The following is a 72,089-nucleotide window of genomic DNA, read 5'->3' as shown; positions in this document are numbered from 1 at the left end:
AAGACTGGCAGAACAGCCTGGAATAAGATAAAGTAATTGAAGGATCTTCTATAGTCCCCTCACACACTAAGTAAATCAGGATGCAGTGGTGGTAAGGGCAGAATAACGGCAACCTATTGCACAGAGCAGATGCAACAGGAAGCTTGTAAAAGCCTTAGGTTGAGAAAGAAAACAGATACTTCCTTTGCCAAAATGAACTGCTGCCAATGCTAATTCTACACAAAACGGATTAGCAGTCAGCCTGCAGTGTGATGTTTGGGGCCAGATTCCCATGAGGGGACAATGTAGAACTGCTACTTGCATGCTCAGAAAATAGAAAAGGCAAGACTTTATTTTTCTTTTTTCTTTTGATGCTTTAACTGAAGAGGAAAATATTTTTATTTTCTGCCACACTCTTTGAAGGTTGCTTCAGACAGCCATGCAGGGACATTTGCACCTGAACAAAAATAAAATCAATCCCCAAAAGGGAAGGGGTGCTGAAGTGAACTAAATGTCACTCCTAATTTAATAACAAGTTGATGGTAATGTCTATTTTCTGAGACACGGACTTCTGAAAAGCTTTAAAACCAACTGTGGCCCGGAAGTATACACCTGAAGCCTAACAAATAAAATAGTAGTTTTTGAATAAAGGTTTTCCTTTGCTCCGTAAAGCTAGATTTGCAAATATTTGTATTTTCCATGAAAAAACACATTTATTGAATGGTATCTCGAAACATGCTGGATAGAATTCCAAGTTTAAAAGCCATTTACACACTGGTACATCAACAGAGCAATTCTTTTACAGCAAGAATCACAAATTCTTAATAAGTTTGAATTTGAAGATCCTGGTCGTTCTCTCTGTCAATGTTTTGTGTTCACTTACTTGGAATCCCATAGATTGAAAGAGAAATAAGAAATAAGTCAATGTTAATTAGCTTGACTTAGCTATTCAAAGATGTATATATTTTATAACATCAGGTTGTCAATATAAGTATGTGTAATTTTTGTCAATTAAATATTTAAAAGCAAATAACAAACCTAATTTTTAAAAAAAAATTAGAGTGAGATGAAAAACCTCACTTTCTCTAAAGAAGAATAGCAACTGTCATCTTTAGATCATTGCTGAGCTACTCTGACCACCACCACTTATTAGATAGTCATGGGGCAAAGCTATGCTGATGAGAATGTTGCCTGCACTGCATTCTGAGATCCTGATATAGAGTTAAGTTACAGGAAAAATGAAGTCAGTGACCCATGGTGTAGTAATCTTAACAAATATTTCCCTGAAATGGAAATCCTATAAACCAGGATTACATATGTTATTTCCAGTCCTACCTATTTTTTTACAACTTGCATTGACATTTTCTAGTACTTGTGTTTTATAACTCTATTGGGATACTGAGGTGATTTCCTTATCAAAAACTAAACCCATACATTTCAAAACAATTCTGTGTTCATTAGCTTTTTCCAAATATTAAACGTACATTATTTATTTAGTAAAAATTACCCCATGTCTTCTTTTTATTGGAATGGCTCAATTAGAGAAATCTAACCTGGCTCAGACTTTTGCATCTGTAAGACAAGTGATGACTTAAGGGTATGATTTGAGAGGTACCAGAAGACTGTCCCAGAATAAAAATGTTACCTCCTACATTGTCTGAGTATCCACTATTGGGTGATTCTGTGGCTAACACAATCTCACCGTCAAATGTCCTCTTTTGCAAGAAAACATTGCTTCTGAGATAAGTAAAGCCTTGGAATGAAAGAAGTTGTCCAGTTATTTTCTCCTTAAATTATCAACACAGAAACAGATGATCCTTCTTCTTGCAACAGGCAAAGTAATTTTTACCCCTCAAAATCCAGTTTAATTACATGATTTTGGTATTTATTTATTTTATTTTATTTTACTTTAAGTTCTCAGATACATGTGCAGAAATTCAGGTTTGTTACATGTTCCATGGTGGTTTGCTGCACCTATCAACCCATCATGTAGGTTTTAAGAACCACATGCATTAGATATTTGTCCTAATGCTCTCCCTCCCCTTCCCCCTGACCCCCTCCTGATATGCCCCAGTGTGTGATGTTCCCCTTCCTTGTCCATATGTTCTCATTGTTCAACTCCCACTTATGAGTGAGAACATGCAGTGTTTGGTTTTCTGTTCTTGCGTTTGTTTGCTGAGAATGATGGTTTCCAGCTTCATCCATGTCCTCGCAAAGGACATGAAGTCATTCTTTTTTATGGCTGGATACTATTTCATGGTATATATGTGCCATACTTTCTTTATCCAGTCTATCATTGATGGGCATTTGGGTTGGTTCCAAGTCTTTGCTACTGTAAGTAGTGCTGCAGTAAACATACGTGTGCATATGTCTTTATAGTTGAATGATTTATATATAATCCTTTGGGTATATACCTAGTAATGGGATTCCTGGGTCAAATGGTATTTCTGGTTCTAGATCCTTGAGGAATTGTCACACTGTCTTCCACAATGGTTGAACTAATTTACACTCCCACTAACAGTGTAAAAGCATTCCTATTTCTCCACAGTCTCTCCAGCATCTGTTGCTTCCTGATTTTTTTTTTTTTTTTTTTTTTTTTTTTGAGACAGAGTCTCACCCTGTGGCCCAGGCTGAAGTGCAGTGGCACAATCTTAGCTCACTGCAACCTCCACCTCCTGGGTTCAAGTGATTCTCCTGCCTCAGCTTCCCAAGTAGCTGGGACTACAGGCGTGCACCACCACTCTCGACTAATTTTTTATATTTTTAGTAGAGATGGGGTTTCACCATATTGGCCAGGCTGGTCTCAAATTCCTAACCTCGTGATCCACCTGTCTTGGCCTCCCAAAATGCTGGGATTACAGGCATGAGCCACTATGCTGGCCTGTTGTTTCCTGATTTTTTAATGATCGCCATTCTAATTGGCATGAGATGGCATCACATTGTGGTTTTGATTTGCATTTCTCTAATGATCAGTGATGATGAGCTTTTTTTCATATGTTTGTTGACTGCATAAATGTCTTCTTTTGAGAAGTGTCTGTTCATATCCTTCGCCCACTTTTTGATGGGGTTGTTTGGTTTTCTTGTAAATTTGTTTAAGTTCCTTGTACATTCTGGATATGAGAACTTTGTCAGATAGATAGAGTGCAAAAATTTTCTCCCACCTTGTATGTAGCCTGTTCACTCTGATGAAAGTTTCTTTTGCTGTGCTGGAGCTCTTTAGTTTAATTAGATCCCATTTGTCAATTTTGGCTTTTGTTGCCATTGCTTTGGTGTTTTAGTCATGAAGTCTTTGCCCATGCCTATGTCCTGAATGGTATTGCCTAGGTTTTCTTGTAGAGTTTTTATGGTTTTAGTTCTTACATTTAAGTCTTTAATTCATCATGAGTTAATTTTTGTATAATGTGTAAAGAAGAGGCCCACTTTCAGTTTTCTGCATTTGGCCAGCCAGTTTTCCCAGCACTATTAATAGGGAATCCTTTCCCCATTGCTTGTTTTTATCAGGTTTGGGAAAGATCAGATGGTTGTAGATGTGTGGTTTTATTTCTGAGGCCTCTGTTCTGTTCCATTGGTCTATATATCTGTTTTAGTACCAGTACCATGCTGTTTTAGTTACTGCAGCCTTGCAGTATAGTTTGAAGTCAAGTAGGGTGATGTCTCCAACTTTGTTCTTTTTGCCAGAAGCACATCAAAAAGCTTAACCACCATGATCAGGTCGGCTTTATCCCTGGCATGCAAGGCTGGTTCAACATATGCAAATCAGTAAATGTAATCCATCACATAAACAGAACCAATGACAAAAACCATATAATCATCTCAATAGATACAGAAAAGGCCTTTGACAAAATTCAACATCCCTTCATGCTAAAAATTCTCAATAAACTAGGTATTGATGAAAAATCTCAAAATAATATTAGCTATTTATGGCAAACCCTTAGCCAATATCATACTGAATGGTATTTCTACCTCAAGGGGAATCAACTACTTCTTTCTCCTGGCTACCATAGGCTTTACATTCACTGCTATCATAGCATATATTACTGTGCTTTATAATTAGTTGTTTACAGGTGTCTGTTATCCCTATTGAACTGTGACTTCCTTTAGGCCAATGAGTAGGACTAAGTCTGATTTGTATTTATCTTTATATTCTCAGGATCTACAGTAGCACCTTAGTATAGTGGATGTTCAAATATGTTTCTAAAAAGATTTAATGATGAAAGCAGTACCAAAAATAGCAAATCTTTCTTTACTATCTTACCTAGAGTATAAGTCAGCCCTGTATCTAACCTCATGTGAATTCAGTCAAAATGGCTGACTTGCTCATTCCACGCATATTGAGTGGGTACCTGCTGTGTGCTGGGCTCTGCTCTAGCACTGAGAAGTCAGTGCAGCAGACAGTGGGGGAAATAAATGGGACCTGTGCCATGGAGCTTACATCACCCTGTGGCAGCTAGATAGTGAAGAAAAAAAAAAAAAAACCTCTATAATGTCAGGTAGTGACAAATGGTATGAAGAGAAGTCAAGCATTGTGAGGAGAGAGAGTGATGGATAAGGAAGAGAGGGAAGAAGATGCTGGATCAATGGTTGAAACAATTTTGTGGGTTGGCAAGGCATTCATTTAAGAAAACACATACTCCAGATACTAGATGACCAAAAGACCATGGTGTAGCAAAAGGGGAGAGATGGAAGCGAGCTATCTGGGATCTATACCTTAAGGGGCTGCATTTTCTGTACCAATGGAGAATTTTAAAATAACTATCTAAGCACAAATCTGTCTTTTATTAATACCATGTGCTAGTAATATTAAACAATCTTACTGGTAAAATATTCCTCCCCACTAGGGAACACTATGCTTATGCCTCCTCCTCCTTGGTGCACTATGGCAGAAGTATATTGTCATTTTTTATATTTATTCTTATGTTTCAAGGCCTACTCTAATTTCTCAGCTGCACCACCAATATAGTCATTTCAAGTTAGGCTTTTAGGTATTTAATTGGATTTTCTGTTCCACTAAATACAAAATTTGATGGGGTTATACTTTGCATTATGTTTTTGGTCTTAAAGCAATCTAAATAGGCTCTATTTTCTACTGCAAATTGAATGAATCATACAATTAATTAGAAAATACAAGTTAAAAATCAGTTCTCATTTGGTTCTATTAAATTTACTTTCAGCCTGTCAGGGATTGTGAGTCCATTGTTTCTTCGGTGATATTTTTTCTTTATAATCTATGTTAACAATTTTTTATTTGGCAATAAAACTGAGACTTACTTATATTGGCAGGAAAAATCTATTAATTGAAAGAAATAAGTAGATTTGGGAAATGTTGATCATTAGTAGCTCCCCAGCTGTCCCGCCTTTTATAGTCATTCTGTTGGTGGATACCGTAGGAGAAAATATGCAAAATATTTTCAATAACTTACATATATGTGTCTCAAGATTATGTGCTTATAGAACATGAAAGCAGACTGTGCGTTCTTTACCTTTAAGAAATGTGCAGCCTCACCACACAGATAAACATCATGTATTTATCAAAAATATTTCAAGACAACATTTGAATGAAGAGAATATGTTTGACTCATAAGCACTGACATATTGAAACTATTGAGGCAATTATTTTGGTTTCCAAGTAGAAATATGTTACGCAAAAATGTTGGTGTTCTCATTGATAAGAACCTAATAGGTTAGATATCTCCTCTTTCTTTTGCAAGCCTTTCATGGTTTTTTTTCTTAGAAAAGTAGTTCAAATACTGTTGCAGGTTAATATTTTGGTATATTAGCCAACAGGATTTCTGCCTGTAAGTATGTGTATCTCATGATCTTTCCAGAGCTCACAGAGCTAACTTCTTCCAAGTTCATATCTCAGGGAAAGGATATATTAAGAGAAATACAAAGCCAACAAAGGAGTCAAATTACTGGCTTTTGAGGCAGCCTGATTCTACATGTGGGAATGAGAAGCATGAGCCCAGCAACCTTGTGGAAGTAAGAAACAGCAACCAGCTTGGTCCAGCTAACACAGAGGACTGTGCTCAAGAATAATCAAAGTTGTAAGGTGAATATATAGTGAATCAGTGTTTGAAGGCTATTGTAGGTAGATTTGGATCCAGTAGGAATTGAGAAAGAGTGTCATATGCAAAGGTGAGTATAATCATTTAAGCCAATTATCTAGTTCTAAAAACAATCCCGTGGTAGCTGGAGTGCATACTGTTGATCAACCCTCCTTACCTAAAACCTTCTGGGATTATTCTCTTACTAACATAATTGTCATCAAATGCTAGAATGTGGAGGGAAGTTCAGGTCTATCGGAAACAGAGTCCTAAGGAAGAGAACAGACACATTGAGTTTTATGGTTTACACTTGGAGGAGGTTTGAGACTAGGTCACAGAGATAATACCTTACCTTAATCATGGCAAGCAACCTCTGCTGATGAGGGTGTCATGGAGGAGAGATCGTGTTGGCTGAGGACAAGCTTTCTGTGTTTCAACCTGCCAACTGGGTAGCCCTTCCTCCAGGGGCCTCAGCATAGAGCTACCATTTGCCAGCAGTCCACTTGTGAAAAAATCCTACTTAACAATCCGCTGGCTGTTGATCTACCATTCTCTAAGGAACCCAACAGCTTGAAAAGCACAGCTCTAGAGCAGCACTATTATTAATAACTCAAAGCCTCTGGAATCTGACTGCCACACTCAGAGTCCTAGCTATTCCTTAGAATCATAGTGGAGTAATCAAAAGCAAGTTGATTAACCTGTCTGTGCCTCAATGTTCTCATCTAGAGAATTTTATAGTGCTGTTGTGAGAATCAGAAATGTGCGCACATGGGAAGTTCATGGGATTTTTGGACACATGGGTATGAGTTTCTACTGTAAAATTTATCATGACACAGCCTTTGGTTGACATGAACTAATAATGAGACATCATGAGTCCTTTGCGGTAGACTGATTAATGCCCTCCAAATATATCTATCAGAATCTGTGAATCTTACCTTATATGACAAATGGGACTTTGTAGTTGTGATTAAATTAACAATCTTGAGATGGGGAGGTTATCCTGGAGTGTCTGGATAGGTCAAGATAATCACAGTGGTCCTTATAAGAGGACACAGAAGTCAGATTCAGACTAGTGGGCAATATGATGACAGAAGCAGAGAATAGAGTGATGTACCTTAAGACTGAGGAACTGGCCACGCACCAAGAAATAGGGACTGCCATTAGAAGCTGAAAAAGCCATGATTTTAAAAGTTCTGATTTTAATGCCCTGAATCCTCAAATAAAGTCAGGCAAGGTGTTATTGTACTGATTCTATAGGCAAGATAATGAAGTTAAAAAGCACTTGTAACTTGCCCAAGATTAAGTGTCTAGTAAATGGGGAATGAGAACCACCTTCCATCTGTCTAACTCCAAATACTACACTTTCCATGATTCCAAGGTGTTTCTGTGGAGACTTCTATCTCAAATTCCCATCTTAAGGGAAACCAGTTACTCTGTTAAAACATAACAACATACCTATACATGCAACATCATTCTAACTCACTTCCAAACTTCATCTTATTCTTAGCAAAGTAAAAACAGAATGATAGCAAGAGAAAGCTACTTACTAGTACATCTACAGCTATAACCTCAAGGAGTTATGAAGATCAGGGGCTAGAATTAAAATATTTGAAGTCCAAAGAGATTTGAGTCTTGAGTCAGCCACATTTCTGCTATGTGACCAAGGATGATTCACTTAATTTCCCTTAGTTTTAATTTCCTCGTTGTTAAAATATTACCTGACAAGGTTTTGTGGAAGAGTAAATGATATAATCAATTTGAAACTCTTTATATGCCGTGCACATAATTGTAATCATATTTAACCTTTATAGAGATCTGATTACATGTCCTAAATTATTCTAACTTCATTATATAAATTATCTCATTTAATTTTCTCATCATTCCTAGCATGTAAGCATGCCAGAAGCAATAAAATAATGGTTTAGAGCATAAACTCACCATCCAAACTGTGGGATTAGAAAACACATTCAACCTCTCTGTGCCTCTACTTCCTCACTTATAAAATGATAATGATAATTCTTTACTTGTATATCTGATGTAAGAAATAAATGCGTGTGCGCGTGTCTGTGTGTGTGTGTTCAGCTTTAAGAACTGTGTGCTTCCTATGTAAGTGTCTGTGGTTATCGTTCCCCACTTTACAGATGAGAAAAGTAGTTAATTGCTCCTCCAAAATCCAAGAGCTTTTAGGTGCTGGGGTGCTGGAAACAAGATTAAAATTCAGTCTTTCCATGTTGCTTCCCAGTATTAAAAAAATACTTTATCTATGTTCTATAACATAAGAGAAATGATATCAAAACTGATATAAAGGAATTTGAAATGACTTTTTTCCTACCAGTAGATGGTGTGAAGTCTTTGCATAAGATTTTTTTCTCTAATTATTTTAAATTCCATTAAATTCATTTATTTGTAACCTTTGGAATTTTTTAAAAGAAAGGACTCTGCACTTGTAAATGAATGTTTATAGCAGCTTTACTCATAATTGCCAAAACTTGGAAGCAACCAAGATGTCCTTCAGTAGGTGAATGGATAAGTAAACTGTGGCATATCCAAAAAATGGAATATTAAACATCACTGAAAAGAAAGAATCTGTCAAGCCATGAAAAGGCATGAAAGAAACTTAAATGCATATTACTAAGAGAAGTAAGCCAATTCAAAAAGGCTACATACTGTATAATTTCAACTTTATGCCATTCTGGAAAAGGTAAAATTGTGGAGATGGTAAAAAGATCAGTGGTTGTCAAGGATTAGTGGGGCAGGAAAGATAAATAAGCAGAACACAGAGGATTTTTAGGACAATAGAACTACTGTGTATGACACTATAATGGTGGAAACATGTTCCTATGCATTTGTCAAAACCCATAGAATGTACAATACCAAGAGTGAGTGAACTCAAAGGTAAGCTATGGACTTTGGGTGATAATGATGAGTCGATATTGGCTCATTGATAGTTGGGGAGGCTGTGCATGTGTGCAGGGAGGGGAGTATGGGAACTCTACTTTTGCTCAATTTGTTATGAACCCTGAAAATGTTCTTAAGAAAGAAAAAAGGCAAAAAAGAAGCCTTCATCCATCTGATATTTGCTCAACTTCTTCTTTTAAAATTATAATTGCCCTAATTTGTTGCCTTTGTATGGTATTTTATAATAATATCAAACAAAATGTGTGTGATTCTCTTTTAATCATACGGGTTTTTGAAAGTATAATTTACACAAAATTATTAAAAAATAAATATTTGATTTGGATTCTCAATAACGTTTTAATGATATTTTTGGCTGGCAAAACTATCTCCTCAATATCTGTACATATTTAGTTTACACACAAAATTAAAGTTTTCAGTGTTTTCTTTAAAAATAAATAAATAAATATTTGATTTTTTTTTCATCATTATCATTCTGGAATTTAAATAACTCAAAGAAAACATTATTAATTATTTGAGAAGGCCTGCCCCAGAAATCAGACCTAATTTTACCTGAAATTAATGTTACAGTCTGAGTCCTATCCCTAGAGTGTTACTTTAAAAACATCATAATTTTCACCAAATTTGACCATGCACTTGCTGTTTAAATTCACTTGTTTCATGATATAACACATTCAGAAAAGGGAAACCCCGTCGATAGTGAACTCTACACTTCACCATGATCGTCTCTTCTTCTGTTATCATGAGTACTACATCTTTGAACACTCTCAACACAAAGCTTTATTATTTCTGCCAATTTCTGAAGCTTCTAATCTATGCGCAACACTATTCTCACTGCTGAGGAACATTCTCATTTATCCACTCGTCTTTGCAATCATCCTCCCCAAATTTGGGAGATTTATGTAGAATTTATTTTTGTTTGTTTTTAATTCACATACTACTTACTGGTAAGACAAATGCCAAGAAATGTTTGGTTAATTTTTTCACACTAACTTCCATCACTATTTATTGCTTCCTCCTTTCTCTTTCTTTCCTTCCTTACATCTTGCTCTCATCTTGTTTCTCTACCTCCTCTCTTCATTCCTATAAGTTCGTTTACAATTGAAGTATAGGAAACACTGGATTAAATAACTTTTTAATTACAAACTCCAGTGGGGGACCTTTGATTGATTTCAAGGATGATGCTCCCCAAGAAAACTTTTCTGTCATTGTGGTAGTATGCATGCCCTTGCGTGTCCCCTGAATACCCAATAACAACCACAACAATAAAATCACATGCAGTTTATATAAGCCTTGATGCAGAACTTTGGAGTGCTTACACCCTATCCTATATAATATCATTTCTCCAGTTTTTTATCTTGAGTTCTGAAAAATATATGAAAAGATGCAGAAAGTCATTTCAGCATATGAAAAATAAAAGTTACCTTTTAAAAATAGATTCAAACAGGGAAATGCAGTTTCCTGAGGGTGAGATCAAGCTGTTTGGACCTGTGGCTGGCAGCATTCCTCAAAACCCAATAATGCCTCAAATTTTCTGAAGACTTAAAGAACAATTTGGGATGATGAGACATTTTAGTACCAGTACTTATTTTCATTTAGGAAAAGTCAACACATTGTTACCATTATTGACTCAGATGGGATGTTAAGGCTCTTGGTCGTGTAGCCAACAACATGCATAAAAGGCTGTACAGATGCTTGGTTCAGTCAATTCACCTGTAGTAACATGTCTGAAAAGTGTCACTTCTGACTAAACCTGAAGCATTTAGTGGAAATGGAAGTTAAGTGGTTAACTCAAGTATCTGCTAAGATCACCCAGAAGTTTTTCTGTGGTTGTTTTGTAAACAAAGCCATAGTGACCACTGCAGTAGAATAGGAATCCAGGGAGAGTGTAGCATTTGTAAGCAAGTTAATAGAATTTAATAAAAATGGTAGTAATCAGAAATATATAGATCTCTTTTGAAAAAAAAAAAATTTAGTAAAAACTACCCAAATGTCTCATTATTTTTCTGCAATGAAGCTATTATACAAAGCAGTAAAAATAAAGCAAATGATCAAAGAATTCGCCAATGTGAGCAAGAAAGAAAAATTCAAGTAGTGCAGTAATGAATTAAACAGAAATTAGAAAAATATGTCTTCAAATGTCAGTATCTAAGAAAATGTTAAATTTGTAATAACAGAGTCCTTTCTAAATATAAAGATTTAGAGATATATAAACAGACTAAAATGAGTGACATTAACAACTTTTGAAAAACAAATAGGTAATCCTCATCTGCTTGGATAGTCTTCAGAGAAAGAAGTAAACTATATTACAATCTGAGCTTATTTACAATCTGACAATCTGCATACTCTAGTATCTATGTAATGAGACAGTGAAATAAATATTTGATCCAATTAACTCATTCACTTCCCATGATACTGTAATCTTATAAAAAGTATAAAAAATGGAATTGGGAAGTATGCAAATACATTTTTGAACTTTTCAAAAGATACAAATACAAAAACAATATATAAACTTAGACCTCCATTGAACTGCAAAAGGCTAACTTTTTTTAAAGGAGTTTGAATAGGTGCAAACTATTTTTTTCCTAAAGCAGATTAACTAGTTGGGTATTTCTTTGAATAGTTTAAAAGGTTCAAGTTATATCTGGCAGAGTGAATAGGTAATGATATATGCCTTATTCACCAAAGAAACAAATGTTTTGTTTCCCAATTCTAATTCTGTATTTTGTAGTAAGCTAGAATGATATAATATACACTAGTATTATTGTAAAACAAGAGCTTATTACCTGGCTAAGTAAGTTGATCTTTGGAAAAGTGTACAAGTGCTTTGAAATAAAATAAAAACTACTTAATCCAATCTTCTCTCATACAATTTATTTCAAGGAGAACAGACACAGCCTGTTAAAATAACAAAGAATGTAGAGTTTCCATTCATGGACAAAGTGTCCTCATTCAAACTCCCACTCTAAAGCTACCTTGCCCTTCTTCTCAACTTTCTTTGCAGTAGGGAAATGTGATTCCATGAAACCACCAGGATTCTGTTTTATGTTAACTGGCAGAGCTTTTCACGTCTCACAGACCTGCTGACACCGAAATGACACACACTTTGGATTGTCTTGTTGTGTGGAAAAGGTAGATAAAGGGAGGAGGAGAAACTTAAAACAGGTGGGGAAGGGCAAGGTGGCATTCACAAATGTTCCTGAGATCAGGGCCAGGCTTAGGATCATTGGGGAGATAAAACAATCGCTCTAGTGAAATGACTTCACAAGAAGTGTTAAGTTACAGAGTCCTGAGAATTCCCCCAAATCTGACAGCCCTAGAATGGAGCTTTGCAAAGGAAAAGGTAAAATCTTCAGGATCTACAACCAGGATATGAGCATAGACTAATATTATTTAAATGTAATTAGTAGACTATATCTGGCTTGCAAAGTGACTATGGAATTGTGTTAGATGGGGACTGAGTGATATAAAATGCCAGCATTTCCAGCTGTACTGGGGGATAAGATAGAATGCTTGGAATGGAATTCTATTTGTTCTCATATTTATATCACTTCTAGAATTCAGCTATTGGTGTGTATTTAGTATATATATATATATGCATTCAAATTCTTTGTAGGAAATTATAAACAATGCACGTTTTCTAGTTTCAGAATGATTCAGTGATTTAGAACAAAAGATTTCATACTAATTTGAAGAAAATATGCATATACCATCTAAGTTTCTGACTTTATAGAAATACATCTTTAATGCATGCATTCCCAAAAGAATTTTTAAAAGTGTGTTCAATAAAAAAAAAATCTTAAAAGGTTGAAATGTGATTTCCACAAGATTACAAAATGTAAAACAAATGTCAAAGTAAATTTTTGCAATTGCTTTTGATTACAGCATTTTGAGATTCTAGAGCATTAAAGGAAATTCTTAAACCAGCTTTTTTTTTTTTAACCAAACATAACCTCCCTTGAACCTAACCACATTTCTTTCCCCTCCTGTCAGTCAGTTCCTTGTACTTCTTTTGAATCGCTATTTGTAAGACAGGCCCCTAGGGCAGAAAGCATTTGTTGGGCCAGCTCCCATTATAAAAAGACCTTTCTGAGGGCTGGGATACTCTTCAGTACTGAGAAGGCAAAGCCTCTTCTGGAGGTTCATTTTATTAGACTCCTTGTTCCCACTGTCAATGTGAGTAACTCACAACTTCTTAGATAAAGAATGAAATCAAGTGTGAACCCAGGTTACAAACCAGAGCTTTTATATAGTCAGTGAGAATATTTATTTTCTTCTCTGAAAGTTCAGTAGTGGCTGGAGTTACTAATGGGACCAATCATTACCAAAACATATCTGTATCATTGGCTGTATTTTTTTCCAGTTCTGAACACAACTGTATTATCCTACCACAATAAAGTACCTACTTTCAGCTAATGAGTTCAAAACTGAATCTAATCTTGGTAGTTACATGAGTAAAGCAGCAGAGCTCATTCCCATTTAGGAGAGCGGTTCTGTGTATCACAAAAGGAGGCCAGGTGGAAATAAAATGCACATCTACTGAATTCCTTTTCAACATTCCAGCTACTAGAAAGCACTAGCCTCATTGAGTTCCACTCAATCGCTTGCTTATTTGACATCATGATTATATACATAAAGTTTTAACTTTCTGTTTATCAAACACCATAGATTTCATGAGGATTGGAATTTTGAACTTGGTCTATTTTTGCCAAATGGACTGAAAATAATAATTAGAGACAGTTTAACGTAATGAATACAATAGTTTCAGATAAATTGCCCCTACAGAACATTAATTTTATTCATTAAATAGAAAGGGCTAAAATTCCAAGACCAGATCTATTATGGTTTTATTTTTAGAAATCATCTTCAATTTCTCTTTTTAATTTAGAAGACAATAATTTAAACAAAATGAAGAGATGTTTAGCTAGTAAAATTCTTACATTAGGATGTCAGTTTTAATTTTAAAAATTTGACTTAAATTCACTCAAAATCACATTCTAGTTATGTTCTGATTTTGTGTGTATGCATTATTGTGAGTTTAAAATCTCCTTAGTATCTAAGCCATAGAAGATTATTCAAGTTTGAATTTTTTCTGGTTTGTTAGTTTCATTAGCCTAAATGAAAGAACATAAAAGTAGATATATTGAGAAAAGCATACTGAATTCAACATTGAGAAATCTACCTAGAACACACTTTTGGATATCAATGATTGGTCAAATTTAAATAGAATAAATGCTCTTAGATGTCTTAATTTATTCTTTTTTATTGTTACAATTATTGATCCTGAAGGATTTACCAAAGATTTATCAAGGACAAGGTTATGAACTTAATGATGGGATTGAAACGTGACTTATACAGGGATAGTTATGAATTATGTCTCTTCTGACCCAAAGTCAATCTGTGTTGGCACAAGCCAAGGATATGGTATGTATTCAAAATTTAATATGCTGGACAGAGGGAAGTATAGAATATTTGGTACTAAAGCATGACTGATCATTCATGCTTTTCTTAATGAAAACCCTCATAAAATCACGAGATGCCTTTTTATCACTTTCCAGGTTTAATGTGTAGCTACCCAACTGCTAATTCAGTTGCCATTGCTAACTGAAAAGGAATGACCTGGGGAAGTCTTACTACTAGACTTATATACTCCTCACTGAAAACTAATAAAACTTCAGCTTTTGTTTTAAATCTATTGTTACGACCTGGGTGAGGATGTGCCCAAATGCTTAAATCTTCTTAACTCAGGCTGAAGTGTTAAAATCAAAGTTCTGCACTTGGAAACCTTGGTCATTTTAACTCCACCAAAATGACTCCCTGCCTCTAGTCAGAATGTATCTATTTGCCTATCTAATAGGCATCACGAACTTAATATGACTAAAACAGAAAATTTTCCTTTCAACTCCAAATCTGTCTCACTGTGTGAGAAAATGGCACAACCATCCAGCCATTTGTTCTAACAAAACAACTAAACAAAAACACTAGGAGCCATTCCTTGATTTCTCTTTTTCCCATTCCCAACACACAAGCAATCCTGAATTCTCCCCGCTGAAAATAAAACCCACTTGAATTCACTTCTCATTATCTCCATTTATACTTCCCTGAGTCTAGACACAATCTTCTGTTGCCTGGACTCCTACGACTAATTCATCCCCCAAGTTCCCTTCTTGTACTCCATTCTATCTCTATGGAGCCATTCTTTTATAACATAAGTCATACAGTATCTTCCCTCTACTCAAAAACTTCCAGTGGTTCCTATCTTACTCTCAATAAAAGCAAAGGTTCTACCATGCTTTATATAATCTTATACAGGCTGGAACTTTGACCTATGATTTTGTCCCTCTCTCACTGGTTCACTTTGCTTCAGGGGTACTTGCGTCTTTGCTCTTCCTCTAGTTACTCAGGCTCATGTGTGTGTTAGGACTTCTGCCATTGCCATTTCAGTGGTCAAAGATGCTGGTTCCCCAGATAGTTGCATCGTTCTTCCTCAGGCTATTCAGGTTTCTATTCAAATTTTGCCTCATCAGAGAGCCCTTTCCTGATCACTCCAAGTGAAACAGCAATTCCCCTCCCCAACCATTCTCTTTCCCTTCACCCCGTCTTGTTTCTTTTCAGCACTCACCATTGCCTGAAATAGTAAAAAAGTATTTATTTGTTTTTGATCTGTTTCCCACAGTAGACTGTAAAGTCTACGAGAGCAGGGACTTAGTCTGGTGTGCTATCTCCAAGTTAGAGCAGTGCCGTGTATAAACTGTAGAAGATAAATAAATATGTAAATATCAATTCAAGGAACAAACGAATGCTAGACTGGGTATAAGAAATACATTTTTAATCAGGTGACACTGCTGCTTGGTCCACAGAGTATCTTTCTTCATTTCTATATTGTTTATAATAAAATGGAACAAAAGGTTCTTATTTAAATGTAATGCTTTGGTCAAGGCAGGCTGAAGGATTTGTGTGTCTCCTTACTCGCGATGTGATTTCAGTCCTCTGTGAACCTCAGGAAGCATGACACCTGCCTCCATTGCCCTCCCCAGTCTGGGCTCTCCTGGTAAATATCCACCAAGTTAGCTTTTTGGAAGCTAATTCAACAGACTTCTCACAAGTAAAATTATCACTCCTCTTTGTAGCTCTATAACCTATGTATAATTTTCTCATGGCTCCTGGAATATTGTCCTTGTTTCTTACTGGTGCATCTCTTTCTACTAGGCTGTTAAGTTTCTTGACAGCAGTGTCTATGTGCTCATCATCTTGGTGTCCTCCAGATCAAAAAGTACTTCTCTCATTTCAAAAATAATTATTATGAAATATGTTGTGAGCTTGAGTTTGGTGTGTTCAAGCTATAGAAAGAAAGCCAGTGTAGCTTGAGAAGAGATAACAAAGGGGAGGAGGTAGGAGATGAGACAGACTAGGAATCAATCATATTGGGTATTGTAGGCATTAATACATTTTATTATTTTAAATGAAGTGGGAAGGCATCAGAGGTTTCCAACAGGAGAGATATGATCTGATTGATGTTTTTTAAAGCTCACTCTAACTGATACATGAAGAATAGGCATTAAAGGATCATGAAAACAATGGGAAGAAAAACAAAAGAAGACTATAAATATGGGAGGACCATTAGGAAGCTGCAAGTAGGTTGAACTAGGGTATCAGTAGAGGAGATGGAGAGAGGTTGGTTTCGTGTTATAGAAGGAATGTTCTGGATGGATATATGAGATGGCAGAAAGAAAGCAACCGAGGCTCATGCAAGGGTTTTTGGTTTGAGTAACTGGGCATATTGTATCATTTATGAAATGGCATGAGTAGAGAAAGGGTTGGACTGTGTGTATGGTATCAGAAGGTGTTTTTGTTTTGACGTGTTTTGTGTCCACATTTAATTTTAGATGCCTTTTAAACTTCTAAGTGAAACCACCAAGTAGGCGGTTGAATATGCAAATGTAGATCTCAATTTTGATAAGTTAATTAATTAACTAATACCTCATGGAAGCATCTCAAATTGTTCTTTGTCAGAACACCAAGATTTTATGATTGTACAAATTAAATAAATGGCCTTCATTCAATAAATAAATGGGAGAAAGGTTTATACAAGAATCTTCTCAAATGTACATTTTATCCTAATATATTTTTTCTCACATTTTCACTTATCTACATTAGAGTCTGGCGATAGATAGATAATTATATATGAGAAACATATATGTGCTATAAATACAAATCCAAACACACATAAATATCACTCAATATTTGTATTATATGCTTAGTATTTAGTTCTTTTATGACTTTCTATCTAAATGTCAATATATTTCAAATGACTTAGCACTTAAAAACATATGAGAATCACTCTCTAGGGGATCTGATGTGGTATCCCAAGAACCCAGCTGTGACAATCTCCAATATTCTGCTTTACTCTTCTATAGGGACTCTGGGTACAAGTTACAGATGAAAATGTCTCTACAAAGGGTTAGAAGCTCCAAGAATATAGGTAATTATCACCACCATTAAAACCAACTGTGTCCTAACTAATGATCCTAAAAGGGAAGTCATGGGTCATTGGGCCAAAATTCAGAGTGTCTATAACTGAACTTGCTGTTAGAAACTCATTGCTTCAATCACTGGGATATTATCAACCACGTGTTACCATTAAGGTAGAAGAACTGTATCCAGCATTCAAGATGAAGAAACAATTTTAATGAAGAAAAGTGTTACCCAAAGTAAATGTAGCAAAAAGAAGATAGTAGGTGGATTTTTTTATTGGCTTATTTGACCGCACATTGTGAATTCTAAATGAAGCTGTTTTCCACCTCATAATGTTCACACCTGGTGCTATAAAAAATTCATAGCGTTTTACGGGCTGCGGCTGTCAGTGTTTCAACAATACTGACTCATAAATTGTTTATGTTGTTGTTTTAATATAATTTAGAGGACACTTATATCTTCTTCAGCAAAAAATTTGTTTTTCAGATGAGTTTTCCTAGGTCTTTAGACTATTTTTAATTTCTTTGTTAGGAGATTTCTAAACATTTCACCTTAAAAAATAATTCTACATTTTCAAAAACTGGTAGACATTGACACTGATTTCTTTGGCCTCAGTTTAGAAAAGATAACGCCAGTTAGTTTATTTTAAAATCTTAGGGAAACAATTTAAAAGCTGTATTAACAAAAAAGAAAAAAAAAACAGAAAAGTTACATATAAATATTATCCTTCAAATTGACTCCTAGGTAAAACGTCCACATGAAAGAATACAAAGGAATGTAAAAAAGCTACTACTTCCTCATTTGCTGAACAGCAAAACGATGTACTTCACTGCATTTTTTTTGTTTTTGTTTGGTTTGGTTTTGTTTGTTTTCGAAATAGAGTCTCACTCTGTCCCGCAGGCAGGAGTACAGTGGCATGATCATAGCTCACTGTACCCTTGATTCCCATGGTCAATAGATCCTCTTGCCTCAGCATCCCAAGTAGCTGGGCCTACAGGATTGCACTATGACACACAGCTAATTTTTTTATTTCTTGTAGAGACGAGGTTATACCATGTTGCCCAGGCTGGCCTCGAACTCCCAGCCTCAAACAATCTGCCTACCTTGGCTTTCCAAATTGCTGGGATTACAGGCATGGGTCAATGTGCCCAGCCCTCATTCTTATACATATTTTAAATTAAAAAACAATTTAATGCATATTAAAACGATGTTTATACATATTTAAAAATTCAAACACTGAGGATTTATGTAGATAAATAGTAATATCACCTTTAATTTGTGCCCCATCTCACTTCTCTCTCCACAAATAATCACTCAATATTTTTATGAGTATTCTGCAAGATTGACTTTTAGGTATTTAAATATTACCTTTATAATATAACATGTATATATATGTGTATACACATGTATGTATACACATATATATATATACACACACACATATATGTATATTATATAAAGGGATCGTATTATACATACCGGGCACCCTGCTTACTTTTTCAGCTTAACAATATATCCGCACTCTTTTCTTACATAATTGATTTTTTTGTATTTATTACACAGCTTAGATAATAGTGATATGCAGTAAGCAATGCTACTACCATTTAAGTCCATTTCTTTCTTGAACTACAGAGACAAATATAAAAAAATTGTTATGCTCTAACCAAACACATTTGAAAAAATGAAAAGATAGATAGATAGGCAAATAATCCAGTAGTGATTGAGATTTCATAGTCACCATAACTTTGTTATAAAATATTTCTGGAAAACTTGGGATTACACAAAAAGCCCCAAGTGGAGTTGAATTAATCACTCTTTTGGATATCCCATTAGATGTTTGCCAGCACAATCATGTTGTTCTTACAGATGTCCATAAGAAAAAGTTTTTAATTAATACCTGGGCTAAACATTTATACATGTCATGATAAGCTCAATTCTTAACTCTCTTAACAAAGGAAGCATCTGCCTTGCTTAAATGTCATGGTCAATAAATATCTACCTGGAAAAGTAGAATTTCTGTATATCATTCTACAATGTCAAACACATAGTGTATACTGATTAAGACAATGTACTATCTAAAAGGGGACTATGGGTAGGAATAAGCCACGTAAGCTTATTCACCTAGGAAACTCCCTGATTCAATCTTACTCCAAAACCAGCACTCTGTAAATAAAATTTAATCCAGAAATTGTTAACAGACCATTCCCTAGAAATTGTGTAAACATTTCTAACATGAGAAAAACAGGAATGATATAGAAGCACCTCTTTAATCTCCTAATGGAGAACAAATCAGGTTTAAAATAAAAGATGAGACTTCGGGTTAAAAATAAGGAATAAAGCAAGCATTGCCATTTTGGAACCCTTTCTTTAGAGAGAATATTTTATACTTCCTTCATATTTCTCACTCAAAAGTAGGTAGGAAGCCATTTGGGAATGCATTGGGGATGAAATGATATGCCATCATGATGGGATGAATGTCCTTAGCTTGAAAATAATTCCTATGGTTGTCCCATCATGATGTAGCGATCCTAGTCATGATATTAACATTGATGTAAGATTTCTCTGGACAAGAACTATAAGAATGATGTAGATGACAATGGTTTATACATATTTCAGATGGCAAAATAAATTAGGTCATCCATATTGAATGTGAGGTGACAGAAAAGGGAGACAGAAAACCACAGGTTCAATGATTACTCAGTTCTACTTTTTCTATAAAAATAGAAAATTTATTATAGGCTGCTATATGGATCACTGAGAGCATTAAAGATATAAAAACAGGAAATGGACTTCAATTGTCATAGAGGATTTATTTAAGACTGATGGCAGAGATGATTAAATTCTGAGTTTCTTTCCTGAAAAGTATTTAAGAATATAGAGGATAGCTGTTTGCAGTAAGTATTTTACAACACCTTTGTCTGTGAATGCCATTTCCTACTTTATCAGTTATATAATCCTGTGATTTCTCTGCTTTCTGTAGATCCTCTCAACTTAGCAGCCAGTGCTCTTTTTATCTTGTTTTATTGCAAGCCTAGTTTACACAATTCTTAACTATCCAGTAACAAAGATTGCTTGCAGTGTACATATGTGATCATGGAAATGCTGAATGCTCAGACACTGAGTTCTTGCTGTTTTCCTAAATTGTTAGGAAGATGAAAAGGAATTGTTTTATTAGAGAATGTTCAAAGTTAAAAGGCTGAGTCAATATCATCATGGGACTGTTCCTAGTATTAGAATTCACATATTATATTTCCCAGAAGTTGTGGCAATTAGTTGTCTTTGGACTCTTAATTAACATTTTCAGAATTTCCTTAAGAATCACCCATCCATATACTAGCTTAATGCAATATCAGAAAAGATAACCTTACAAGGTGAAATGGCTATAAGTCAAATTATATTCTCTTTGTGTCCTTGGAACCACAGATGCATAACTGTTTAAGGAAATAAGAAGGTAATTAAAATACTAAATAGTCTACAAATGCTGGGAACATCTTTAGAAGTATGTCTTGTAAACACAGACTAGAATCATTTCAAATCCTTTACAGTCTCATCTTCTTTCACATATTCATGCACATCTGCAGGTTGTTAATCATGAGTGTGGTTGTAATCTGGGAGGATTTCAGTCTTAGTTTGAGTCAATGCTCTTTCATAAATAAGTTTAATGCATTTATCATGAAGTGTAGAGGCAAGGGCCATCTCGCTCTTGTTATGCTTTTAGTAACACATGGTATAGTATTCTATATACACCTGATTTTAACAAATCCATGTTGAATTGAAAGGATTTCTGGTGAATTCATAAATATGAATACTATTAGTCCCATTTTTTTAGCCCAATCATTTTTGTCAGTGTTTCTTAAATGTCTAACATATCCATTTGTCAAAGATGAGATTCCTTGAAGTGGAGAGTCAAGTATGATTTACAAAGGGGGGTCTTCAGGAATAACATTAGTGGGAGAGTGGATATATTGGATAGAAGGAGAAGTAGTTGAAGTGCAATACAGTCACCAGAAAGACCTTACTGGATGTAACTGATGGCTCTAGGGCTGCTATGCCTTCCATCTATAGAGTTGTCCCACTTTAAGGAAAGGAGGTTTGCCTTAATACTTCCTCATCGACCAGTCTTGAATGCAGTCTACCCACAGAGGAGGGGGCATGACTTTGGGTGAGCAAACTTTCTTCAGAAAAGGGTAGTTCTAAGAGAAGGACTCAACTAAGAATTGTCAACCACCAACATTAACAGTAGCTGGAGGAATGAGAGCTTCAGTCCCAAAGGGGATCTAAGTGTTACACTACATCATCTACTACACTATTTTTATTTCAATCCTTTGTCATCTGGTAATTCTTTCCTCACTACTCTACTAAAAAAAAAAACATTTCAGACATCATTGATACCTTTATTTTTCAATATTCAACATTTTTGTCTATAATTGAGCAACAATATCTTGAAAAATTCTCTACTCTTGTTTTATATTCTTCAGAGATCTTTTCCTACTCCAAATGCTACTTTTCTCCTGCCTTGTACTTGTTCTCATTATTCTCTTTCTATCAGATGATTCATCCTCTTGCAGTTTAGTTCTCAGGGTATATGAAGAGTATACCGAATTGACATCTCCTACTTGTCCACACTTACAGATGATTCTTTTCTTTCTAAATTAATGTTGGATATTTTCACTTGAATATTTCTTTCCATTACGCCAAAGGAAACATTTAAAAGTAGTAAGACACTTTTAAAACAGCAAACCAATACCATTTTATTAGTGATAAAGCTAGTGTTATTTTATTACTATCACTATATTATTATTAATGACTTCATATAAATAATTCCAGGCCCTGCTTCCGCTTCCCCTTTCATGAGCTCTTTCACTAAGTATCTTTATGTATTCCAGTGGATCTTCTTTCCCTAAATACCTAATTTCACACCAGAATTAATTGTGATTTTTTTCTTCCTCTTATCCAATAACCAGCCATAAAATGTTATTTCTAAGTAACTACTATCTTCTTTGTTTTGTTCTATTTCATCTTGACCACAAGATGTGCAGTAAATTTCCATAACACACTTCGAGAAGATGGGCTTCTTGTCTTACTCCTTTACAGCTTTGGGGCATTTGAGTCATGATAGTATATTCAAATAATATATTCAAATAATAATTTTGGAAATTAACACTTATATTAATTCAAATAACACATATTAATTCAAATAACACTTATATTAATTCAAATAACACATATTAATTCACTTATATTAATTCAAATAATTAATTTTGGAAAATAACACTTTTCTGTGAAAAAGATACCACAGGTGTCTCAGAACCAAGCAAACACAATTTTCAATGTTTAGCCTAATTCTCAGGACTTGGAAAACACAGTCAAAATTGAACAACCACTATATGCCATGTACTCTTCCAGGAACTGAATTACACTAGTGAGCAACATGGACACAAATTCTTGCTTACAACTATTGAAGAAGTGACACAATAATCTAGATAAATAATAAAATATTTAGGAAGTAAGTAGTATACTTATAAGTACCAAGGGGGAAAAAGAAAACAGGAAAAGGGATATTAAGTACTAGGAGAAAGGGTTGTGATCATATACAGGGTTGGTGCCCTAGTTGGTTTTGCATTACAAGTCTGATAGACAGGGTACCTTAAACAACAAACATTTATTTCTCATCGTTTTGGAGACAGCAAAGTCCAAGATCAAGGTGCCAGCAGATCTGGCATTGGGTGAGAACCATTTCTCTCTTGTTCAAATGGTCACCTTCTGTTGTATCCTCACATGGTAGAGAGAGAGAGAGATCATCTCTCTTACGTCTCTCTTAAAAAGGGCACTAATTCCATTTATGAGGGCTCTACCCTCATGACTGATTGCCTCCATGAAGGCTCCATCTCCATATACAATCACAATGGGGCTTAGGGCTTCAGCACATAAATTTTGGAAGGGCAAATATTCAGTTCATAGATGCAGAATTCACCAAAATTGGGACTGTTGAAGGAAATGAGAGCACATGTCATATAGATATCTGGAGGAAAAGGGAACAGTAATTTCAAATGTCCTGATAAAAGAACTTGTAAAGCAGGTTCACTGTGCATTGGTTACCAACATGTGTGAGTCTCGCGAGATAGAACACCCACATAAAACAATTTACAAAAAGCATGTTTATTTCAAACACATAAACAGCAAGGGATAATAGAAGTCTAAGATTCATTGTCAACCTGCCTCCCAAGGCTCAGGAAAGCTGCTTGGGTTGAATGGGATCTCATCTGCCTGTATTCTACTTGCACTACAGCTGAGCGACCCCCAAAAGCAGCCCACTGTGTGTCTTCTACCTGAGGGTGAAAGAACTCTAAAGCATTGAGGGACACTTTTTCCTGCGGGGAACAAAGCCTGGGCTGTTCTGGTCAGCTCCCTCTTATTACAAGATGTTGCATTCCCAGAACATTCTTGAGAACTACAAGTAAGAAAGAAGGAAGAACTGGGTTAGTCTAAGGTCACTATTCTGCAGACCTTATCTGTATGTTTGAAAAGCAGTAAAAAGAACCATGTGACTGGAGTAGAATGAGTAAGGAGAGTACTAAGAGATGAGGTCAGAGAGGTGAAGAATGCTAGATCACTCAAAATGTTAGGGTTATTGTAAAAACCTTTTTTCCAGTCATCTCTGAGTGAGATAGAAGCCATTAAAAGATGTTGAGCAGAGTTGTAAGATGATTTGACCTTCATTTAAAAAGCTACTCTGTTGAGAATGTACTGAAGGAGGAAAAGTGGAAGGGAAGAGCAGACTAGGAGGCTATAGTAATTCGGGTAAGAAATAATGATGGCTGGATCAAGGTGTTAGTTGTAGAGGAGATGAGAAGTGGCTGCATTCTGAATACACTTTGAAAGTAGATTCAACAGGACTTACTGATGGATTGAATAAGTGGTAATAAGGGAAAATGAAAATGAAGAATAAATCTAGTTTACTGTGCAAGTGACACATATATATATATAGTATATATATATATTAGAACTATAACGTAGAAAGACAGGGAACACTACAAGAGAAGGACACAGCGGTGAAGGGAGGTAAGGTAGATAGCAGAAGTTCAGTTTTGGATATGTTTCATTTAATATGTGTATTAAATATTCAAGAGATGATATGTTACAGATGATCAAGTAGGTGGTTTTATAGCTGAATGTCAAGTTCAGGGAAATAGAGGGTAGAGATATAAGTTTAGGAGACATCAATTTATATATGGCATAAAAAACGATGTGATTGGAACAATACCACCTCTGAAATAAGTACAGAAGAATCAGTAAAGGAAACTACAGGGAGTTTCCAGAAAGGAAGAATAAAAGTAAAGCATAGATAATGTTTGGAAGCCAAATGATGAGTTTGTTTCAAATAGGAGGGAGTGATCAGGTGTATCAATGCTGGTGTTTGGTCAGGTAAGATGATGACTGTGAACTGATTATTTAACTTAGACTGTGAACGTCACTGGAGACCGTTAATGACAAACTCAATCTCTCCTTCCAAACAATTATTTCATAAACATTTACATACATGCTTTTTTTCCAGTTAGATTTGCTACTCAGTGTCTTATGAAAATGGCATATTCGGTTATGCCTCTTTCTATACTCTTAGACATATATTCCACAACTAAAATAGCTACTTCTCTACCTATTCAAAAGCTATGCATCTTTAAAGTACTAATCTCATTATCCTGTAACCATTCTCTGCAGCATACTTTCTATTCAGTGTCCAAGACAACAGGTTTACTATCAAAACCACATATTTATTAATTGTCATAGAAAATACTGCTTGATGGAATATACATTCATGAAGAATCTCAATCAGCAAACTTCAAGATTATTTAGACAGGATTCATGCATGCTATTGACCTTGGAGTCAATGTTTTTGGCTAAACTTGCATCTAAATTAGAAAACCCATGCCATTTTAGAATTTCTAAATTTTAAAAAGTTCTTCTTTTTATAAGTCATGCCCTGCCTCCTTTGAACTTAATCTACCACTACTAGTGAGACCTTTTGTGACCCCCCAAAACAAATCCTCTTTATTTTGTTGGTCCTGTAAATGTTTAAAAATAGATGGCTATCATGTTCCTCCACCAATCCATAGCCCCATCATTCTTTCCTTCTGCAGACTAAACATTCCAGTTTTTTCTAAACATTTCTTATGTGACACCATGTCTAGCCTTTTACTATCTTGGTTGCCCTATGTATTAGCTCCAATTTGTCAATGTCTCTCTTAAAGAATGGCAAATCAAACTGAACCCAGCCTTCCAGAATGCCTCAAATCAGTGTATGCTGAAGTAGGAATTTTCTTCTCTGTGTTCCAATCATTCAAATTGGTTAAGGTAGTCTAAGATTTAGCTTAATATTGGCTGATAAATGACTTTCTATTGAATCTCTTCTCTGATTTATAGTCAACGAACATAATGATTATGTTCTATATAGATAAAAGTAAATTTTTAGTATTGGTGAAGTAATCTACATTTGTACCCACTATGAAATGTCCCTTTATTTCATCTTTACTTTGTGGTGGTTAATAGCAGTTGTTGATTGTTTGCAAATTTAGTGAGAGTCAAATATTAAAAAGTACTGTAAACAAATAAATTGAACATCAAATTAAAGTAATATAGTCATTTATAAATTTATAAAACTTAAGCTTAATGCAAAAATAGTTTTTTAAATAAAATATTAAAAGCTTTCTAAATTATAGTATGCAAAACTCATTGTTTTGGTTCAAAACCACAATTGAAACCCAAATTTCTTTAGCTGGTAAAGAGAGAGGCACAAAGACATAGAGACAGGCAAAATTCTTATCTTTGAATAGAGAGCTCATATTGCTGTTTATAAATATATTCAAATAAACTTGAGTGTTGTTTTCAAGTATAAAATGACAGTGATAATAATAGTCATATAACTCTAGAAATTAACTAAGATTCATTAAATTGTACACTTACAATAGGTATATTATACCACAATAAAGCTTTAAAAAATCGCGTCTGACAAAGAACTTGTATCCAGAATATATAAATAACTCTCAAAATTTATAAGAAAGAATTCTATTAAAAATGAGTAAAATATTTTGAACATACTTTTCACTAAAGATATACATATGGAAAAATAAGCACATCAAAATCACATCAAATAATGCACAGAGTCATTAGTCATCATAAATTGAAATTCAAAAATCAAAAAGGTATCATTGCATAGCTACTAGAATGGCTAAAATAAAATAAATAGCATTTGAAAGCCATCTTCAGGCAAAAAATGCAGAGCAACTGGAACAATGAAACATTGTTGATAGGAATACAATATGGTATAGAGCCGGAAAACAACAAAGTCACAAAAAGAAAAAAAAAAAAAAAAAGGAAAAATGTAACAATAGGAGTATGTCAAAGGAACACAGAAGTCAGCTAAAAAGGCCCCCAATGGCTAAAATTGGAGCAATATGAACATCAAGATAATGTAATATTAGTTTATAATACAAAGTATAAAATATGCATTTATGAGTCTGCACTGATACAAATAAATAATGGAATAAATAAATGGGGGTGAATAGAAAAATTTCCTGTGTAAAATAATCTAAATAATTTATGTAGACAGTTCCCTGTTAACAAGCAGAGTACAATAACCTAGCCATTACATGTAGGTTGTTCACAGTTACTTCTTTCTAAAGAATTCTGTTTAACAAGTAGGAGAACAGAAAAATTTATAGAGAAGAAACTCAACAAATGATACATCAGCCAAGTGATTAACAATGATAAGTCTCACTAATAATCTGCCGCCTTATATTATATGTGGGGAAATGAAATTTTACCTCTGTGGTTTTCCTTCCCCAAATCCAATAACCCCATGAGAAACACGTTGGACAACCAAAACTGAAGGACATTCTACCTGATTGGTACTCCTCAAAACTACCAACGTCATCAAAAACAAGGAGAGTCTGAAAAACTGTCATAGTCCATAGGAAATTAAGGAGACATAAGAACTAACTGCAATATGCTATTCTGGATAGGAGTATGGTCGCAAAAAAAGGACATTAAGTAAAAAGGAAGAAAATCTGAATAAAATACAGACATTAATTAATAAGATACAAATATTTATTAGTTGTAACAAATGTATCTTACTAATTTAACTTGTTAATAGAGGAAACTAGTGTGGAATATATGGAAACTCTACTAAATTAACTTTTTTGTAAAGTTAAAACTTTTGAGAAATAAATTTTTACTTAAAAGTCTCTATATGGATATTTATAGTAGCTTTATTTATTAATATTCCAAGCTGGAAACAATCCAAATGTCCTTAAACTAGTAAATGGGTAAACAAACTGCTGCACCTCTAATCAATGGAATACTACTCATTAATTTTAAAAGGAACAAACTGCTGATATATACTACAATATGCATAAAATCAAATGTATAAGGCTAAGTAAAAGGAGTTATATTTAAAGGGCTACTTCCTGTATGTGTCAATTTGCACGCCATTCTTGAAAGGCAAAACTATAAGAATGAAAATAAATTAATCATTACCGGGACAGGCAGCGGGAAAGTGACAAAGGGGCAGTAAGAGGATTTCTCTTTTTTTCAGAAAAAAAAAACTTTTTTTTTTTTTTTTTTTTTTTCAGATGACGGATTTTTTCAGATGATGATATTTTTGGATTGTGGCTATAATTACATGCCTGTATGCATTTGTACAACCTCATAGATCCATACTCCAAAAAACCTAAATTTTGCTGGATGTAAAATATACTTCAATTATTTTTTTAAAATGACTTTCCAAATAAAGAGAGGAAAAAAATAAAGAAAATGGAACACTTTGGCAAGACACAGAGGTTAAAAGAGAAGGAAACAAGAAGTAAACATAACCAAAAAAAAATTAAGATTAACGATATAATACCAAAAGCATTGATTACTATAATTAATATACATAGATTTAACTTTGGATTGGAACCTGCATATGATGAGCGCTATAAGAACCAGGTGCTTAATTAAATATGTGTTTAGCCTATGCAGTTTCAGTAGGCAAAGGGGAACATTGCCTCATTATTGCCAAGTATACGGTGGAAATCCAGGTTCTCCACCTCTCCTCTGTAGACATGAGAAGGAATTATTTTGATGATTGCTCTAGTAATGGCAACATCCATTCTTACCTTCTCCTAGACTGTTTAGAGTTACTATTATAATATTGTTATAAGATTTACAAAAATAAAATTATTGTACCAATGCTTGCTACTAAACTTTCTGATATTGTTTTCATATGTATTATCTTTACATGGATTATAACCCCCCAAAGAAGATTATAATTTTTCTATCAATTGTACTACATGTTTTAGAGATACTGATGGGTTATTATTTTGTATTTACCCAAATATTTCTTTTCCTTTTTTTTTTATTTTTTGCTTTTGATACTGAAAATCCAAGTTTCCTTTTGCTATCTTTTCTATCCATTATGATTTCTAATAGCACAGGTTTGCTAGTAAAAATTTTGTCTGTAATTTTCATTATTTGAAATTGCATTTGTTTTTATTTCATTCTTAAAGAAAAGTTGGCTTGATATAGAATTCTGAGTATACATTTTTTATCTCTGCAATTTAAAAATGTTCTTCCACTGGTTTTTACCTCTATAGTTTCTGATATGAAGTCTGTTATAATTGAAATTAATGTTTCCTTGTATGGAATGTAATGTTTTGGTATGGTTGTTTTCAGGACATTTTTTCTGTATCTTTAGTTTTATACAGTTTGATTTTAAAGTGTGTAGGAGTAATTTTCTTTGATTTTTTTTTTTCTTCTTGGTTGTTGATCTTACTGAACCAGGTATTTTGCCAAATTTACAAAGTCTTTGACCATTATTTCTTTTAATCATTTTTTAGCTCCATTCTCTCTTATCTTTCTGAGACTCTAATTATGCATATGTTATACCTTTTTATATTGTCTCACAAGTCTCTGAGGCAATGTTTATTTTCTCTCTCTTTCTCAGAGTGGATAATTTTCATTTTCTTATGTTCGAGTTCACAGATCCATTCCTGTGTCATTTTTATTTTGCCACATCTGGTAAAATTTGTATTTCAAATATTGCACTTTTCAATTTCCAAATATCCATGAGCTGATGTTTTGTTTTTTACATTTATCTGCCAAGCATAACTTTTTTTTTCATTCATTTAGAGTCATTTCATTTTACTTCATCCAGTATAGCTTTTTTTTTAATCTGCTGTATAACTTTCTTAGGGCTGCTAAAGCTAAATGCCACAAAGAGGGTGACTCAAACAGCAAAAATTTATTGCCTTACAATTCTGGAGGATAGAAGTCCAAAATCAACATGTCTGTAAGGCTGATTCATTCTGAGAACTCTGAGGGATAATCTCTTCCATTCCTCCCTCCTACCTCCTGATAGCCCCAGGTATTCCTTGTTTTGTATATGACATTCTTCATGTGTTTTACATCATTGTTCCTCTATATATATATCTATCTCTGCATCTAAATTTTGCCTTTTTTATAATTATGGGGTCCTATTGGATTAAGGCCAACCCTGATGACTTCATCTCAACTTGACCATTTGGAAAGAGCACATTTGTAAATAAGATCACATTCACAGGTACTGAGGGTTAGGACTTCAAAATCTTTTGGGGAGACAAATTTCAACTCTAACAGTTGATTTAAATTTCATCTTTGATAATTGCAATGTTGAGTCATCTCATGATGTGAGTCTAATGATTGCATTTTCTCTTGGGGGTGTGTGTTATCTTCTGATTTTTTTATGTCAAGTGATTTTGGATTATGTCCTAACTGTTATGCATGTTATGTTAGAAAGACTCTGTGTTCTATTATAGTCTTCTGAAGAATGTTAGTGGTTTTGTTTTAGGGAGAAATTAACTTTGTTAGACTCAGATTTGAAGCTCTGTCTTGCTCCTCTGGTTTGTAACTCAAATCTTTGTCAATTGTTGAAGTTCAATATTGAAACAGGTATTACCAATGCATGCATGATTCAGTGGTCAGCCTGAGACCTGGGCAGATTTCATACATAAAGTTAATGAACCTTTTCTCTAGCTCTTTCTTCTCCAACATTCACCCCTTACTCTCCAGTGCCCTTGGTTACTTGGGCTCCTTTCTCTGTTTTTTCTAGCCAGAAGAATATTAGGCTTTTAATTTCTATTAGAATTTCACCCATCCATGCTATAGTGCTCAGCAACTGCTGCCCATACTTAAGGCAAAGCTACCAAACTAAATGAAATGAGACAAAACCCAGGAAACTCACACAATGTCAGTTACTGTTCAAAGTTTTAACCCCACCTCATATTTTATCTGTATTCATTTTCTCCTTAGTCCCTTCAGGTAGTAGGGATTTAATTTAGAGTTTTCCCAGAGTTATTATCTTGTGGTGGGCTAGTTTGTAATGGATTTATGCTATCATATATAAAGCAGACAGCCTGTATTAGTCTGTTCTCACACTGCTATAAAGAACTACCTGCACCTGGATAATTCATGAAGAAAAGAAGTTTAATTAACTCACAGTTCTGCAGGCTTAAGAGGGAAGCATGATTGGAAGGCCTCAGGAAACTTACAGTCATGGCAGAAGGTGGAGGGCAGGCAAGTACTTTCTTCACATGTTGGAGCAAGGGTAGGGTGCAGGTGACACACTCTTTTACACCATCAGTCCTCGTGAGTACTTATTCACTCTCATGAGAACAGTATGGGGGGAAATCCATCCCCATGATCCAATCCCCTATCACTAAATACTTTCCCCAATAATTGGAATTACAATTCAACATGAAAATTTGGGTGGGGAAACACAGCCAAACCATATCATAGCCCTTACTTTCTTTTCTATCCACAATGATATTTCAACAATTTTTCCATTATTTACATGTGTTTTTAGTCTGTGTGTTAGTGTGTGGGAGTGGGTGTGTTTTGAGAGCAGGTGGTGTGTGTAAAACTCCTTACGTATCAACTAGATCTGCAACATGGAAAAGTTGAACTTGCAATTCATCATTACCTCCTGAAAAATTAGCAAAACTAGAAATTAGTAAACAGTTTAAACACTTAAAGACCAACCAATGTAAATTTTATTATGTTATAACCTGTGATATCTGTCAATAGGAGATAAAAGATTTATGTTTAGCCTAATTAGAAACTACTAATAATGAAGACAGGGCATATTAAAACATATAGGATGCTGACATAGTTATCACAGAGAAAATTTTACAGCTTTAAGTGTTTTTATTACAAAATAAAAAGGATAAAAGTAGTTGAACAAAAACAAACCTCAGGAAAGCAGGAAAAATTATAATAAAAATAGACATGATTAAATTAAAGAACAGAAAAAGTAGAATTAATTTATTTAACAGAAAAAGGCAACAAACATCACTGTAGTTATTATAACCCACAAAATAAGAGATAAAATGCAAACATATAAAATTGTGAATGAGAAATAGAATATAACCTTTCAGAATAAAACAAAATGATTTTGCAAGTGACGACTTTTAAATTTTAGGGAAAAAATGAGAAAAAATCCATGCTATTTATAGTTTTCCAGAATAAAATAATAACTACAAGTACTTTTCAGCAGTTTTAAACAATTCATTTACTGTGGATCCCTAAGTCTGTTGTGTTGCCAGTTTAGCAATGGTTTTACCATTTTGTCTGACAACAATGTGGCCCAAGAGAAGAAACAGAATAGAAATAGATAATTGGAATAACTGATGCTGGTAATTAGTTAGGAAACAATGGCAGAGAACAAGGTTGCTGGACTTTGAACAAATGGGTTAGGAAATACATCTAGTACTTGATGATTGGAGATCTCAATAATGTAAAAGAGATTCCGTGTGAATGAGGGCACATGGTTCAGAAATTAGAAATGCTTAATTCAAGATTTTTAAGGAGCATACCTGGAAAATTACAAGTTCCAAATAATGTCAAGATCAAGGTAAAAAAACACACATTAAAATAAGAGTTAAGGTCATTGGTGCAGAAATATTTCAGAGGCTTATTAGAGGATTCATTTGTGAGGACATTATAGATACCCATATTGATAACATGATTTGAAATAAAAGATGACTTTTCAATTAGGTGACAATGTAATCTTTGAATACCAATTATTTATCTTTAATTCTTTAAAGGACAAAATATAAATGAGAGTCTAAAAACCAAAGCCCCATGGCATAGACCATGAACAGACCTTGTTTTTCTTTGTGCTGGTGAAAGAGCAGTAGCCTAGCAATGGCCAAATGGAGTAAAGACAATGAACTGTAATAGTTCTAAAAAAGAGGATCAATTGAAAGAATGAGCAGCCTCCATTTGAGAGGACTTTATGGGTAACAAAGTTCTCCCATAAAAGCTTTTTGAAATCTTTACCTCAGTGATAGTAGTAGTGTTATGGTTCCGTAGCAGGGAAAATGGTGTTGGGTTCATTAGCCTTAGAGTTTCTCAAGATTATGGTTGTGACCAGTGTCTCGAGAATCATTTTACCATTGTGGGGAGCAGAGGGTGATCATCAGGAACTACAAGTCATTCCATGCCAGCAACGTTTTTTATAGCAAAGTTTCAGAATATAAACCCTATCCCTTAATGGAGTCTGTGTCTATACCACTTAGACTTCGACTAATAAAACAGAAGTGAATAAATAGTTGCTCAATTCTCTTCTCAACCCTGCGTCCTAGCATTATTAAAAGTCAAAATATACCCTCAGATTAGACACTATTTCCTCCACATTTTCATGGTTTCACAAGTGTTCTTCAGTTAGAATCCTTATGGTTTCAGAATGGAAACTGAACATTTTACAGGTGGTTTGAAACGTGACAGAGTCCAAGATTTTTATTCTTCAACCTACATGTAAATCTGCTCTAATCAATACTTACAGGCTTTTAGTTGAGGAAAACAAAACCATTTCCATTTGACTACTGTGATAAATAAAAATTTATTTTAAAAGTTCTAGAATACTTATCCATGATTATACAACTCAATATATGAAAAGTATTAGCCGAAAGAACAGATTCTTAAAAGGTTATTAGTTTCCTTCTAATCACTATTAAAACTTGTTGTCTTTGAATCACCTCCACAGCAAAATAGTGGAACCCCTGATTCCACTGTAGCTCATTCCTATGGTCTCATGACTAAGAAAGCACACTAGTTTACCCCTTTTACAATATTCTGTTCACCCAAGCTAATCAATACTTCATTTATAGAATGACTCTAGGCCAAATTGAACTTGAACAACCTTTTAAAATCAAAAAGTATAGGTCTTTGTCTGAAATATTTTAATTTGGCTTTCACTGTGATTAAGAGAAGTGGTATTCCTATAATAGCATGTGGTCCTGGAATCAGAACCACTGGCATGAGCAAGCAGAGACCCAAGTAGAACAAATCCAAAAAAATGGCTTTTCTCCAACTAGCAAATTTCCTTGAAACATACTCTCTTAGAGCATATTAAAAAGAACTAGAATGTCTGGTTAATGTTTAGATCACTTTATAAGATCTCACATGTAGGCTTCAGGTTGTGTACAATAGTGGCCATATAATAAATCCACTGGAGATTTTGGTTTTGTCTAGATTTATTGTTTTATCCATCATTCAGAAGATCTTACTTGATTTCATTTACAAGGCCATCGTGAAACCTCCCCACTTCTAGATGGCTTTTAGGGAATGGAGTGTTTTAATTTAAAAGCCAACACACAGTAATGTATGCAATAAGGATCTCTGTTCCAGAGCCTTAGAAAGCCTTTTCTATACCTTGATAGTTAATTGTCAGATATCTGAAATCTTTTCAAATTTGATTCCTCTATAGTAATTTAAGTTAAATTTAGGAAATATTTTGTGAAACTTGGTCATTTTTAGATATGAATCATAAAATACTGTAGTGTCAGTGTACATTGTAGAATAGCTGTGAATTATTCTCACTATAATAAAAAGATAACCTTTCTAATATTTGTAAATTTAACCATTTCAACGGAGTAATATTTTGTCCAACTTCTGATAGTAGAAAAAATTCTCATTTCTGTCCAAATTAATTGTTAATAATTTTCAATAATTTTCCAGATCTTTGAGTGAGATTAGGTACAGAATTCTCATACAAGTTAGAATAAGCTATCGAAAAGAAACTGACCTCATGGGAGTTTTATCCAAACCTACAAATCTTTGAAAATTTATGCATCACCACTTTTTAATTTGAATTAGGAATCCCAGCCAGAAGCAGCAGAAGGACAGGAGCCAAGTGAATTATAATGCCTAATAGTTATTACACTGGGAAGAATTGGTTGAAAAACTGGGCCTGGAGCCAGGCAGCTTTTAGCTACTAACAGTATACACACAAATCATTGTCCATATTCTCAGCATGAGTTAAAGGAGTACCAGTAGAGTGGAGCATACAGACCACACCCCTAAAGAACTAAATTAAAATTACTTTATCTCTAATTAAAAGTTGGCAGAAGTCACTCTATTTTATCTGTCAGTTCTCATAGTACAAGCATACATCGCTTAAAGAGGGGGATATATTCTGAGAAATGTGTCATTAGGTGATTTTGTCATTGTGTGATCATCTAAAGTATACTTACACAAACATTAATGGTAGAGCCTACTAGTCCCCTAGGTCACATGGTATGGTCTGTTATCCTAGGCTACAAACCTATACAGCTTGTTACTGTTTTGAATACTGTAGGCAATTGTAACACGATAGTTAATATTTGTGTATATAAACATATCTAATCATAAAAAAGTTGCAGAACAAAATAGGATATAAAGCTTAAAATGTGGTATACCCATTTAGGGCACATAGCATGAATGGCGCTTGTAGAACTGAAAGTTACTGCAGGTGAGTCCGTGAGTGAGCCGTAAATGAATGTGGAGAACTAAGGCATTACTGTATACTATTGTAGACATTATAAGCGCTGTACATATAAGCTATACTAAATTTATGTCAAAATAGTTTTCTTTCTTCATTAATAAATTAACCTTAGCTTACTGTAACTTTTTTAGTAAATTTTTTTGTTTTTTAACATTTTGACTCTTTTGTGAAAACACTTTGGTTGGCCGGGCACGGTGGCTCATGCCTGTAATCTGAGCACTTTAGGAGGTCGAGGTGGGCGGCTCACTTAAGGTCAGGAATTCGAGACCAGCCTGGCCCACATGGTGAAACCTTGTCTCTACTAATAACACAAAATTAACTGGGCATGGTGTCACCTGCCTGTAATCCCAGCTACTCGGAAGGCTGAAGCAGAATAGCTTGAACCTGGGAGGCAAAGGTTGCAGTGAGCCAGGATCGTGCTATTGCACTCCAGCCTAAGCAACAAGAGCAAAACTTTGCCTCAAAATAAGTAAATAAATAAATAAATAAATAACCACTTAGGTTAAATACAAACACATTGTACAACTGCACAAAAATATCACCTGTCTTTCTATCTTTATTATATAAGCTTTTCTATTTTTAATTATTTTTATTTTTAAAACTTTTTTGTTAAAAAGTAAGACACAAATACAGACACTAGCTTAGGCCTACACAGGGTCAGGTTCATTAATATCAATGCCTGCCACCTCCACATCTTGTTGCACTGGAAGGTCTTAGGGGCAATAACATGCATGGAGCATCTCCTATGACAATGCCTTCTTTTGGATACCTCCTGAAGGACCTAACTGAGGCTGTTCTACAGTTAAATTTTTTTGTATGTAGAAAAAGTGCACTCTAAAATAAAGGTGAAAAGTATAGTATAGTGAATACATAAGCCAGTAACATAATTGTTTAGTATCACTATCAAGTATTAGTAACTGTGTGTAATTGTACGTGCTAGGTTCTTACACAACTGGTATTGCCACAAACATGTGAGTAATGCCTTGTACTATGATGTTAAGATGGCTACAAAATCACTAGGCAATAGGTGTTTTTCAGCTGCATTATAATCTTATGGAACCACCGTCATAAATGCAGCCTGTCATTGACTAAAATGTCATTATGCAGTGCATGGCTATATTTTGAGAAAGCCTCTATTGATTATTGTTAGCTCTGAAGGGCCTAATGTCATGCCTAAGAAATGTTCATAATAACACAATTTCTGCTGGGGGTGGTGGCTCACGCTTGTAGTCCCATCACTTTGGGAGGCTGAGGCAGGCAGATCACTTGAGGTCAGGAGTTCGAGACCAGCCTGGCCAACATGGTAAACCCCATCTCTACTAAAAATAGAAAACATTAGCTGGGCATGGTCGTGCATCCCTGTAATCCCAGGTACTCGGGAGCCTGAGGCAGGATAATCACTTGAACCTGGAGGCAGAGGTTGCAGTGAGCCAAAATAGCACCGCTCCACTCCAGCCTGGGTGACAGAGTGAGACTCTGTCTCAAAAAAAAAAACACACACACACAAAAAAGACACATACACACATAGTTTCCAACCAAATTATTTATCAGCAATAAAAAATTATTTACATGTGAAACTTCTGGATTTAAATATATTTATGCTTTTGTGGACAGAGCTACTAGTTGAGTATCATATGATTAAAAATTGGAATATTATAGGAGATTCATTTATAAATAAATAAAATATTGCATGAATGATTTACATAAAGACATAACAATACAGTCAGATGTAAAGTACATTTTTTCTTTTGAATTATGAACTCATCTTAATGTTACTCAGGTCTAATAAGACATGTGAGTCCTTTGTTTTAAATTACATATATTCAGCTTCCCTTCTCATTCACTAATCATGCAATCACCAGTTTGTATTTTTGTTATTGCTGCTACTCTTCTGTGGATAATATAAAAGGATATAATATATTTGAATAAGAAAGATGAAGAAAAAGAAGCATCTTTACTCTGAATTGAATAACCTCGGTTGCTCCTCATTGCAATGGAGGTAACAGTTGAAGGTTTTCAGAGATCATCCCTCGAGTTTTGTAATTAGACTGTAAAACACTGTGAGAACTCATACTGCCCCCTAAATGTAAAACTACAAAGAAAGATCACTGCATGGAGTGGGCACATTGATAATTGTATCAGTTGGCAGACACAATAAATGTTTTCAATTATTCAAGAAAAAAAGAGTGTATATTAATATTAAAATAATAGAAATTATTTAGAACAAAGCATTTTAGATCACACTGAGTTTGGATTCCAAACAAAAATATTTCGTTTATTTTCTTTACCTTGATACTGTGACAGGTAAGCTATATATATATATAAAGTAAAATCAAAAGTAAGAGATATTTAATTTTTAAAAATCTTGGATGGAAAGGCTTTTCCAAGAAGACTTAATGTAAACAATTCAAAATTTACTACGATTTCTTTTTTAATCCTATACAATAACAAATGCTATAAAACAAGTCAGTAGCCAAATGATAATCAGTAAGAAATATTTTCAACTCACAAGAGTCAAAGTGCTGATAGCCTTAAAATGAAAAGAGCACTTACAACTCAATAGCAAACTGATGCTCAAATGAAATAGAAGGATGAAAAAAATGAAATAAGTAGACAATGAAAAAATAAATATGAAAAGGTAGTAAATATAGGAAAAGTGCTGATCATCTCTCAAAATTTAAAACGTGTGCATCAAAATGTAATACTATCTTTTATCTATGATGTTGATTAAAATTTCACAAAGAAATGGAAAAATAGATCTTTTCATACTTCACTAGTAATTGGTCCAATCTCTATGGAAGATGTTTTGTCAATATCGAAATTTGAAATACTTAAAATTTTGACCCAGATTCCTACTCTAGGAATTTTTTCTATGAACATTTTCCCACTGCTACACAAAGGCCCACATGCAAGGACCATCAAGATACATTTCAATAATAATAAGTTAAAAACAAACTAAATATTCACTCATAAGATACTAGTTAATTAAGCAATGGTACATCTACACAATGGGTTTCTAGGCAATAGAAATATCAAAGTAATGTTGCAAGTGTTATTATGGAAAATAGCCATAATATATTACTAACTGTTAAGAACCAAGTTGAGAATAGTGTATACTATAATTATATAATATAATCCAATCTGTAATAATATTTTAAGAAGTGTGTATGAGTGTAGATATGGATAGCATCTTTTCCTCTGGTTATTAGCTTTTTATATTTCTTCTTTTTACCTGTTTATTTCATTTTACTATAAAATTTTGTAGTAAATATTTTAATATTGCAATTACATAAGCATCATGGAATCTGTTCAAAATCATTCTTTGTCTTTGAGTTTTCCATAGAATGTCTACAGTCTTTAAAAACATAATTTCTCTACACAAGTGCTATATTTTATTATATACATCTTCTGGTTTCCATTGTAAAATACAACTTAATCTACACATATGCACAAGTTGAGAACAGTATATACTGTAATTATATACCCTAATCCAATCAGTAACCATATTTTAAGATGTGTATGGGTATGTAGATATGGATACAGAAGAACCTATTAGCAATAGTACCTACGTGAAGTAGAAAGGTGGGTATGGAGAGTTTTAATTTTTACTTACTTATTTTCAAATATATACAAATATTTTAATATTGTAAATACTTAAGCATCACAGAATCTGTTCAAAATAATTCCTTGTCTTTGAGTTTTTCATAGAATGTCTATATTCTTTAGAACATAGTTTATCTCTGCAAGCACTATATTTTATTACCTTTTTTTCTGATTTCTATTGTAAATTAAAACTCAATCTATACATATGCACAATTTTGACATGACAGATAATTTTTCTGTATTAGTTGTTAACTTTGTAGTTGGCGATTTGGGGCACCTTTTTACTTCAGGGTAGCATCTCTTAATGGTGAAACTCTAACCAATGTCTGCAATTGTATAGACATAGTTGCACTATTTCATTATATGTTATTGATCATGTTTTTGTATTGTCTTTGGACTTCAGGCCAGGCAGTATCATTTTTGTACAGAATGGTCCCCTTGTTGATGGGGAAGAATTCCCAGTTTAGTTATCATATGCCACTTGGTAATGTTTCTTTAAATATCTACATATGTCCTTAATTAATATAGTATTAGAAACTAAGGTGCATTAAAATAGCAAACAAAAGTTATTTTGAAAACACAGGATTAGAGCCATATTATAAATAATTGAAAAAAATAAGAACCTCAGAACCTCTTTGTAGCATGTGAATGACTTGATTGCTTGCTGGGAATTTTACCCACCAAAAGTGTAACAACAAAAGTAGTGCATTAATTCAGTATGTAATTTAACATACTCTAATGAATACTGCATAATATTAATAATTGTATATGAATTGTAAGATCGATATATCAATATTCACAAGGGGTCTAATCTATGTTTAAACTAAGAATTTATAGGTAGTATGTGTAGAAGAAAATTGTGATTCTTTTGTGAAATATGATCTTTAGAAAAAGAGAATAAAGAGTGAATGAAATGTTCTGGAAACCCTAGTCAATATTTGTTTGGATTTCAGTTGTTTAAAAAAGTGACTACCAATAATGAGGCTAATTTCCTGGAATAATACGATAGCATTTTAGATCTTTCTCAGTATTCATATCACAAACCAATTTGTGGGATTCAGCTCCGCACAAAACAATTTGATAGATAAAATGGCTTTTGATAACTTCTTAATCTTTTATTCATTTACTAAGTACTCGGTGCTAACCATATATTACCAAATTAGTGTATACTTACAGAATTTCAAACCCAACTTCTAGTGCCTATAGCTACAAGCACCAGAAGAAATTATACAATATAAAAGGCACCATAATAAATGCTTCTGAATTTTAATTTCAGAAACTGCATCTTCTATTTATGTTTTCTCTTTAATACATTACAATCACATGTACTTGTCAAGAATAAGATGTGCTTTTAAAAATTCTTTGAACTTTCTGGATCTTAAGACTTATTCGATTGGGTGTGGTGGCTTACGCCTGTAATCCCAGCACTTTGGGAGACCACGGTGGGTGGATCACTTGAGTCCAGGAGTTCAAGACCAGCCTGGCTAATATGGAGAAACTCTGTCTCTACTAAAAGTACAAAAAAATTAGCCGGACATGTGGCACACTATTGTCATCCCAGCTACAATCCAGTGAGGCTGAGGTCGGAGAATTGCTTGAACTTGGGAGGTGGAGGTTGCAGCAAGCCGAGATTGGGGCCACTGCACTCCAGCCTGAGTGACAAAGCATGACTCTGTTTCAAAAAAAAAAAAAAAAAGAATTCTTCATTCACAAATATACATAAATTAACCTAAATATTCCACACAATGAGGTTAACCCATTCAATATCCAATGTTTTTACTCCAACAAGATGCTGAAAAAAAGAACACTGAGGAATAAAGAGCTTGGCTTTTTGGAAACAGACAATTCGAGTTAGAATGACAGTTCCTCCAGCTGCTAGATGTATCACTGAACCCCAGTTTTCTCATCCGAGAAACAATTATTTATTGCATACCACTATAAGCCAAGCATCTGATCATAATACTTTCCATGTAAATTCACTGGGAGAATTAATTATTGTAAGGATTCTTGATTAGGCACTTTACACAGTGTCTGAAACACAGACCATATTCTTTACATGGTAGCCACTGTAATTTTATTGTAGAAAGGCAGTTCATCTTTCTTGAAATCACCTTTAAATATTATATATGGCCCCCCAAGCAACTTCATTTCCTTTACTGATAATCTGTCATGAGCATTTTGGGTTGAATATATTTAAAAATTTTTTAAGTAATGCTGTCTGCATTCCATAGTACCTCTTTAAACTGTTTTATCCATTGCATGCTTTAATTCCCTATGTTCCACTACAGAGTGTCACTGTATGTTTAGAATAATTGAATTCAAGGTCCATAAGCAGTTCTTATTGACTAACGCTTGTCAAGTACAACATGCTTATACTTTTATACATTGTGTTTTAGAGACTTGAAATTCTCTTTATATTTGTGGCAAAACCTGAGATAATGAGACATGTACCACGTGACACAAATATAATAATTTTGAGAAGCTCTTTTACGTTGCTTCCAAAATACACTTTGCTATTCTTTGATCATAAGCGTAATCCCCAAGCCAAAGCCATGATAGGAAAGCAAAAGCATTGCAGAGTGACAAATAGTCGTGTTACTAGAAATAAACTTGTGGCAGGGTCTTAACTAGGAGATCATGTAATCATGTTTGAAAAACATTTCAGTGCTTTTTACACACAAGATTGGACATCATGAGACCTGAATTCTAGTACTGGCTCTGGCACTGACCAGCTGTACCCCTCTCTACCTGATCCAGATATTTATTGTCTATATAAAGAAAATTCTGGGCCGGGTGCGGCGGCTCACGCCTGTAATCCCAGCACTTTGGGAGGCTGAGGAGGGCGGGCCACGAGGTCAGGAGATGGAGACCACCCTGGCTAACACGGTGAAACCCCGTCTCTACTAAACATACAAAAAAATTAGCTAGGCGTGGTGGCAGGCGCCTATAGTCCCAGCTACTCGGGAGGCTGAAGCAGGAGAATGGCGCGAACCTGAGAAGTGGAGCTGGCAGTGAGCCGAGATCGCACCACTGCATTCCAGTCTGGGCGACAGACTGAGACTCCGTCTGGAAAAACAGAAAAAAAAAAAAGAATGTGAAGATCTCATTCAGATAAAAATTGTCACATTCTTAATTCTTATGGTAAGCAGAACCTCTGAATGCTTTGGTAAGCAACTAAAACAATCTTTGACCTGGATTCTTAAACCTGTATCTCTACAGCTTCAAAATTTCTGAACAGATGAAGAACCACTGTTTGACTCTAAAACTATCCACAGAGCATAAAGCAATGATTAGAGATGGTGTATTTAATAAACAGGGAGCTCTTAATAGGTGCATGCACACTCCTAAGTATTTTACAGTTGTTAATTTATTAAATCCTCATAACAACCTTATGAGGTCATCACTACCATAAATCCACATTACAGATGAGAAAACTGAGGTAAGTAATTCACCTAAGGTAATACAAATAGTAACTGGCAGAGCAGAGATTCAAATTAAGGCAGTCTAGTTCATATGGGCTCTTGACTACTATGCAACTTGCATAATCATTTGATGTAATTAATTTATTTTAGGAATCATCTAGTCTTTGGTAAGGAAGGCAAGACATTTCCCCCTTTTGATTAGTCATGATTTTTAAGCACAGACTGGAACTGACAAATAATATTATCATGAGGCCTGAAATGTAGATGGTAGTGCTGATATGGGAAAATAAAACATGGTCACTTGGGAAGGCAATAGGGAGGTGATTGTTAATGTGGACTCCAAGTTGAGCAGCTTCAATAAGTGCTCGCCATGTGCCTCTGAGCAAGCGAAAGTACCTCTCTAAAGTTCAGCTTTCTCATCTGGGGATAATTACTGTATCTCACAGGAGCGATGTGAAAATAAAGAAAATATTGCTTATAAAGTGCTGACTACAGTACTCACAGAAATAGCAAGTGCTCGATAAATGCCAGTTATTGTGATTCTAAGGTTATTGTGAAGTATACTCCAAAAATGTTTATTTGTATGCTTTTACGTAAATAAAATTAAAATTCCATCTTTATTCACTTTTCCCATGACCATTCTCAGCCAGGTGACCATCAACTTCATCTGTGCTATGACAACCCACTTCTAAGTAGTTCTCTTGCTTCTACCCATGTCTTTTTCTCAAATCCATTCTCTACATAGAGAGCAACACAACTTTTAAAAACTCTCATGCCTTTTTACTGTTGTTAGAACAAAATGCAAATTCCATACACTAGCCTTTAAGAAACTTCATTGTTTCATGAAAAACCAGTCTGATTCCTGCCCTAGAGTCTTCACACTGGTTAGTTCCTCAGCCTAGAACATTCCACTTCCAGAACTGGTTCTTTCTGGTCACAAACCTCTCAGGAAAACTAATTCCTCCTCATCTCTCTGCTTACCCAGCTTCTTGTTTTATTTGCATCATAGAATCAGAGTATATCCTTAATTATTTAGCTGCTAGATTATTCTCTTTCATGTCCTTCATGATAGCAGGGACTGTGCTCTCAAATTTTTCACTTCTTTTGGATTTTTCTCATCAGTCCACAATTATGTTTTTATTTTCCGTTAAATAATCCTTTCTTGGTTTCACTTACAACTTCAGTCACCACTCCTTTTCCTTTCATAACATATATATGAAATTTATATTGAATGAATGTATTCTGCCTAATGAGAGAATTTCAGGAAATCTAATGAAATTGTCAATTGCAATTACTCCCAGTTCATGTTGCATCCTAAAATCTCACAGACAGTTTGTAAGGCTATTTTTTCCTGACATGCCCTTCTTACTCCATTTTAGTGCACTCCCATACTTGAAGTTGACAGGAGGAGGAGAAATATACCTTCTTTATGAATACATTATAATTGCTAACTTTTACTGTTTTAGAGATGGGCAATGAATAGACGACTCTTCAAAATGATTTCACTCTAAAGAAATATTTTAAGACCCTTTAAACATATTAATGACAAGTGAATCCTCTTAGATATTAAGTACCCTCACACCACATGGCCAGACAGGAACCTACATTTTAAAGTATTTAACAGGGAATCAAATATCACAAAACAAATGGAGTATCACTTTCATGGATTAGACAGTTATAATGCATACTCAGGTAAACTTGATTTACTACTTCAAAGCTCATGCCTGAAAGCTTTTAAAGGAGATTCATATATTTTTAAAAAAATCAAAATGCTCAGGACAAGGACATCTAAGTGATGTTCTCTTGAGCACAGAGCCAAGTTACACAATTGGAAATATATGACTGTATGACCACACAACTTCCTAGGCTAAAAAGATACTTCTCATGCTTAATACACTTGGCTGTCTTCCTGCTACATAAAGAATGAATCTGATTTAAAGCTTCCACATGAATTATTCTTTGTTGTGCTAAATTATAGTTATTTTCTTATGTGCAGTCTTCGTAGAATATAAGAACCATTCTATAATGTGCATTTCAAGCAATGAAGGAAACTTTCTAGAATCAATCAGATTTTTGGAGAAAACTACAAATAATATGTAGTTTACAAATAGTTGTGTAAATCTATAGATTAAGAAGATGTATTTTTATGCTTTCAACTTTTCTAATAAATAGAAACTTTTATATATAATGAGAGTATGCATTGGCCATTTCAAATCCTTCTTCATTTGTTGATTCATACATTCAAAAATATTTAGGACTTATATACTTCTTGCCCCCCCCACCATTGAATTTAGCTTAAGCTATTTCAGAAGTAAGTGCAGAATAAATTTTATATTAATGAATTATCTATTCATCAGCAACCTCTTATAGCAGGATTTAAATATATATACTTTTTTACGTTTTATTTAATAGTCAAAAAAGATATTGCAGGTTTAAATCGCTCGCCCAAGTTAAACACAATGAATTAGTTAATTTATGAGACTAAAACCTATTATTGATTTTTGTGATATTGGAAGTTTCTCTTTCAATAGGAATTTGTTTCTATCAGAATGTATGCCCGTGAACACCAGCAAAAACAAGACTGCGTTACTCACTATCACAGCAATAAATTTGGGGTGTTAGAATAACCATGAAATTTAAACATCAAGTAGTTAATGTTGCTCTCTTATTCCTTTAAGTTTTCATCGATTTACTTAGTTTCTACTAGCAAAAATAATGCAAGGTGTTTGTAGCTATTAATTATAAATATTATAATTTTAAATTATAACATAAATTATTGATATCCCTGTGACACAAGTTAACCTATATAACAAATCTGCACATGTACCCCTGAACTTTTATTTTAATGAAAGTTAAACAGTTTTTAAAAAGGAAAATGGGTGAAAAAATTTTTTTCACTTTTAAAATTTCTCTTATTGATATGCATGACTCTCTTTACCAATGCATAAAAGTAATTAAAATTTGTCCTTTACGTAAGAAAGCATATACTGCTTCATAATAGGACATAAAGACCTATTTTTCCTGCATTATATTTTCTCCTCATTCTTCTTAAGAAAAAAAAAATGGCTATTTTTATAATATCAACTCTGCCTAAGTAATCACATTAACTTATATAAATTAATAGACTCTTTAAGATACATGTTTATTTAAAAATGTCATCCTACAGTGAGACAGAGAAGCCTGAGTAGAGATCATCAAGTCACAGTGAAACGCTAGAGACCACTAACCAGAGTAATAAACAAGAAGGGCTCATCTAGGTTCTGCAATTAAAATCTCTATGTGAGAATGGGAATGAGTAGTGCAGGGAAAGGGGACTGTGTCTGTCATCATTCCTGTAGATAACAGTTTATTATAAAAGTGATCAATATCTAAGGCACTAATCATTGAGACTGAGGTACCAAAGTACCAAAAGGAACAAAATATGCGACTTTTAATTATCTCTTGTTCCCATCAGGTAGATGATGAAGATAGTATTTCAGACACTCTGTGAAAATATTATTGCCTCTGCAATGAAATTATATATGTTTTTTAATCTGCTCTTGGAGGTTTTGACTTAAATGGAAATAAAAATGCCAGCTGATGGATAGATACTTAATAAAACCTGTGCTGTGCACTGTGTGAAGAGATTAGAGAGGTATTAGACACAGTTTCTGCCCATAGAAATTTTACAGTCTCTTTGGAGATATAGTGTGCATATTCAGAAAAATGTAACAAGCAATGACTCCTTGGGAATACTGCTACTATTGGATGTGTAAGAGCCAAGAATATTAATGAATCTTTAGAAGCAAAAGTATATGTGTTTCACTTATGTGTTCCATAGGGAGTTAAATAAAAATTAACATGACCAATAATGTTTCCTTTTTCCAAGCCCTGAATCATCTGTTTCTCTTTCCCTCTCAGACTCAATCACCACATTTTGTTCATCTTAATTCCTAGACCTTTTTCCTATATTTATATCCATCCACGATTCTCCACCCTCCACCACTGCCCTGGGTCAGGCTTCTCTCTCTCTTATCAATAACCACCAAAATGTGTGTTTGTTTATTCGACAAAAATCTGTTGAGCACCTGCTCACTTTGCAGGTCATTGAGACCGTTGTGAATAGGAAAAACTGTTTCTGCAGTTCTGAAGCCTAGAGTCTTTGCACCATCACTCCCCAAGGACAGTTTAAAATACAAATACAGTTATACCTTACCCCTACTGAAAACTATGTAACACCTCCATTACCTGCAGTGTTAATTCCAAATTCCAGAAGGTGGCTATAAGGCCCCCTCTGACCTCACTGTTCCCCGTCTAGCTACATAGCTTCAATTTTTATGAACCTTCAACTTCAGCCTCACCCAATTATTTCATACTTGATATGCTAAGAATTAGAAACTCTCTGTGCTCCTGCTAGCACCACAGAAATCCTGTCTTTTAGTTAGTCTCTATCTACTGAAGGATATTCACTACTCATTCTTCCAGACAGCTGAGCCCTACTTCCTCCAAGACGTCTTGCTCAGTTCCTGGAAGATCCTGCTCTGTGTTCCCAGACATCCTGCATGGGCTGCTCTGTTCTTAGAATTTGCCGTAATATTTTTGAATTACCTGTTTATTTGTCTACTTTGGAAGACCATAAAAGTCTCAAGGGCAAGAAGTGTGTCTTATCGATATGTGTACTCTGCCTTCCAGCACTTACAAGGTATTTAATCTGTATTTACTGAATCCATTTAAATCATGTTGTGTACTCTCCCCCACATACTGATTGCATAGCTTTTGCCAGCGATTTAGCTGATTTAGATTATTACACATATCTTTTATTTATACTGAATATAACACAAGAAAATAAGAGAATGAGGAATGCAATGTTTTTACTTCTGAATGTTCAGTGCAACCAACATAAAGGCAGTGGTTTCTCTTTTCCTTTGAACTGTAATATCTACAGATTTATATTTTCTGCTTGAATGTTGGGAACCTCTAGAATAGTTATTGCATGTGGTGGTATAATTTTGAAGGACACAAGACAATCATAATGAAGAACACAGTACTAGAGAAACTTCCTGGATTCTCTACCAATATTTTTAGAGTAAATACATTAAGAAAAGCTCTTTGTGATCTAGCCCAAGCCTGATTCTTTTAATTACATCAAACTACTCTGTGCCTCATAAATATGTTAATCTCACTCCCTCCTTGGGACCTGATTCCCACCCTCATTGTCTGGGATGTCTTCCATATGCACCCTTTTGGTCAACTTTCTACCTGGTGTATTTCTAGTTATCTTTCAAGGTATATAGCTCAGATACTAAATTTGCTCAATTTTAAAAATTCTTATACTGTGTTGTACACATTTCTACTATTCACAATTCCATTATATCTTCATTATGAATTTAATTGCATGTCTTTCACATTAGGTAGGAAACTCTTCATACATGTTTTTAGCCCACAGTCTTAACACAAATCTCATTCCCATAAATCGTTGTTGAATCTAAGAATGAACAAATGTAGTGTCTTAATTTGTTAAAAGATCTACACTGTCTTTTTATATCAAAATATATTTTATTTACCCCAAAGGGGAGGAGATTATCAAAATAAACACAATCAGTCATCTATCAAATAAAATGTCCTTAGTATGTAGGATCATTTTTATTCAAACCAAAGCATCAGCATTAATAAGATTAGTTTAATTTTCCAAGGATTCTAAAAAATTTTGTGATTGTTTTTATTTGCATTTGATATGAGGATAGAGGTGAAGGTGTCTGAACAATCACTGTTAGAGATGCAATTAAACATTTGAACAGTCTATTTGTTATTACAAATAAACATTTTTATTTTTTCAACAGTGTAATAGGGTAGTTACATATTTCATATAAAGCTATTTATAAATTGTAGGTAATTAGAAATTGGCTGTTAGTAGAAACGAACAGAAACATGAGCTAAATGTAGCTGTGGTGTTCCTAATCTCAGCACCATATTGTTTCTTATTACTGTATAACTTCTTGTATATAATTAGCTATGATTAGAAGGAAATTTAATTTTTTATAATAATTTATTCCTCTGAAGATGGAAGGAGAATAACAGATTTATAAAGTGTAAAAAGTTTGATAATAATTTCAAAATCTTATTTGATTAGCAATAAAACAAATGTTTCTAGTATAAGCAAAATAAATGGAAATTTTTGTGAATTAAATAGCTTTAGATTTTAAAATTCGAAAGATATAAATTAATAACTGGTACACATCAGCAATGAAATGAGTTTTTTAAGATAAAAAATCCTTAAATGTGTACCTTATTAGAAAAGCTAATGTTTTGGTAGATGAAACTGTGTATGGGAATTGCTAGAAGATTATTCCTCAAGGGAAAGTCACTTGCACATCACAAGAAAAGGACATGGAATCTGTCAAAGAGATTAATTAATTTTTTAAAAAACAGTCACTGGACTCTAAAATAGTGATCTGGGTTATTCCACTGTCTTTTAGATTTGTAGGGCCAAATTCATACTCTATATACTCATACAACTCCCATCGAAGCCAGAAGGAGGACAGAGGTTGATGTATGCTGTTTGACATTCACCTCAGACACCATTTAATAAAAGCAAAGCCATCCTGCTCTATCTGGGTCACAATTAGTCTGGCTCCTCAAAGTCCACAAAACCAGCCTTTTCTGGTCACAATAAAACTAATTTAAAAATGGGATCTAGTTCATCAGAGTTGCTTGCAGTGAAGACAGTAACACATAGAAAGTTTTATTAAGAGTTATATTTTTAATTAGAATTCTAATATTTACCACAATAATCAAAATAACTCTCTCTCTCTCTCTTTCTCTGTCTCTCTCTCTGGAAGTTGGAATGCATCCTAGACTAACAGAATCAAAGAAGATTTAGGGATCAATGAGACTCAAGAGAGGACTAAATTTACATGAAATTCAGATTTTTGTTTACCTATTTTTAAAAGTCTTCCCTGAAGGAGATTATACAATTTTATTTGCTAACTCACATCAATATGTTAGCAAGATGTAAAAGTGAGAGATTTTGACTGTAGCTTTAATAATTAACACATATAAAAGTCTAAAAGAAGAGTGAAGAAAAACTTACCAAATTTGACTTATCTAACAGCACCAGAAATTTTGCGTATGTAAAAATCAACCTCAGGCAAATAAAGAGTGTGATCAAATATGGGAAAATCCTAAATAGAAATTCTCAGCTTTGATTCTTTAGGTCACATGAGACTTAAAATTCCAAAACCTCTGACCTGCTCCCATGGGGCCCTCCTTGTCCTCTGCTCCTAGTTGATTTTTCTTCATAGCACTGGTGCTTGTCGGACACACTCTATTTTGTATTTCCTCTCTCTGCAGTGAATTTCCTATAGGGTAGAACGTTTTTCCTAATTATTCATTGATCTAGCTCCAATGTCTAGTGCCATGCCCATCATAATATAGGCACAAAAATCATTAATAAATAGATTAATTAATTTGTGAGAAAATACATTGTATATTGTTCACGAGACTGAAGTCATGGGACAGATGTATATTCAAAATATAAAATTTCATCCTGTCTTTTGATTCCTAGCCTAGATTAAGATTTGGAAATTTGAGAAAAAATATATGATACCTTATAAATTAACTGAACAAGAAGACCAAGAATATGTATATCCCTCTTACAAATACATATCGTTATTTTATTCCTTCCTTTAAACAAGGGCCAGTTTTGGCCTATTATAAAGTCTGTACTGAGCATAACAGTTAGAGGAGTGATAGAGCCAGAAAATGATAGATTCTGGCCTTTGGGCAGCCTATTGGGTGTTCTGTATAACTGTCCTTGTGGTTACATGAGTTATCCTCTATTTTTGTTAGTTGTTCTAACACCTGACCACTCACCACTCAGTTTTCAAGAAAAAAGGGAAAGAGTGTACATTTAGTCCTATTTAACTAATCAAAGATAGTTTAAAATTATTTATTGCATTTAATTTCATTTTTCCTGGAATAAAATATTTATGTGCAAATCAAATCAGAGCATTCATGTGAGCATAGCCTGATTTAAAACTTACCTTTTATTTATCTCTTTAGTAGAAAAGATTCAGTAGTTGCATAGGATTATTTGTAAATATGGCATATTAAATGGCACCAACCAAACAAAATGGATAGCAATGGATTATCTTAGTGAAAATAGCACAAACTGGTGGTTTTAGTGGCCTTTTGACAGGAATGCCAAAGGAAGCTTCTGGCCACTTACAATAGAATGTTAATAGCTCATGCCACTTCAATACTGACAGCTCTGAAGTGAGAGGGACTAATCTCTGTTTGTAATATCCACAATTGAAAGGAAAAAAATAAGTATTTCTTCTTAAGCATGGGATAAGCATTAACTGTCTAAAAATTTCGGGAATGTTCTACATGTCTGAAAGTCAGAGGAAAAAGAAGGCAACAATAGACAAGGATTTCGTTTTTTTCACTCCTGAACTAAAATATATGATTAAAATGGAATGCAGTTTTCAAGACCAATCAATTCATCATTCAGTTCTTATTAGAATAGCTGTGTATGTGCTATAGCAATTTACATATAATTTTAATTAAAAATTTAGCATCTATATGAAGACCGAGGTTGTGCTAAGAAGAGTCTCTATATTTTTATTTTTATTTTTATTTTTTTAAGTAAGCCAAATCATTAAAAAAAATCTTTGCTAGAGAGCTGATGCTTTCAGATATAAAATGGAATTTGTTCATTAGCTCTACATTATTCAGGACTATAAAAAGGAGACATTTTAACAATCCCAGGCTCAATTAGGCATCAACTGCTATCCTGGCAGAAACCTGGCATGCATCTTGTTCTCAGGAATTTGGATGGCGTTATTTACAATTCATTCCTTAGGGAATGCCCTAGAAAAGAAAAAAAGAAAAAAAAAAAAAGTCTGGTTGCCATCATAACTTATGTCCTAACCTCATAATTCTTTACGTGACAGCTCAATTGTACATCCTTCATTTAATTAGATGGCAATACACTCCTTCTTAAATGGCAGCCACTCACCACTCAGCTTTCAAGAAACAAGGGCAAGTGTGTACATTTATGAAATTATCTTACCTAAGCATCAACTTTTGTGAATATCAGTTTTACCCAAAGGTAAGCACTGAAAGAGTCAGAGTCAATAGTTCCTATGAAGTAAACTGATTTAAACTTCAGATTTTCCCAACTGCTCAATATATAGTTAAATTCAACTATAATCATGACATTATTCTCTATATTCTTACCCACTATTTTACTGGAATTCTTGGAATCTGTACTTTTGTTTGCTGTAACAAACCCAATGATCTGACTTGCCCTTTAAGTCAGGTGAAATTTTTATAAATATAGATATTGCATAAAATTGAAGTAAAGGGTTTTTTAATAACACTTAAATGCAAAATAATAAAAAATAAATTGCTAATTGTGTTTGATAAATGATATTTTAGAAAATGGATAGTAATGCATTTTCATCCTTAGATTTCATGGCAGAGTCATCTATGGGGTTAAATTTTAGAAACTAGTTAAATTCTTTTTATTTGTGTCAATTTTACTTATTGTTCCTTTTCCTTTCCTTTTAGTCTTACTTTAGTTCATTAGATGCCGTAATATCTCCCTTGTCTGTGACAATTTCCATTAATATCTCAAAAGCAGCTATTAAGTCTCATTACAAGAAAAGATTATAGAAGGATACTGCACACAATAACAGTGAAGATAAAGACAATAGTCACATTTTCATTTATTTCTTTGTTCTTAAGATGCAAATCTAATGACTCTTTTTCTAGTCTGCTTTTCTCAGTTTATACTTGCAAAGCTTTTGGAAAAGGAAAAACCTCCACAGTTAAATAAATTCTAGTATTTGGATTATTTCTTTCTCAAAATGCAACAAAGAAATGTACCTGCTGTCAGAAATTTGCCACACTTAATACGCTCAAAATCTCATTGTCAGGAAATTCTGAAAAACTACTAGAGTTTCATCATTTACATAAGTTATTCAAAAGAATTAACTGTGGGCTATAATAAAGCTAATTAGTGGTTGTTGCAGAGACGCTTTATAAAGCATTCATTATTACCAACAATAGTCCATCATTTCATCAAAATACTTAAAACATCAATTCTTAGACAATTATCTAAACATATCCTTGTAAAGTATGTCTGAGAAAAACTCAGTCAAACCCCCAAGAAATAAAATGTTCATGGGTTTTTAATCTAAATAGATTAATTTAAATAAATATATTAGTGGTTCTTAGAAAAGGTCTGAAATCAAGCCCTGTGTTAATATTTTTCTATTTAGAAGATATTAAAATATTGATCATAATTATAAAATATCAATACCAAATGCATTAATTTTTCACTTGCAGAACTACAAAGTTGCAGAATGAGGAATACATACAGGTCAGGGGCTTAACCCCTATTGTCTAGACAAAAGCGCAATTATCTTGCCATGTTTTCCTTTTGAACTGTATTCTAGATTACAGGCTCAATAAGGATGAAGACATAATTGGTCACTCTGCATAAATCTCATTGCTCAATACATAGATGTGGAATTCAATTACTAAAATTAATAAATGGCGAAAAGAAAACTTTAAATAAAATGTTATGCTTCCATATTCCATGTTAATGATGAGAAATTCTGCAGTATGTGCTACCTTACCTGTGAAATTAAACGTTTATGAATTTCTATGCAGAGAATTCACAAAAAGAGAAATAAAACTATGCTAAAACACTTTGACCCGTATTTGTTGCTTCCTTTGTCAGGAGAGTAGCTTCTCCTTCTCCCTGGGCCCTCCACTTTCCTCTTCTATCTCTCTCTCTGTCGCCTTTCATCTCCTTCACTTCCCTGGTTCATTCTCCTATATTTGCAATAATGCTCACAACCTCCCTACTCCTATTTACCATCATCCTTCAGGGTGTAATTCCACTGAAAAAAATAGTTGTAATTTGCTGCTTTTTCTTTTTCTTTTCTTTCTTTCTCTTTTTTTTTTTTTTTTTTTGTGTGTGTGTGGGGGGGACAGAGTCTCCCTCTGCCACCAAGGCTGGAGTGCAGTGTGCAATGGCATGATCTTGGCTCACTGCAGCCTTGAACTCCTGGGCTCAAGTAATCCTTATGCCTCATCCTTCCAAGGAGCTGAGACTACAGGCACGGGCCACCACACCCAGTGATGTTTGTTTGTTTGTTTAGTAGAGACAGGTTTTCCACATGTTGCCCAGGCTGATCTGGAACTCCTGGGCTCTAGCGATCTGCCCGCCCCACCCTCCCAAAGTGCTAAGATTACAGGCCTGAGCCACTGCGCCTGGTCACTATTTCTTCTTTCTAACTACAAGTCCACCATTTGCTGCCTGGTTTCTTGTTTTCATCATTTGTTCAAAAGTGCTCACTTGTGGATCAGCATTAGCGTTCTCATTACCAAATTCAAGAGTGTCTGTTCAGTATGTTCCCCTCTTACCTGCCATGGTGTAAACAGAGGTGACTAGCCTGTCTCTCTCCTGTGTGACACCAATGCACCCTTCTATTCCGATTCTTCAGCGTCTCTCACTGCTCCTCTTAGTCCCTTGCATAAATTTGTTTATAGTTTTGTTTTCAGAGGTTTCAATGTTTATACTTCTTTTCCTGGAATTCAGTCCACACTCCTCACTGACTTTGAATATCCCCAGACATATTTCCGAACCGTCTGCCAAAAACACTGGTTTGAATACAACAAAGTGTTGTTCATAGAATCCTCTTTTGCATAAGACATTAACAGATACTCAAGATTATAAATATATATATAAAGTGTAATTATTGATATGTGTGTATATATTCATACATATATAGTATATCAATGTATCTATATATCTATAAATATATAGATATTTATATCTGTATTATAGAAAACATGGGTAAAATAACAGTTTTGTTTATTTTGATTTTGTAAGATCTCTACTCACTACCATCGGTAAACACTTAATACTGGAAAATAGCATACCAAGAATTTGGCCATGAACCAAGGAATCCTTTCTCTCTCTAGCCTTCTCTCTCTCTCTCTCTCTCTCTCTCTCTTTGAGATATATATACACGCACACATGAACATAGCTATAAATACATATATACATATATATTTATATATATATATATAGGGAGAGAAATAGCTAGATAGCCAGACAGAACTGTCTAGCTATTTCTCTCTCCCTCTCTCTGTGTGTATGTGTGTATTTATAGCTATATCCAAATATCTATAGACATATATACATACATACACACCTATCTCTATAGCTATGTATATATCTATAGCTAGAGATAGAGATGGAGATAGTATATATAGAGAGAAATTCTATCACTTGGTCGATGGATGGTCAAGTAAAATTTTGCACATTATTTCCTACCCTTGTGTCTTTACAATGGGAATGAGCAGAAGTCTTACAAAATCAAAATCAACAAAACTTTTCTTTTATCCATATTTTCTATGTTATTTAACCATAGGATGACTGTTTTGAAGGGGGGACAGCTTAACATCTTGTGGAACATAGTGTTCTAGAGAACACATTTTAAGATGGGCATAGATGTAAATCCTCAACTGTTATGCACTCTTTTTCCTTATTTAATATGTATATACATTTAAAGACTTCTTCTCCAAACATTCCAAGACCTCCATCTCATCTCTTATTCTTCCTAGTCTCTCATCCCCAAGTTCAGTCATGTAATAAATATGGTCACTTCCACTTTTACAGATTTACCCTGTCTCACTTAACCTTTGCTGTCTGTTTCTACATCTTAGCCTGGGACCTCTAATGATTTCGGAGAAATATTTCAAAACTTTAAAATCAAACACACTACAAAAAATGTTTTTGAATTATATATGTGTAATATTCTACTCATATGTTAAGTTTATTATAATATATACATAATTAGAAGTGTTTAGATATGAGATAAATAGGAAATTAATAAGTAGCTCATGACTTGTTAACCCTGATGAATTTTAATATCAGTGTATTTACAAGTATATACACTGAGGCCAAGGTTCATCATTAACATCAGTGGTGGCAAATCTAATTTCAAGCTATCTTGATAATTTCATTTTTTTCCCCTGACTTCTTATCACTCCAGTTAGGTCCTAAGTAAATTCATAATGTGGCTGAGTAGAAGTGTCAGTCTGCTATCCTGTGGATTTTGCCGCCTTGTGCTTGCTTTGGCATAATATCTTTAATCTTCAGTCTTATTACAAACATCTTTTTAAGCTCCTTGTACATGATGTGCTAGTTTAGTTTAAAAAGTATGTATATAATCTACACATGCACTTACTTAGCTTTCTATACATTTTAGTAGATTGCAGTAAGTTTTACTCCAAGTGCAGGTGGCTTTCCCAGACCCTCTTGGTTTGTGGAAGACCCACCCTTCCCTAATCACAGCCAGTATAATAAGCCATCACATAAAGAGTTATGCAGAGAAGACACTAGAGACAGTCAACACATTAAATACTGAAACGGCTAAGTTATTTCTTATATTTTAAATAAAAGTAAAATGAAGAGACCAGTTCAAGTATTTCCTCTTGCATCTCAACCCATCACCATCTTCATCTTCTAGACGACCACCAATTTACATTTAAGTATACTCTTATAATTTATCTAATTCTTACCCTTCTCTAACCTATTATATTAGAGTAAAAGCTCCCTGAAGACACAGATGATGTCTTCCTCATTTTTGTTTGGGACGATCATAGCAATATTTGGCACATAAAATTTTCTCAATAAATATTTGTTACATTGTAGAATAAATGAGATAAGCCACTATGACTATTTTTAAAATATTTTATTATTATATAGTATTTGTATGTTTCTGCGGGGTACATGTGGTATTTTATTACATTCATACAATATGTAATGATCGAAATCAGTGTATTTAGGGTATGCATCACCTCAAGTATTTATCATTTTTATGTGTTGGAAACATTTCAAGTCCTCTCTTGTAGCTACTTTGAAATGTACAATACATTGTTGTTAAAAATAGTCACCTACTCTGCTTGTTTGAACATTGGAACTTATTCTAACTGTATATTGGCACCCATTAACCAACCTCTCTTCATCCCCCCCCCAAACAATCTTCCCAGTTTCTAGTATCTATCATTCTACTCTCAACCTCTGTGAGATGAACTCTTTCAGCTCCCACACAGGAGTGAGAACATGCAAAATTTGTCTTTCTGTGCCTGGCATATTTCACTTAACACAATGATGTCCAGTTTCATTCATGGTGCTGCAAATGGTAGGATTTCATTATTTTTTATGGCTGAGTAGTATTCCTTTGTGTATGTATACCAGATTTTCTTTATCTGCTCATTCATTGACGGACGCTTAGGTTGATTCCATCTTTGCTATTGTCAATAGTGCTGGAGTAAACGTAGGGGTGCAGGCATCCCTTTGATATAATGGTTTCCTTTGCTTTGTATAAATACCAAATAGTGGGACTGCTGGATCATACAATAGTTCTATTTTTTACCTTTGAGAACCCTCCATACTGTTTTCCATAATGGCTTTACTAATTTACATTCCTGCCAAAGGTGTATAAGAGTTACCTCTTCTCCACATCCTCACCAACAGCTGTCATTTTACTGTCTTTTAAGTAATAGGTATTCTAACTGGGTAAAATGATATTTCATTGTGGTTTTGATTTGCATTTTCCTGATAATTAGTGAAATGTAAATGGAACAGAATAGTTTTTTCATATACCTCTTGGTCATTTGTACGCCTTTTTTTATGGAGAAATGTCCATTCAAACATTTTGTCTACTTTTTAATTGGACTATTAGGTTTTGTGGTTTTGTTTGCTGGAGGGGGGAGTTTGCTGTTGTTTTACTGTTGAGTTGAATCCCTTATATATTCTAGATATTAGTCTCTTATTGGATAAATAATTTGCAAATATTTTCTCCCATTCAACAGGTTGTCTCTTCATTCTGCTGATTATTTCATTTGCTGTACAGAAGCTTTTTAGTTTAATATTGTCCCATTTGTCTATTTTTGGTTTGTCTGTGCTTTTGAGGTGTTAGATGTAAAACCTTTACCTAGACTAATGTCCCGTAAAGTTCCCCGATGTTTTCTTTTAATAGTTTTATAATTTGGTCTTACATTTAGGTCTTCAATCTATTTTGAGTTGATTTTTATATATGGTGACAGATATGGGTCTGGTTTCATTCTTCTGCAGATGGATATCCAGTTTTCCTTGTGCCATGTAATTAAGAGGTGTCTAGAACAATGTATTTTCTTGGGAACTTTGTTGAAAATCAATTGCCTATAAATATGTGGATTTATTTTGGGTCCTCTATTCTGTTCCATTGGTCTATGTGTCTGTTTTTTATACCAACACCATTCTGTTTTGTTTACTACAGCTTGGTAATATATTTTGAAGTCAAGTACCGTGATGCCTTCAGCTTTGCTTTTTTGCGCAGTATTGCTTTGACTGTTTGGGCTTTTATTGGTTCCATACTAGTTTTACGATTTTTTTTTTCTGCTGCTGTGAAACATGATGTTGATATTTTGATAGAGATTGCATTCAACCTGTAGTTTGTTTCGGGCAGTAGTGTGGTCATTTTAACAGTATTAATTTTTCTGATACATGAGCATGAGATGTCTTTGCGTGTGTTGGTGTCCTTTATAATTTCTTTCTTCAGTGTTTCGTAGTTTTCATTTCAGCGGTCTTTCACCTCCTTGGTTAAATTTATTCCTAAGTATTTCACTATTTTTTGTAGCTATTGTCAATGAGATTGCCTTGTTGATTTCTTTTTTGACTATTTTCTTATTGATGTATAGAAACACAACTGATTTTTTTTCGTGTTAGTTATGTATCCTGCAACTTTACTAAATTTGTTCATGATGTCTAAGAGTTGTTTTGATGGAGTCTTTGGGTTTTTCTAAATATAAGATCATGTAATCTGCAAAGAGAGGCAATTGACTTCTTTTCTAATTTGGATGCCTTATATTTCTTTCTTGTGCCTAATTGTTCTGGCTAGGACTTCCAGCATCATATTCAATAGGAATGGCAAAATTGGGCATCCTTTTCTTGTTTCAGTTCTTAGAATAAAGACTGTTGGCTTTTTCTCATTCAGTGTGATGTTACCTGTGGTTTTGTCATATATGGCTTTTATTATGTTTAGCTATATTCCTTCTGTGCCTAGTTTGTTGATATCATGAAGAGTTGTTGGACTTTATCAAATGCTTTTTCTTTGTCTATTGAGATGATCATATGATTTTTGTCTTTTATTCTATTGATACAATATATGATGTTTTTTTATTTGCATATGTTGAACCATCATTGCATCCCTGGACTAAATCCAATTTAATTTTATGTACTGTCTTTTTGATATGCTGTTGGATTCGGTTTGCTAGTATTTTGTTGAATATTTTTCTGTTTATCTTCATTAGGGTTATCGTCTACAGTTTTCTTTTTTGTTGTTGCTGTCTGGTTTTTCTGTGTCAGTTGAAATTTGTTCATAGTCTTTTAATTCTAGACATTAATCTTTGGAGAATAGGAAACAGAGATTATGATATAAGATCATGTCTACCACCAAGTTAGGTCTAATAGGACCAAATTGATATCTAAGTGCAAAGAGAGGAAATTTTCAGTGCTCAAAGTTGTAAAATTTTAATAACGTATATTTTAAATAAAGTATTTTAAACCAGAAATAGAAATAATTAGTAGCTATTGATTATCATCTTCTCTAAAGGAGAGGCTATAGTAATTTTGAGATGCCTACCTGAAATGTAATGTAATACAATAATACACTAGCTCATCGGTATGAAATTGTTCATTAATATAACATAATATAAAATAAATCACATGTAAAATAAAATTATTATATTAGCCTGCCTTTTTTATCATCCTGAACTGCTTTTCAAATGTCCATCATTGCATCCCTGGACTAAATCCCATTTAATTTTGGATTACTCATGTAAATAATCAAATATTGCTATTTTTAATAACTGGCTTTCTCTATTTATGCCTAGCTTTTTACCCAACAAATGTAGATCATCTTCCAAGAATATCGTCTATAGGAATACTTACGAGAATCATATTTGTAGCAATGACTACATTCATGCAAACATTTTACAGCTACAGTCATAGGCATTTTCTTTGATCAAATTCCTTCAAATTTCCATTGACTTGTTTCCCCAAAAGGATTTATTTTTGTCAGAAATATTCAATCCTGATCCAAAGAAAAGAGTTCAGTCTCCTCATATACAAATATTATTTCATGATGATTACAAACAAATATAGAATATACTTAAGTCTGAAATTTCCAGGACAATTGGGTCAATAATGAAATCAAGTTTATCTAAGTCTTCTTTCTTTCTGTCCTCTCTTACTCTTTCTTGTTCCTATTCTTCTACCTCCTATTAAAATTTCTAAAGGCATCAAAAGTCACTTATCTCTCACTGACTGTCCTCCATTAGAGGACACTGGAAGAAAGAGAAGTAATGAGCATGAACATTTACAAGCACCTGGTTGGCCTTGTTTAGTGAAAAATAATAAAACTCTTTTTAAACATCTGGAACTAAGACACCTTTTGCACAAAATTAAGATCTTTTTACACAATAAGACTGATCTCAGCGTAAAACTAAGATCTCTTTGCACAATAAGACTAATCTCAAAAAACAGCAAACTCTCAATAGAGCAGCCAAAGACCCAATACGGATTACTTCAGGAACAGGGAGTCAGACGAATGGCCTAAGGATTAGTGCTTTCTGTAATACAATAAGAGCGTGACAGTATCAGAACTCTGTTTAATATAGTATGATCTTTTTCAAGAAAGATTGTATTCCATCAAGGAGAATTACGAAGCTGTAAATTACATTGTGTCACAGTCAGTAGTATTAAATACCAAGTGTTTAATTAACAGTTTTAATTTCATATTCTTGCTTAGATATACCACTATAGTACTCGAAAGATGCTTTTGGTAAAAACATTTTTAATCAGATAAAAATCAAAGAAGAAATGTCTAAGCACCACAAATATGATGTATGACTTGGCAGTGAAGAAAAACTAAATTATTAGTAAGATAAAGTAATTTATATTAATATTGTACTTGCTTACAATGTATTATATTAAACCTAAAAGTAATAGCAATCTAAGATATTTCTGACACTGAGAATTCTTTCCAGAAACCTTAGAAAAGGCATTAAGAAAAATGAATCCAACAAATGTATTATGAGAGCATGTGCCACTTGTATACACATCTTCAGTCTTCTGCTTGTCATAATACTTTTGGGTTGCTTAAGTTCATTTAAATTAAAAGGAATTAATTGCCTTGGAATCAGCTGTCTTGGAACTGTCTTGAAATCAGCTCCACCATTTGATTGACAAAATAATTTTATCTCTTCGGTCTTGTGGTGCTACATAAGTTAATTTATACATCAGCCTACGCCCTTGTAGTTCTTGAGCAGGACACTACAAAGAGACAAAGGGGAAACTATACAAACCACATAACATACTTGGGGCAGTTCTCTCTTCATCTCCCTGGAATTAATCAGTCTTCTAACATTTGTAATTATGATATTCTTGCTTTTCATTTTAGTTTTGCAGCGCACACATACACATCTATGTATATACATATACATTATATATGTATATATGTATGTATATGTGTGTACTACGAAAAGACTAGTACAAAAGGATTACTCCCTTAATGGAATACAATCTTTCTTTGCTTTCTTCTACAGAAAAACCATAACATAGTAAACAGAGTTCTGATACTGTCATGCTCTTATATTACAGAAAGCATTAATCCTTAGGCCAAACAAGCACACATATGTGCACATATTACAAACACATATGCATATGTGTGTGTATCATATATGTTTTGGTTTGAATGTTTGTATTCCCTACAAGTTCATATGTTGAAATTCTAATGCCTAAAGTGATGGCATTAGAAGGTAGGGCCCTTGGGAGGTGATTAGATCATGAGAGCAGAGGCCTCATGAGGAAAAGGGCCCCTTGGGTCCTTATAAAAGAGGTCCAAGGGGCCCGAGTGCGGTGGCTCACGTTTGTAATCCCAGCACTATGGAAGGCCGAGGCAGGCGGATCACGAGTTCAGGAGATCGAGACCATTCTGGCTAACACGGTGAAACCTCGTCTCAACTGAAAATAGAAAAAATTAGCTGGGCGTGGTGGCGGGCGCCTGTAGTCCCAGCTACTCGCGAGGCTGAAGCAGAAGAATGGCGTGAACCTGGGAGGCGGAGCTTGCAGTGAGCCGAGATCGAGCCACCACTCTCCAGCCAAGGCTACAAAAAAAATTTTTAAAAAGAGGCCCAAGGGAACTAACTTGCCCTTTCCACCATGGTAGGACACAGTGAGAAGGCATTGTCTTTGAACAAGAAAGAGCTTTCATTAGACACTAAATCTGTCAGTGTGTTGATCTTGGACTCCCCGCCTCCATAATGGTGAGAAAATTCCTGTTGTTTATAAGCTACCCAGTCTATGGCATTTTGTTAAATCAGCCCAACGATTAGGACAATTCGTGTGTGTGTTTGTGTTTCTGAATGATATAGAGTCACTCTGTCGGATTTTGAACTATACATAAATAATGTCATTTAATATGTTTGTTTGTACTTCTTTTACATAACGTTTGTGGAATAGAAATTCACCTATGTTGTATGTATAGCTCTAGTTCTCACTTTTAACATGTGCTACATAATATTTATTCCTCTGAATGTACTGATCTCGGCTCAGTGCAACGTTCGCCTCAGGATTCAAGCGATTCTCCTGTCTCAGCCTCCTGAGTAACTCGCATTACAGGCGCCCATCACCACGCCCCGCTATTTTTTTTTTTTTTTTTTTTTTTTGTATTTTTGATAGAGACGGGGTTTCAACATGTTGGCCAAGCTCCTCTGGAACTCCCGACCTCAAGTGATCCACCCTCCTCGGCCTCCCAAAGTGCTGGGATTATAGACTTGAGCCACCGCGCCCTGCCTCATTCCACTATTAGTGTACATTTCAGTTTTTCTGGGTTGGGGCTATCATGAACAATGCTGCTATAAAAATTCACGAGCATATCACCTGGTTCACACTGACAAGAGTTTCTCTGGGGTATACAGCAAGAAGTAAAATTATTAAATATTAGCAAAATTTATCTATTATGTTTAAGAAATCCTTTACTGGCATGAGATGAAGGACCTATTCTCCCAAATTATTTCCTAAAGTCTGATAGCTTTGCCCTTCACATTTATGTTTTTTTATTTATTAGCAAATGATTTTTTAGTATAGGGTGTGGTCAGGATATAATTTCATTTTTTGAGTTTGAATACTTATATGTTAATAACTGTTGTATACACTAATTTTATATTAACCCTTTGATAAATTATTTATATTTTCAGTTTTATTTAGGTATGCGCCATTTATTTATTTCACTTGTTATTTCTTCCATATGACAACTTTATTTGGATTTATGTTTCTTATTCATGGTATATTCATGCAAGTTTTCTTCAGCTGGGTACATTGGTGGACTGATTTTTATTTTGCCTGCATTCTTAAAATATATGTTTGTTTATTGCAGAATTTGAGGTTGGCATTTATTTGTAATTTTCAGTGACAGAGAAGTCAGTTGTTTGTCTAACTTTTGCTTCTTTGAAATTAATTTATCATCTCTGACTGCGTCCAACATCTGTTTGTCTTTCATATTCTACATTATATCTTTGATGTTTCTAAGTGTAGATTAATTTTTATATTTCTTGCTTTGGATGTGGAAATTTTTGAGTTTATATAGGGTAGAATATTCTGAGTTATTTGCTCTTCAAATATAAAAACTCTGTCACATTCTCTTTCTTCTCTCTGGAATTCTGATTAGATAAGTATTAGAATGTCTTGCTATGTTGTCCTCATCTATTAACCTCTCTTTCATATTTTTTATTTTTCTGTGCTGCATTCTGATTGGTTGCCATTAACCCATCATCCAGGACACTCTAGGTGTATGTAATTTACTGTTAAGTAGATCATTATGCTTATAATTTCAATAATCTCATTCTTATAATATCTAGAATTCTGTTGGACAATTTTTCAAATTTCTCAGTCACTTTCATAGTTTACTGTTCTCTGGGTGTATTTTCTGGGTTGTCTTTAAATTTTTTTTAACAAAATAAACACAGTTATGTTATAATCTGTGTCCAGTAGTTCCCATATCTGCAATCTTTGAGGGTTTGGTTTATGGCATTTTTCTTTCTACTAGATCTGAGTTTAATCTGAGTTTAGAGCTGTTCTTTTTTTCTTTTAGCTACTCAGTTACTTTAAAAAATTATTTGGGCCTTATATATAGCTTCTTTCCTCCAGGAGAGATTAGAATTTGCTTATACTTGGTTTTTGGAGCCACTACCAGCAAAATAATTCTTTTAAATATATGACTTAATATATTTTTGCTCCATCCAGATAATAGTAGTTTGTTGCATGTCTATACAAAGATTGGCTAGTCATTACACCACCCTGTGAATTTTCCTTCTTTCCTGCTCTGTTCAGCATTAAATCAAATTTCCTGCAGAGTAAGGAGGAAGTGTAGAACTTTACCTCTCCTTCCCACTTGAACTGAGAAGGTAGGCTTTGAGGCCCTGCCTTAAGCAGGGAGACTTAGGGCCCCAACTTGAGTGGACCCAGGCTTTGGTTTTTGGTCATTTTCTCCCCACAGGACCTTGGAAAATGAATGCCATTTTCTCTTCCATTAGGAAGAGAGATTTTGGCCTGATCATTTCTTATTGTTGTGTTTATTATTTTTTTTATATATATATATATTTTTTTTTTTTTTTTTTTTTTTTTTTTTTTGAGACGGAGTCTCGCTCTGTCGCCCAGGCTGGAGTGCAGTGGCGCGATCTCGGCTCACTGCAAGCTCTGCCTCCCGCATTCACGCCATTCAACTGCCTCAGTCTCCCGAGTAGCTGAGACTAAAGGCGCCCGCCACCATACCCGGCTAATTGTTTTGTATTTTCAGTAGAGACGGGGTTTCACTGTGTTAGCCAGGATGGTCTCGATCTCCTGACCTCGTGATCTGCCCGCCTCGGCCTCCCAAAGTGCTGGGATTACAAGCGTGAGCCACCGCGTCCGGCGTATTGTTTGATACTTTCAAGAATATTTTCAGCGTAATGGTTGCCAGGACATTTAATAGTTTTTACAGAGAGAGTTTGCCCAAATACCTATAGAATTAAAAACATATGTATATGTTTATATATACAGACATAGATATATACACATACACACACGTACATGTATATGAAAAGCACTTATAAATTAATAAGGGCTTTATGAATAAAAGTGTCTGAAGTTTCACAAAAGAAAAAAGGAATAAAGAAAGGGAGACAGGGAGGGAGAGAGAATGGAAATTGAGAGAGAAAAAGAAAGAGCAAAATTCTAAATAAAATGTAAAATAAATGCTTAGCTTTGCTCATTATTAAAGCAGCGCAATATAAAAAAATAGATATTGTCAGATGGGAAAATATAGAAAGTGAGGAAATAGGCACTTTCCTGCCTTGTTTCAGAGGCATTAATACAAAGCTTTAGGAATAAAATATAAAATAACTATCAAACTGTTAAATATACTTAAATGTTTATCTAGCTTCTTATATTTTAGAAATTCTTCTTGCAAACACTGGTACCAGAGGAAAACATATGTGCATTAGAATAAATTTTATAGCACTGTTTAATAGAAAAACAACCAGAAAGAACTTCAGTCATTATCTGAAATACAGATTGAGTATGCCTAAACTAGAAATTCAACTAAAACATAAGTTTGAAATGCTCTGAAATCCAGAATTTTTTGAGTTCCCGCATGACTCCACAAACAGAAACTTCCACACCTAACTTCATGTGATAGGTTACAGTCAAAATGTGGTTAAAACTTTGTTTCATGTACAATGTTATATAAAATATTTTATAAAATTACTTTCAGGATAGATATTTAAGGTGTATATAAAACGTGAAACAATTTTGCGTTAAACTTGAGTCTCATCCCCTAGATACCTCATTATGATATGTAAATATTCCAAAATTAAAAAAAAAAATCTGAAACACTTCTGGTCTCAAGTATTTCAGATAAGGGATATTCAATCTGCAATTAAATATATTATGGCATTGCTTGTGCATAAAATGCAATATTATGTAAGTAAGTTATTTATTTATATTCAAATGTGAAAAAATCCCCAAGATAGACTTAGATATATATTTTTTTTAAAAAACAGCAAGATGCAACACATACAAAATGTTCTCATTTTTAAAATATTCTGAAAGAATACATAAAAAACTTCTAATGGTAGAAAAGTCTGCAAGTCAGATCAGGCATCTGATGGGAAGAAAACACCTATTCATTTTTAAACTTGTCTATACTTTATGAATTTTTTTCCCTATGAATATGTATTAATAAAAATCCATTAGAAGAAAAATCAGTAATATATGCAATATTTTACACACATGAAGCCTCAGTATCATTGTAAAATAAAAGCATTGAAAAAGAGTCTAGTTTAAATAAATTATGATATTTCACTTCTTGTAATATCGTGCTATCATTAGTGCATCTTCATTTTTTTGCGTAACATGGAAAATGCTCATGATGCAATGTGAAGAACATAGGGTACACACACATATAATATGACTTCAATATTATGTAAATAAGAGACAAAATGCAAACATAGACACCTTTATTGAAAAACTATCCCAAAGTATTAACTGTTTCTGGATGGAAACACTTGTTTATTTTAATTTCCTCTTTATTTTTTCTCTATTTTCAAGTTTTTTATACTAAAATATTCATTATTTTAATAATATGTAGAAAATGACACTGTTACAAATGTGATTGTTTATAAATGTTTAGAGCCATAATAGAGGGTCCAATAAAAAGTTATTTATCTTCCCTAGAAAGCATTATCTTTCTATTTTAACTTTTATAAAAGCATACAAATAACAGTAAAACAAAAGGTGAAGTTATATAACAGGACAGTCATGTATTTAGAGCTTCCAACAAGCAAAGTCAAGTTGATGCAAAGGCCTGACCTAAAGTGATGCTTATCTACTTGGAATTATGACTCACTTGCTGTTGTAACAGAAGCATCAGAAAGCTGTTCAGTGTTTGGAATGAACACACAGAAAGATACATGTGAGGTATTTATTACTAAAGTGAGTAGAAGATAATAATGAGGGTCATTTAAAAAAATACTGGTGCATGTTTGTTTAAAACAGCAATATGTTCTGGTGTATGTAACTTTGTTTCTCTCTGCTCAAGAAAAGGGACGATGGATTTGAAAACTACCAAATTAATACATTTGTTGTTTTTACCCAGATGACTGATGTGATACTATTTTTTTCAGCTATTAAAACTGAAGAAGGAAAATGAAATGAAAAAGATATTGAAATATAAGCAACACATCCATACATATAGATATATGTTTCTGATTCACAAAACAGTCACATACATACATATATGTTTCTGATTCACAAGAAAGTCTCTACCTGATTCTATGACACAGCAAGTTCCTATGTGTGTTCTCATTGTATTTGGAAACATCACAGTTCTGGTTTCCTGGTTTGTAATTGTACAATATGTTCTCTACAGAGGAAGCACAGCCAAGTCCCCTCGAAATATGTCTCAGTTCTCTCCCTCTCTCTCCCTCTCTCTGTGAGTGATAAAAATCTCCTAAACAAAAATAAACCTCTTATTTATTATTTTTCATCACAAGGCCTAATAAATACCCTCAGGCAAAATCAGATTTGTGAACCATAACTCATAACTCAACAAGTTGTCCAAAATATTTTATTTTAATCCTTGAGTAATGATAAGCATATGTAATTTTTCAAGTGTTCAAGAAAGAATGCTCTTATCTTTAGTATTTTTAATTGTATCTGGTTATTTTCCATTATTTTTCATATGAAATATCATTAATCATAGCTTTTCTGACAGCTCAATTGCTTGCATGCAGAGAAATTCTTTGAAGCTTAATGTTAGTACTCATTTACCTGCTTCAGGGAAGGTTTAAGACAATAAATGTATATTCACCTGAGGAAAAAAAGTTTGTCTTCAATATGAAGAGGACTTAAGAAGTGTTTGAGAGTAGAGGCTCCTGAGACAAACAGACCCGAAAGCTTCCTGACCCAGGTTGTTAAGTCTTTAGAGGTGGGTTTGGTTGCTCCCTGAGAAGGGAATTTTCTACTATCGAAAATGCCTGAGTCCAAAATTCACAATTCACAATTGAATATTAATTATTTATACAATTTTGTTGACAATATAGAAATAGCTTATATTTTTTATATATTTCTCATTACATACACTGTAATGAGTCCGTAGTTTTGAACAAATAACCTCCAGAGTTGAATTAATTATTTAATTTGCCTTTTTGCATTATGTACTTTTGGCTACTCTCAAATATTTGGAATAATCTAAAATCGTTTATATTTATTTTTGTCACATTTCATAGTCACATTCACCAATTTAATAGCTCCCCATTGTCTCATATACTCATTAAAAGTTTTGTAATAAGTAGAATTCATTACTAAATAAAAGTTTGTGTGATTAATTAATGAATTAATAATAAATGAATGAGATCTTTGAAATAATAGAAGACATCAATATTATCCTTCCTTCAGTGACTTTAAAAATAAGAAAAATACAGTAAGGCCTAGTTACTCTTTGAAAATAATATATATATATATACTTTTCGACTCATACTTGAAATAAAAAAACAATGTTATTATATTTATTGATAAATTTTTCCTCTAAGAGTAGACTTTTGCAAATTATCCACTATTATATGTCTCTCTTTGAGGGGTTGAGGGGAAGAATGAGTTTTAGGAAAATTTTGAAACTGGAAAAAAATCTTTATTAATACTTACATACGACTTAACTATTTAGCTGAACAGTCTTAACCTAATTTAAAAGCCATTTATCTATAGATGTATATATATGATTCTCAAAAAAAAGTTTACTTTTAGATGGAAAACATGAAGAAAAACACTTGAAATGTTAATCAAAATATCATTTTAGAATCATGATGCCTTCACCATAGGATAACTTAAAACAAATAGTTTGCATATATTCCCTCTTGCTCCTATTGTAGTTATTATATTTGGTTATTAAAAGGGTTTATTTAGAAATAATTCTATATCTAAAACTGACTTGCTGAAAATACATAAAACAAAATGCAGTAAACATTGGATATCTAAGGTTTATGTTGTCCTACATTGTAGGCAAAGATAAGAATGACATATAAGAAGATCTCCATAATTAAGTATAAAGGAGCATAATTATCATTAGAAGAGAAGGAAATGTAACAAATTATAATAATTTAAAAATGTTTACTAAGAAAACCTACCTATGATAATAATTTTTGAATTTTTAAAAGTCTTACCTTTCTCTATAAAGCATATTCAATTAAGATCAAAGTTTAGAATTTTGTTTTAGGATTTAAAAACATTAGTATTTACAACTATTTTAGTCAACTAGTAGAAAAGAGGTAAGCTTATATGGTAATTTGATGCCAGAGCAGATTGATTTTTATTTTTGAAAAGAGCTGCTTAATCAGGTAGTTTTAAATTGTCACAAGTTGGGGAGGGGGAGATTATTTCTCTTATCTTGGTATTAGTGGACTACTTTTCTTTTTGACATTCAGTAAAATTTCCCCATACACAAGAAAGGAAAATAGAGTTGCTAGCATTCTGCAGCAAGATCCAGTATTTTTCTTCCTTTGCAAAGAAACCACACGGGGACCCAGATGGTCAAATGATCGTTCTGCACATTGTACCTATTTTCTCAGGTATCTAAAAGTTGGTAATGCTAGACTTCTAGTATCTTGATAAACTAAGAATGTTTCACATATGTGTAATCAATACTTTAGAGAATATTAGGAAATAAAAGAAGCCAGTACCTTATCAGTCATGGAGACTTTTCAACATTTTTAGAAGTGAACAATTGATCAAGTTATAGCAGGTTCATAGTAAATAAAATATTATTCTCATATATTCCCATCAGTATTTTACTTTTAAGGTAAAGACAGAGATGATTTGCAGTTTTATTGTGCATATTTTGGTTTTATAGAAGGACCTTTCTATAGAAGCACATTCAGATGATTCTTTTCTTGACAATCACCTTTGAGAAAGAAGGCTGCCTTCTCAAGGCAGTGAAAGATCATGCTGATTAATGCATGCCCTATATGATAACAGTAAACCTAGCTAGATTTCATTTGAGAATTTCAGTACAGGTGGGCCTTTGTTAATGTGACTTGTACCAACTGTTTTTAAACTCTTGGAAGAAACAAAGACAAAATCAGCTCCAGTGCAGCAAAAACCTCGTAGGAATCTTTAAACTCATTAAAACTCAAAGGTAGTTGGATCTGTAGAAGGAAAAAAATTCTTTCAAATGAACAAGGTGTGTGGTTTAATCTTAGGCAATAATTTATTCAGCATCAAAGAAAAAAAAGAAAACAATTACTATTGAAAATTACTGTTGACAATGTGAGAGGAAAAGACAGGAAAGGATTTCTCTGGCAACCAAAATTTTCCTGCATTTACAGTTTTAATAAAGCACTATACTTTGGTTTTTGCCCTTCGAAAATCACAATTTTTATTCATTTTATCATATCAGGAGTTAATATTTTGTAATAGTTCTGTTAGTTTAGTACTATGTAGCCAAAAGTTTAATGAGACTTTTGCAAAGTGCTCTAGCTTCTCAGGGCTCTGTGCTCAGTTCCTAGCACAAGTCTAAGCCGTGGTTATTGCTACCAAGATGATAACTAGTAAAGCAAAGATACACCAAAACTTGGACAATCCAGTTTAACAGCTTCTGTTCTTGATATCTAAGTCACTCTCAACTATTTAAAAACAAATGGGCCTAACAGCTAAGGCAAGAGAAGGAATGGTTATTACTCAGTACCAGATACATTAAGTGTTACACAGCAGTTTCAGATACTTTCAGAAAGTGGCTTAGTATATGGGAGATAAAAATCCTCTGGGTTTAAAATACAAACATAGGGATCTGTTGATGATTCCAACAGCAAGTAAGTCAGCCTCAGAATTTTTTCTAAAACTACAATTTATTAGGATCAAATTTTTCAGAAATTCAATGATTATTATTATAGCCATGATTATGAATGCCAAATTGCAAAGCCTCCACATATACTAATATCTTGACCATAGCTATTGCCTAATAAAGAACTCTAGGGTATCATACAGTTTTTATTATACAAAGTTTAGTGTTTTCTTAAGTTCTTAAGTCAGATGGTTAAAATGAAGCTCCATGATACAGAAAACTGCTTTTAAACCAACTAGTCAAAAAATCCGAGACCTAATTGTCCTTGTTTCTATGCTTTATTCAGTGTTCATTTGAATGCTGTCCAACATACTTACACCTGCAAATGAATTGTATAATTTTGCTCAAATATTGAAGGACAGATCATCCTTTCTCATGCAATGACTTATGAATTCTCCTGCAAATAAATAACATTTTTGCTAAGTTTACATTTATGACAAGAAATGAAAATTTGAGTCTTAATAATGCAAACATTTGAACATCTAAACAGAAATGGAATTGCAATAATTATTAATGTATTTTTTAGTTTTTTAAATCAGAGTGCCTTCTTTAGTTCATTATAAATTGAAAATCCAGATAAATTTCTCATCAAGTTACTATCTTTTTTCTGATGCTTACGATTTACTTTCATCTGGTAAAGTTATTTTTCTTTAGGTTTATGAATTTAAGTATCAGGGAAAATTGCCTGGTTATGAAATAACCAAAAAAGATTGTGCAGTTTTCTTTCTGGTTTATTCTCAACTCAGTCAGTCCAGGCATCTATTACTACACTATGTACCAGTTTTTATGTTTATATTTTGCATCATGAGTGATATATGTAACAGGAAACTATAGGTCATAGGCCAATCTTTTTTCTTAGTAACCACAGAAAAGAACCAATGAACAAATGGCCACTTTTCTATGAGGGAAGTTTCCAGACTTGGGAAATAAGTGTTCCCGGGCCCTAGCAGATGGTGGAGTTTATACTCGGCAAGACTCTTCTCATTATAATTTGAGAGCTCTATATAACAGGGTGTTTATTTTCTTTTACAAAATCAAGAAACTTGAAGAAAAAAACTAGACTAGAAAATTATTTGATCCAAACACTAAATAATTTTTTAAATTCTAAAACTCTTCATGATTCTTCTCCTCTAGGTTTCAATTTAAATTGAGATATGTTTTTTCTCAGTATGGATGTATGAATGTAATACTTTCATACCTGGAAAAAAGTTCCTTCACTATAATTTATAACTTGTTATATATTAATGATTGAATTATCTCCATGCATTTTACAGTTCAGTGACTTTTAAAATGTAGTGAATTCATGGTTGTAATCCTGTATATATTTTAAAGTTGCCTATATTATCTGTCAGTTCAAAATCTGAAAAATTATTTTCAAATTAGAATCTTATTGGAAATTCATACCATTAATTCAAATCTACTTCAAAATGATTGGTATTTCGGTATAAAAATTATTTATCGTCTATTAAGTTTTTGAAACAAAATATTCAGGAATGTCAGTAATATGAAAAATCACACAAATGACTAATCATTCTTTACTACTTTTAGATATGTATGTGTCTTACACAAGCCTTCTTAAATTTAACCTAAAATGTTAATGAGGAAAAAACTCATCCTATCTGGAAACCAAGTTATTTTCCTGAATTAACAAAGTGATAGTAAAGCCTTTCAACACGCTGAAGATGGTTTTAAGCTCATGACTTAGGAACTGGTGAATTTCTCCCCAGCACACGTGTCATGGAGATGGAAACGTTGCTTTTTCTAATCCAATTCCATACTTATTTTGCATTCCTTTTGATGTCTCCCGTTTGGCAAATAATCTGATTCTGCCCAC

This window comes from Papio anubis, chromosome 5 (genome assembly GCF_008728515.1).
Source record: "Papio anubis isolate 15944 chromosome 5, Panubis1.0, whole genome shotgun sequence".
NCBI classification, from domain to species: Eukaryota; Metazoa; Chordata; class Mammalia; order Primates; family Cercopithecidae; genus Papio; species Papio anubis.
This window is presented reverse-complemented; position numbering follows the sequence as displayed.